Source organism: Quercus suber, unplaced genomic scaffold (genome assembly GCF_002906115.3).
Source record: "Quercus suber isolate HL8 unplaced genomic scaffold, Cork oak 2.0 scaffold_238, whole genome shotgun sequence".
Classification (NCBI taxonomy): Eukaryota; Viridiplantae; Streptophyta; class Magnoliopsida; order Fagales; family Fagaceae; genus Quercus; species Quercus suber.
Window position 1 is genome coordinate 640507 of NW_027069695.1, and position 50823 is coordinate 691329.

Genomic DNA, 50823 nt, shown 5'->3' on the forward strand with positions numbered 1-50823 from the left:
AGAAGGATTTGTAAGAAGGAGAGAGGTGTTGATAAGAAAGATGAGAAGAGAGTGGATGAGAAGTACCTGATTGGGAAGGAGAGGCAGCAGTGATAGATGAGACCTGATTGCAATGGTAAGCTAGTAAGTAGGAGGGTTGTTTGACAGGTCTGGATGATTTTCTAAGGGGTATAGGATTAACAATAGGATCAAGGGGCTCAACTGGAACCTCATCAAGCAAGTCATCATCAATAGAATGGTGAATATGAGTAATTGAATCATGAGGTATAGTAGAAGTAGATATAGGATGAATGAAAGGATCAAGAAGAGGATCAACAGCAGGAATAGAAGACACAGGGATAGTAACTGGTTGCTGGACAGATTTAATTGAATTTGAAACAAAGGGAAACACATTTTCATGGAATGTGACATCTCTAGAAACAAAAACCATGTGAGATTCAAGATCAAAAACTTTAAAACCTTTAACATTGAAAGGAAAACCAAGAAAGACACACTTCCTTGCTCTTGGGGAAAATTTAGATCTGTGTTGAGGAATGGTGGATGCAAAACATAGGCAACCAAAAACTTTGAGATTAGAGTAGTCTGGAACTTTGTGAAAAAGAAGCTCAAAAGGGGTTTTATTATGTAACAAAGGAGTTGGAAGTCGATTGATGAGGTAGGCAGCATGTAAAACACAATCACCCCAAAACTGAAGAGGGAGTTGTGATTGAATTTGTACGGCTCTAGCTATGCAAAGGAGGTGCTAATGTTTCCTCTCCACAACAGAATTTTGTTGTGAAGTGTAAACACAGCTGGTTTGATATACAATTCCATGAGAATTGAAGAACTCAGACACGTTAAATTCCTTGGCATTATCAGTTTTAACTGCTTTGATTTTAAGGCCAAATTGAGTATGAACCATAGTGTAGAAAGAATAGAAAAGCTGCCTAACTTCAAATTTAGACTTCATTAAAAATAACCATGTTGCTCTTGTAGCATCATCTACAATAGTTAGAAAATATTTGAAGCCATCTAAAGTAGGAGTTGAGTAGGGACCCCACACATCCATATGAATCAAATCAAAGGCATGAGAACTGATATTATTATGAAAAGGAAAAGGCAATCTCTTAAGTTTTGCCATAGGACAAATTTGACAGCTTTTATTACAAGAAATTTTTAAAGAAGGAATTACATGACATAGGCTATTGAGTTTGACATCAGATGGGTGCCCCAACCTGTCATGCTAGATAGATGAAGATTGAGAAGGGACAGATGTGGAAGTAGCAGCAGTGAAATGACCAAAAGCATCAGTAAGGTTGTGAGCAGACAAGAAGGTAGCAAAGGAAGAGCAAGATGGTTCTTGAAGGCTGGTTGATTGCAACAGGTACAATCCATCATGTGCCTTGCCTACCCCAATCGTTTTTCAGAAAACAAGGTCCTGAATAAAGCAATAAGCAGACAGAAAAATACAACAAAATGGCTGTGAATGAGTTAAAGAACTAATAGACAAAAGATTAGAAGAAAAGGATGGAACACAAAGAACATTCTTAAGTGTTAGGGAAGGGGAAAGAGTAACAGTTCCAATGTGGGTTACTTGAGCTGATTCCCCATTAGGTAAGTGAACCAAAGACTGCCTAATAGCTGTGATTGAAGTTAGCAAATCTACTGAACATACAAAATGATCAGTTGCACCAGTGTCCAATACCCAGGTTTTACCACCATAAGCCCTCCTATTCACCATTTGTGCAGCAAAAACACTATGGGAAAAGTCCATACCTGCTGCTGCCACATTGGCAGAATTAGAAGAGGATGTTGCATTGACCATTGGGGTATCTAATGCTTGAGGTGATGTTGCAAGGGAAGAGTTGGATGCACCAAACAAAGCTAAAAGCTGTTGATACTGCTCAGGGGTAAAGGCAGAAAATTGATGCATTGGAGAAACAAACTTTGAACTTGAACCTAAGGAAACTTGATGTGCCATAGCAGGTTTGTTCTTGAACTTAAAACCAGGAGGAAACTCATGTAGTTTATAGCATTTATCCATAGTATGACCAGTTGCCACAATGTGTACAAACTGGCCTATCCTTGCCCTTCCCACCAGAATTAACAAGATTGGTAACATGATTTACTTGATCAGTGGACACCTTAACAGCCAAAGCAGTAGAGTCTACTTTAACAACAGGTGCATTTGGGATTGATCTTTGGGTTTCTTCTTGAATCATCAAAGAGTAAACCTTGCTAAGGGATGGAATAGGATCCATGAGCAACACCTGAGACCTAACCTGGGAAAAAGACTCATTCACTCCCATTAAGAATTTCATCACAGACTCTCGACCTTGTAGATCATTAAGCCTTTTGTTGATATTGCACATACACTTTCCACAGGTGCAAGTGGGAAACAGACTAAGATTTTGTAACTGATCCCAAAAGACCTTTAACTGGGTAAAGAAGTCAGTGATGCTCATCTCACCTTGGTGCAGCTCTGCAATTTCCTTTTGGAGGTTGAACACTCTTGGTCCATTGGTTTGGGCAAAACGGTTCTTCAAATCATTCCATATTTCTAGAGCAGTATCTTCGTATATAATGCTTGCTTGAAGCTTCGAAGAAACTGAATTGGTCAGCCAAGTTCCAACCATGTTGTCACATCTAATCCATGCTTGCACATTCGAAGGAGTAGAAACCAATGGTGATGAGAGAGTGAGAGTCCCATCAATAAATCCCAGCTTATTCTTGGTGAGCAAGGCCTTCCTCACAGCTCGAGCCCAAGCAGAGTAGTTTTCTCCACCAATTAAAGGCTATGTAACTAGCACTAAGCTTGGGTTCTCAGCATGATGCAAGAACAGCGGATCGTCCATTGGTGACTCCTGAAAAGAAGAGGAAGATGGATTTCCAGGTATAGAACCATTTGCAGAACTAGTTGTAGTTGTGGTTGTGGCAACGGAAGCCATTGATGATAAAGAAAAGAAGATTTTCTTTAAAGAAAGAAGAAAGAAAAAATTTTCTCAGAAACAGAGTGCCTTTCTCGAGAAAACTGAAGAAGAAAAGAAAGGAAAACAAAACCCTAAAAAGATTTGGGAATTTGCTCTGATACCATATTAGAAAATGAATGAATTTCTATATATTTCATTAAATGGAAAAATGAGAGTACAAAACTATTTATAGATCGGTCTAAGCTTGAAAACTAACTCTAACTAAATAACTGAAGCTTAACAGAAGAATAACTAACTCCCACACGTACAGAAACTAACTCTCCCACATGTGAACACTTATACAACTTAAAAACAAAAATTAAGCTACTAAACTACATGCCATTTCAACATTCAAATACAAAACGGATGTCGTTTATGCAGTACTTTGCTCTTTACTGTGATTAAGCTCCACTGTATCATGCTCTGCTCTTGCTTCCTTGTGATTATCTCTGTTATCACTCTGATAAAGAAGTCAGCAAAGCAAATTGAACTTGCTGGAGATGCTTTCCAATGAGAAGAATTGAAATCATCTTTATGTACAAAAGTCAAAATAAGTTAGCTTGTATTTACTGTGACTTGATGGGAAGAGTGTGGAAGGAAGAAAAGAAGGAAAACACGAAGAAATAAATAGAGAAGCCATTCGGCCAGTGAAGATGGGGAAAAAACAGTGAAGTCCCAGAGTGTGAGGACTGGTCCAATGAAGAACTGCGTGAGTGAGAGCAAGCAAAAGGAAAGAAAAAAATAGAGAGAGTAAGAGAAAATTGTGAGAGATACATAGTGAGAAAAAGAGCAGTGAGTGAAAATGAGAGTTTTTTTTCTTTGCTTAAGTTGTATTTCTAAGATTGTAATCTCTTTTTTAATATATCACATTCCTGTGGTTTTTTCTTTCAAAGAGAAAGGGTTTCTATGTAAATCTTTGTGTTCTTATGTGGTTGTGCTTTCGCTATGCTTGCTAAAATTTATTTACAGTTATATAGAAATTTTTTTCCCAACAACAATGATGCTATTGCTAATCTAATGAAACAACTCATGATGTTTTGTTGATTAATGAGATTTGTTTTAGAATATTGGTCTCTGTCTTTTTGAATTCTTATTTATAGGACAACTTCTTCATTTTAGCTAGCTAGTGACATTTCTATGCTATGATTTAGGAACATAGCATTAATTTAGGAGTGATGTTTCAAATTCGTTTAGGCAAATATGGGATGCCACTTTTATTGATATCCCTATTATGGAGGAGTCCAAATCTTCTGTCTCACTCTTCCTGCTCTACTATATACTCTACAAATAAAAATATGTCACATGTCTATCTATTTTATTAAGTGCTAAATTTATGCCTTTCATTATTTTAATTTTCGATTATGATGGGTTATTTATTTATTTATTTTAGGAAATTAAAATAATAGAAGGCATAAATTTAGTATTAGTCGCATGTATCTGTCATGAGTTTGGACGTGTGGACTTTTATTGTTGCCTACTTGTATCTTTGATGTGATGTTCATTATGATGATGTGGCGTTAAGGTGTTTGGCTCATTTTATTTTTTCTAACATTACTATAATCTAATAATACAAAATATATCGCATCACTGTAATTTTATCACATTCCTAAACAATGTAATATTTATTCTTATATTGAGATTACATTAATGTAATATTACAATAATATAATTACGATGTAATGTAACATCAAGCGAACCAAACGCCCTCTAAAATGAAAATTGAAGTACATCATTATATTAAAAAAAAAAAAAAAAAAAATCATTCCTCAAGATGGAGTCTTAAATCAAGGTAGTGTGTAAATTTTTTTTTTTTTTAATTCAGCTTAGTATGTAATTAAACCAAGATTTATTGGTGTTTAATTTTAAAAATTGTCAAGGGTCTTTTAATTCAATGATATTGGCTAGTCTTTTTTATGGGGAGGACAAGTTGCAAATTCCTTCTCCCACTTAACCATTTATCTAAAAAAATTAAAAAAATAAGAAAGAGGAAGAAAATAAATTAAAATATGAATTTAGCATCAAACATGCCCTAAATTCCTTATAGATATATAATTATATTCCGTTTGTTTCGTTGGAAAATACTTTTAAAAGTTGATTTCTTTCCTTACTTGATTATGACCCTAAAAATATACTAGATAACTTAAAAAGAAAAAGAAAAAGAAAAAATTATTTGAGTGCTTGAGAGTTTGTTTGAATTAAGCATTACCCATAAGTCAAATTCAATTTCCATAACTCATTTTTTAACTCCATTTTTTCATTCACTCAAAAATAATTTTTTTTATAAAAAAAAAAATTAATAAGAATTTGAAAATTTATATACATAGTGGGACTAAATCAAATCTATATACTTTTTTTTTTTAATATATATATAATATAGAATTTCTACTCTAGCCTAATTTAAGTGTATATGTGTGTGAAGCTCTTTCTTGAAGACTTGAACCATGGCCCTTACTCCCCACACCCCACAAGCATTTATACTCTACCCCACAAGCATTTATACTTGTAGAGTGACTACTGCACCAAAGGTGTGCAGTGGTCAAATCTGTATACTTAAACTTTTGGCATTAAGTGGTGTCTTGACATAGGAGTGTCCGAAACTTCAGCCAGCTCAATCAAAAATCATATACCTAGTCATCCTGCAATCTTTAGGCCAATATCAGTTGGGTCCTCCATTGTGGGACCCATATAAATAAATAAAGAATTTTAGATTTTTTTTTTATTCAATAAGAATTTGAGAATAATATACATAGTGGAACTAAAATCAAATCTATATACTTTATTAGCCAAAAAAAAAAAAAAAATCTATATACTTAAATTTTGGCATTAAGTGGTGTCTTGACATAGGAGTGTCCGAAACTTCAACAAGCTCAATCGAAAATCATATATCTAGCCATCATTTAGATCCTCCATACTTTTCCAGTATCATGTCCTTATATTTGATATTAAAGTAAAACTTAGAAATAACTCAAGTGTTGTACCTTAGATTTTTTAATTTAATAGACATAGATCAAATTTGAGGAAAATTTTTTTTTAAATGAATTAGAGAATTTATATAACACAAGTAATGTGTTATATTAAAGTCTTAATTATAAACTCCCCAGGTAATAACTCTCCAAGAATGCATTATGCAATGGGTGGGCTCCGGGGTCACATCTATTAAGCTTTTTATATCCATTAATTTCTTTCTCCCTGTTTACCTTTTAATAACCTTTTAAAAAAAAAATAGCATTATTCATAATTTAATTTATTGGGTTTGACAAAGATTCCACGTGCTGTCCTTATCATTACATAATCAGGCGTCAATGAGTGTAAACTTTTTCTTCTGTGCCCAAAACTAGGCTTATATGCGTGCCTACCTGCCCCCAATTTCCCGCATTTTTTTTTTCAATTTCATTTTAAATCTTATAATTTAGAAATAATCAAAATTAAATACTATAATTTCAAAAAAATTAAATTAAACCTTAAATTTTTGAAAAGCAATAAAGTAAACTTTTAAAATTGGTACATCACCATTAAATAAAGATTTAAAATAAAAAAAATATTTAAATAAATTTCAGTTAGCTTATTAATAAAAAAAAAAATTTATTGTTGAATAAAATATATGAAAAAGAAATCAAAAAAATAAAAAGAAAGAAAAGACGTAAACGTTGGACTAAAAGATGGCTGATGGTGAAAGCTATGAAAATCGGGGTGGCTTTTACTTGAGATGTTGGTATAAGAGATATGATAGTTGAAGGTGATTCCAAGACAGTGACTAACACTGTTTTAGGTTTATATACTCCTATGGTTGTTTTTAATGTTTTAGTTGGTCTAGCTCACAAGCTTAAAGATTTTAGATCAGTTCAAATTTCTCGCGTGAAGTAACAAGATAGTAAACTTGCATATTTATTGGCAAAATTTGTCAAAAAAATAGATAATATTGATAATTATATAATATAAATAGAAGAAAATCTATTGCTGATTGAGTTAGTTGATGCTTATGATGTATTGAATTTATCTTCTTCTTAATAAAGATAAAAGTTTCTCATAAAAAAAAAAAAAAAAAAAAAATTAAATAGTGAGGATGGCTAATGCAATTGGAGACAAATTTCCAACGTAACATTGGAAAGGAATATATTAGTGGGCAGTAGAACAAGATGGGTACGCATTGTTCTTAGCCATCCATTTACAATTTTCGAAAGAATATTCGAAATTTGGTTCTAATCAAAGGATTAAAGGAAAGTACAACTTTTTTGTAAGGGTGGATTGAAAAGGTTGATTTTGGAAACAGAATGTTTGTATTGCCTCTTTTGCATAAAGTATTACATTAATTTTGATTCTAATTTTTTTTTTCAAAAGTTTAGGATTTAATTTTGGTACCTTTAGAAATAACAGGATTTAAAATGAAATTTAATTTTTTTTTTTTTTTTGGGTCATAAGTCGTTGATGCTCCAATCTATTTCTTCTTTTGGTATGTATTTGTTCAAAAACACTCCAATTCCGCTCACATCCCGAAGAGGCAGCTGTTTGGCTAAGGATTCGAATTGCAAACTTTTGTAAGGTTGAAGCACAAGATCCAAGCAACTTCTACCACTCATCTAAGTTCCATATACAACACAAAACAAAGATACAATGAATCAATAAACACAACTATACTTATCCCAAAATTATAAAAAAAAAAAAGCTATGATCTTTAAAACATATTTTCATTTTATTATTAGTTAAAGTAAACAATATCTTACCCGGCTGAGATGTCTTGGCTGATTCTTGAGCAAGTTAGGTTCCAAAAGTTTGTTCACGCTCTCAAAATAGCCTTAATTCCTCCACCAACTTCAATCGACCAACTGAGACTTTTGATTCAATAACATCTATCACAGCAGATTGTGTCTCTAGCCTTTTATTAAGAGTGGATGAGTCATATTGGAAGGCAGGATTTAACCAATAAGCAGCAGTATGAATATCTCTATAGAATTGATTATCCCAACAATCCTTGATAATATTAACATAAGGCTCCCATAATCTCTTCTTGTCCTTGAAATTTTTTTTGATTCCATCAATTACTCTATACATATCTTAGTTTGAAAATATACTTTTCAATAATAAAATCTATTTTTAACAACAATTTGACTTTTACTATGGAAAATATTATTGTTAGGGTTATTCCTTTTTTGTAAAGTCCAATTAGTTAATGATTATTTTAACCTTCATTTGGATGGAAAGTTTTTTCATTAGGAAATTATGCTAAAAATTATATTTGGAAATATTGCAAGAAAAGACCATTATTATTTAAATAAAAGCAATATATAAAAATGTAAAGTTGTAATTTACAACTATATGTTTTGTTGGCTTTTATTTCGTGCCAAATTTGATTGTAATTTTATTCAATCCTTTGTACCATGTATTTATTGTAGGATTTGATTGTAAGAGTTGTGAGAGAGAGAGTGTGTGTGTGTGTGTGTGTGTGAAGACTCAAGCAATTGAAGATTGAGGAGTTCTCGCAAGTAGCTCGTGACTAAGCATCCCGCGAAGTGAGCCATGTGACTTGCACATGCTGGAATGCGAAGAGTCAGGACAGGATGGAAACAGCTGTGTTTCGCGAGTAGCTCGCGGGTAAGGCCTTCCCGTGAGACACTCGTGAGACATTTTATTTTGCTAGACTGTACTATCTGATACATACTTTCTGTACCCACACTATATATACCCACATTACCCACAAATGTTGTGAAGTGCTTCTAAGAGAAAACCCTAACCAAACACCTTGAGAGTTAGAGATTGTTATACTCACAATTCTCTACACATTTTGCTTGTAGAATTTCTTCAACTCTTACCTCTCCATTTCCATACCATTAAGAAGTTGATAGCCTAAACACTTACCACACCCTTTCAGAGTGTCAAGTGAAGCTTTGGAGCTGTTGGGAAGTATTGGAAGAAGCCAAGGATGGCAAATGCAACATGGAGCTTGTTGCGGGATCTGGAGAGCTAGACAATACACGATTCCGAGAAGCCTTGTTGGAGTATGAGCTTGGAGGACTTAGGTATATCGGGTAGATTAGGCTTGAAAGGTCTCTTGCTAACCCATGTATCCCAACTAATTGTCTAGTGAATCGATTACCACTTGGAGGGCGGCAGAGAGATTTTTCGTCGAGTTTTTCGGTTTCCTCTTCGATAACACATCAGCATGTTATCTTGTGTTTGCATCTTTCTTCACTACTCTTTTACATTCTATTTTACTGCTGTGTTGCTTTGATTATGGATTAGAATAGCTTGTTTTTTTATCCGCTCACTTTTACACTATTCCGCACTTTGTATTAAGTTAGTGTAAAATTTATCGAGCCGTAACTTTAATTTAAAGGTCTAAATAACTCTTGTGTTTTTTAACACATTTTCGAACTTTCAAAAATCAACATTTGGCATTGAAAGTTACAGAAAAGATCTATTAAAAATATTAAATTCCAAATATTAAATAGTAGAGTTAATATATGGAAACTCATTAAAGACTATTAAAAACACCCTTTAAACAATAAATTAAGAATATTAAATTCCATTACCCAATTAGGTGCTAAGTCTAACAAATGAGTACGGAATAGTAGAATCTGTATTGTTTGCTTTCTCATTTTCTCATTTTATTGCCAAATGTTTGTTTATTTATTCTCACCCTAGCTATTATAATAAAAGGTCGTTAAATCATTTTTACATGTAATTAAGAAATGAAAAACGATAGCAATAACATTTATTCAAGAAGCAAACTCTAACACATTAATTCAATGAGAAACAAACTCTAACACAATATTAATTCAAGAATAAAGAGTACATAATGTGGATATTTCCCTTCATTCTAAAGGAGAAGGAAAATCCAATAAAAAAGAAGCAACTAGACTAGCGATGGTGAATTTTTAAAAAAAAAAAAAAAAAAAACCCCCCTAATAAAGGTGCCCATTGTCTATTCATATTTGCCACTCTCAAAATTGAAGAGACAAGGGCCAGCCTCTTTAACACTCCATGGGCAATCGTGTTTGCATCGATTTCCATCTACATCGTAGTTAGAAATGTCAAAATGGTGTGATGCACCTTGCCAATCCATACTGCAATAAAACAGTGTATGGCCCCCAAAACTAGGGCGGAAAACAAACTGAAACGCCCCACCTTTAGAGAGTGCATGGACTCCGAGATCGTTGTCCTTAGATTGACAATGGAGGTTCAACACCAAACCATTTTCCAAATCATTGGTGATTTTCATATGTACCTTAGATGGAATAAGTCCTCCTTCATACGTAGTTACCAGCAGTAAGAGAAGTAGCAATGATGCTAATCTAATGAAAGAACTCATGATCGATGTTGGTGGGAGATAACTAAATATTGTTTTAGAATATTGGTCTGTGTCTTTTTGAGGTCTTATTTATAGGGCAACTTCTTCATGGTACGTAGCTAGTGACATGCATTTCTATGCTATGATTCAGGAACATAGCATCAATTTAGGAGTAACGTTTCAAATTCATTTACGAAAATATGGGACGCCATTTTGGTTGATTTCTCTATTTTATATATTATTACTAGCATTCATTTAGGAATAATGTTTCAAATTCATTTGTGAGTTTCAGTTAACTCAATTGATAAAATCTTAAAAAGAAGTCCATAATGGCCATATTATTTATGTTGTATCTACTAAACAGTTATGAATAAGATTATTTGGAATACAGTATTATACATTCAACTTCAAAGTATATTTCAACCATAATAGTACCAACTCTCAAGAACTAAAAATTTAAAATTCTTAAGACTCCGTTTGGGAGTTCATAAGGAAATGAAATGGAATGGAATGATCATAAAGGAGTGAAAATGAATGGAATGGAATTAAGTAACCTTAATTGGATGTTTTAAAATAAAGAAATGGAAATGAATGAAAATGAATGGAATCTAAGTAATCTTATTTGAGAGCAACATGGAGGGAATGAAATGAAATCATTTTATTAAATATTACTATTAAAATCCTATTTTAAAATAAAGAGTTGAATATGCAGAGATATTTTGAGAGTTTTAGTAAAAAAAAATCATTAAATCTAATTTTATTTCCTCCGATTTTTTCCAATTTTGGGGGGAATGAAAATTTGAGGTTTTAAAAGAATAGAGAGATGAGTGTTTCCTTCTACCTATTTCATTCACTCCCACTTAAACTCCCAAACAAGGAAATGAATTTTCTATTCCCTCCATTAAAACTCCCAAATAAGAGAAGGGAAGAATTCTAAAATTATTATTTTCATTCATTTTCATTACATTCTATTCTCTTTTTCCAAACGAGGCCTAAGAGTTTAAACTTTTAAAAATTAATGAATATTTTGAAATTCAATAGGTCAACAAACCATTTTTTTTCCTTACTTATCAAATGAACAATGAGAAATGAGTATTTGTATAATCTACTAATTGATATTCTTACAAGTTAATTTTCAAGTTTATCAAAAATTCTATAAAAAAATTAATAAATAAGTAGTATAAAAGTTAGGTAAAATATTTTATATATGTATCTATTTGTGATTATTCTTTGACACACCCATAGTTAGAAGCTAGTCGTCTATATATATTCTATAATATTTCTAGCATTATGGGGGTGTTGTCTAATGATAAGTCATCTCCAATTCATAATGAACAACTTTGAAGTCTTATTTGCTGTATTTTAGCGGCAAACATTATCTCATCAACATCCTTTCAGTTTTTAACTTTTATGTGAAAGATTTTCACAACATTTTCACTTTATCTGCCACATTAACGAAGTTATAATTGCAAAAATTTTCATCAGATGAGGGACCTCAATGCAGTTAATTTTTTTCAATTTATTTTATTATTGATTTATTAAACATGTAGTACATGTAAGAAATTACATATATTATGCATCTGCAAAAAAGCTATAGGTCTGAACGTTGTCAATGATCAACCTAACTGCAGAAATCGTGGTTGCCACAGCAAGGAAAGAAAAAAAGAACAATGTTGAACCAATGCCACAGCTTCTTTTCTAGTCTAGCTGACTTTCCCTTGACCTGTACACAATGATAAAGCAAATACAATTTAGTTTTACTTCTAGCTTCTTTCATATCTTTCAAAAAGCAGTCCAGCAAAGATATGTTATTACCTTGATATAAATCATACTTGGGAACACTAAGGTTTTAGGTACGTGCATAAACGATCCCAACAAGTTTACAAAGTCCCCCATGAAAGGTAAAGCTGCTGTCACAAATGTATTTAATTATTAATATGAAGAAGATTGCTCGCAAAAAGAATCTACGTTTGATGTTTTCTATTGAATTCATGCTCTCATCGAGCTTGAGGAACTTCTGAGTTCATTATATCAACAAATTAGAGGTACGAGAATTAAGTTGAAAAGTTCTTTCAAGGCATAACAGTAATCAGCATCCACAAACTCGATATCAGCAATACTAGATAAAAACTGCTGATGTGGTCAATGATTATTGGTAAATGAAAAAATGATATTAACGGTGGGCCTAGATAAAAACCAATAAAAGGTTGGCCACATCAGCAGTTTGTAAAAATGTTGTAAAATAATTTGTGTCTATAGCATTACTCAATTCCAAATGAATAATGCTAAAGATACAAACTATTTTACAAAAAAATTTACAAACTGCTGATGTGGTCAATGATTATTGGTAAATGAAAAAATGATATTAACGGTGGGCCTAGATAAAAACCAATAAAAGGTTGGCCACATCAGCAGTTTGTAAAAATGTTGTAAAATAATTTGTGTCTGTAGCATTACTCAATTCCAAATGAATAATGCTAAAGATACAAACTATTTTACAAAAAAATTTACAAACTGCTGATGTGGTCAATGATTATTGGTAAATGAAAAAATGATATTAACGGTGGGCCTAGATAAAAACCAATAAAAGGTTGGTCACATCAGCAGTTTGTAAAAATGTTGTAAAATAATTTGTGTCTGTAGCATTACTCAATTCCAAATGAATAATGCTAAAGATACAAACTATTTTACAAAAAAATTTACAAACTGCTGATGTGGTCAATAATTATTGGTAAATGAAAAAATGATATTAACGATGGGCCTAGATAAAAACCAATAAAAGGTTGGCCACATCAGCAGTTTGTAAAAATGTTGTAAAATAATTTGTGTCTGTAACATTACTCATTCCAAAAACAAGAGTATATTGTAAAATATGGTTGTTTTGCTACATACTTTAAAAATAAATGTTAATTAGTCATTTTGCCATTTTGAGAACGAGGTCTCATAAAACCGTTTCATGAAATATTCTCTCATAAATGCTGATTAGTCATTTTCCTAATGCAAGTCTTTTGAAAGTCAAAGTTTCCTCTTGAGTTATGTTTTCCTCCATTAAACCTTAATTTTAAATTTGAATCCCATAACAAATTAAGAATTTTGCAACATACAAGTCAAACATGAATGCATTAATTAATGAGAAAATCAAGCAATCTAAATATATTCTAAGAATTTATACTTATCAATAGGGATGTAATTGTATGTGCTAATTCAGTTTTTTATGCTTTCACCGAAATTTTTTCTTAAAAAATTTCCTAATGCAAAATTTTCACTTGAAAAGTCAAGTTTCCTTTTGAGTCATGTCTTCATGTGTGACATATCTAATTTAGTCAATTTCTCATCTAATTAAGTTTCATTTTGAATTATGGACATAATTTATGGAGCTCAAAATAAAAAGTGCTCAATTGCAAATCAATCCCAATTGCTTGTATGATATACATGCATATCTATTGGAGACAGTAGTGGAATTTGGCTACCAAAAAAAAGCCTATTGTATTTAATTCATTTTATTTAATGAAAATTTATCTATTACCATAAATGTCTAATTATTTTGACTATTCCTAAAAATTAATTATAAAAACCATCCAATATAAAAAAAGCCTATTCTATTTAATTCAAATTTAACTATTACCATAAATGTCTAATTTATTTTGACTATTCCTAAAAATCAATTATAGAAAGCATCCTAAGATTAATCTTTGTTTGCTCTTTGTTAATTTTTTTTTTTTTCAATAACAGAGACAAAAAAACAAATCTGACCCAAGACCAACCTGAAACCCCCTAACCATGTGCCAAAAATTTCAGGTAAGGTCAGGTTCCTCCTTGAAAATACTAGTTTGGGTTTCGGGTGGCTGAGAAACCGACCTAACCTGAAAAAAGCTCTATCTTGTCAGTTGTTATCATAATTTACTGATACTATAGGTGTATTTGGATACTGCTTATTTGCTAAAAACTGAAAATTTATTGCTGAAAATATTGTAACAAAATAATTTTTAAATGAGTGAATAGTATTGTGGGACCCAAAAATGCATTGGAATCTGTGTTTTGCTGATTTTGGTGGAAAAGTGAACAGTATCCATGGGACTCACTAAAAAACGCAGAACGCATGGATTGGGCAAAACGCCCAATCCAAACGCCTGCTACATGTTGTTTTTGGCTTATTACAAGACATTGCAAGTTCATATATTCCAAGAGTTATGCTAGTGTCACATAAAGTGGCATAACTTATGCCACAATTCGCCCACGTGGCGAGTTGTGAGTGGTAGAGGGGTGTCCCCACATGGACCTATCGCCACGTGGGCGAGTTGTGGCACTAGCACAACTCATATTCCAAGGATATGTTGCCACATGGTGCTTCAAGAATTACTACATTTTTTATTTAGCCAAAAATAAAAATAAGGCATCCTGAGGCTGTGTTTGGCTCCCGTAAAATATTTTCGAAAAATAAATATTTTTCGGGAAGAGAAAATGTATTCAGGCTATTTGGCTGCCTCAGAATTCATTTTACGAAAAATCAATTCTGGTGTTTGGTTCATTCAAACATTTTTACGGAAAATGCTTTACATAGCCAAGCCACCCAATTTTCCATACACTTCCTCAGCTGTAAACATGTGGAAAATGAATCAATTCCACACTCACTCACAAAAGAAGCAAAACCCAGAAAAAAAATTCATCAAATCCGGTCAAATTGAGATAGCGCGGCAGAGGCGGAGGCAAGATCGAGTGGAGGCGAGATCGAGTGGAGGTGAGATCGAAGGCGAGATCAAGCGACGAGATCGAGCAATGTGGTACGATCGGCGCGGTGCTGCGATCGGCGCAGTGCTACAATCGACGGTCGGCGCGGTGCGATCGTCATACTGGAGCTCGGTCTGTAGTCGTCGGACTGGAGCTCGGGGTTTGCCAACGAAGTCTCTTCTTCCTCTCTCTTTGCGATCTGGGCTCTCTCTCTCTCTCTCTCTCTCTCTCTCTCTCTCTCTCTCTCTCTCTCTCTCTCTCCAGAAATGCTTTGAAGTGAAAATAGGAACTGAAAATAATTTCCGAGGTCAAAGCTTATGTTTTACGATCAAATAAAAATAATTTCCGAAAAATTCTATTTTCAAAGCCAACCAAACAGCCTATTTTACGGAAAATGATTTCCTGAAACTATTTGAAGTCAAAACAAACGGACCCTGAATTTTACTTTTAATTAGATCATCCTAACAAAACAGCTCCTTTTTTTTCAAATTTTACTGAGTTTTTATCCTTTCACAACACTTTTACGCGTTAAAATGTGGACAATTTTAAACTTTGAACATTCTCATATCAATTGTGAATATGTATGCAAAATAGTGAATGTAAACCAATGTGAAATGATATTTTTTTCAATTCTTCTTCTTCTCAATTGCTATAAAACCGGACTTTTATGACCTAAGTCCATGGCATAATGTATATGACCTCGAAACTTTTAGTGGATGCTATCATTTTCTAAAGGAAAAGTCTCTCGTTACTGATGATTCACAAATTTTTACACCCGATATTTGTGGTTTTGTGTTGTGGTAAGTCCAATCGAGTGCTTTCTCAAATGCTAGTGAGTGAGATGTGATTAATTTTGGGTGAATTTATCTGTAGCATGACTGTTTTCTAAATGAATCAAGGAAAGCACCATTAACAATTTAACATGAGTCTTCATTTTTGTACATTTATTATAGGCCTGTCAATCTCCAATCCAAACAAGTTTGAACCCAAGCCCAATCTTTTTTTTCCCCTCCTGCTGAAAAAAGTAAGCCCATTCCATTTAGTATGTTCAGGCCGAAATATATACGTATTCCTGGGCTTGAGTCGAATGTGGTTGAGGCTAAACCCATCCCGCCCAAAGCCTTTTAACGTAGATTGTTAACTACTGACTTGTCAAGTTGTATTGATTCTCCTTTTGGATTAACTACCGGCACAATTTTTATTATATACCATTTACAACTCGTTGTTACAATTTGTGAAAAGAATTGTAGAAAAAAAATTGTGACTTTAGACTTTATTGAAAAGTATATTCACATAACAAAATATTAGAAATTTTACACCTTTTTTTTTTTGAGAAAAAAAAAAAAAGAAACTCACGTGTGGCAGTCATTGTCCCACGTCCTACGGTACATTTGGGTAAGCTCATGAGTACCACTAGCTCGAATCGAAGCTCAAAAACTTCAAAAAATTTACACCTTATATGGGTAAACATTCTTGCCTCATTTAAGGCTACCACAAAAAAGAAAAAGAAAAGCATGTCACAATTTTTAAGGACTCTTTTTAAAAAAGAAACAAACACATATACACAAACAAGGGGGAGAAAATGAAATTTTAACACAAAAATACACTGTATATAAACTCCAATAACTCTTGGTTTTGCAGCCATTCTTTATTTTTGACAAACAAGTCTATGGCCACCAGCTTAACCCTTTGTTTTATCAACAATCCTATGAATATACCCAATTTCACATCCTATTAAGTTGTTAACTTATGATGAGTTTTGACTTTTGAACGTAATATCACATTTACATAGGTCTACCACTAATCAACTATCATGCAATAATCACAACTTAACATATTAATTGTGCGTGTAAAATTAGATATTTCCCTAAATTTATTGCTGCTTTTAATGATCGAAGATAGTCCAAACATGTAAATAGTCCGCAATCCTACTCATAGCCACGTCAGTCAAAGTCAGGTCGTGTTGTCTTAATCCATTTCCGGGTACCCTCCAGATTGCTACTTGTATTGTGCCATTAAGTTCTAATGGTGTGATATCATAATCATTTTTTTTTTAGAAGAAATATCATAATCATTTTGACTTTGAACATTGAATTGAAGAGCCAAAAAAGTTTGATAGGATTATGGGATAAAAGTAGAAATAAGAATAATTAGTTTCAGATATTGGGACTAATGTCAGGGTTTTTTGTTTTTTAATTTTATTTATTTATTAATTTCAGGTATTGTTATTCCATTTTATCAAAATTTTGACTACATAATCTGAGCATTTGATTAGATAATCTGTGCACACGTTATTTATCAACCCATTCTCTATAATGTACACCCTCTGTTTAACTTGTATCTTCGATGTTTTAATTTCTTGGTGTCAAAAATAAGGTTTATAAAGTTGCAAACTAATGTGTCTTTAATCACAAAAAAATAATTTACTTGTTTATTTATTTAATTTTTTTTTTTTGTGTGTAACAATATTCATATTTATTACCATTTCTTTTTTCTTTTTTTTTTTTTGGTAATAAAGTTGGGGAAAATACTAAACTTATTGACAATTTTACGATAAAAGGCTAACAAATTGTTGTTGAGATTTCTTGATGTAGAAGTTTTGTTAGAATAATAAATTTTACACTTAAATATTTTGTAATTAGTGTCACAACACTTGACCAAAATACACAAAGTAGTTCTCAATGAAAATAAGTTTTATTAATACTTGAAACATTACACATGCATTCTCTAAAAAAAACAATAATAATAATTAAAAAAAAAAAAACACGTTAAACGCACTTTGCTATACACAATCCAAAGCAAAGTCGAGGAGACACGACATTAAAAACATATCACCTAAAAGGCTAAAAGTAAAAGAAAGATTTGATACATTCGAGAAACTTATTTCAACTTTTGATGGTCAAAATCTACAACTCACCTACTAAAGTGAGAAATCATCTCGTTCTTATCTGCAGTCTATCACTCCACCTAGGCTAGTAATTAAAGTTATGCAAACTTACTAAATAACTCATATGTAAAATGCTTTAAAACAAATTATCCAGGTTTTACTAGAGTCGGTACTTTGATAAGTATTTCAAAAACTTAAGGAAAATGTTAAAATTTAAAACTATTTTTAATTTTACTACAAAAATTTTATATTTAATATGATAATAAATGTGAGGGATGTCATAAAATTTTACTACATAGGTCTTATAAATTAATGTGTCACTAATTATAAAAATATATATATATTAAACACTTTTTCATTATCTTATTAAAGTTGCACTAATCAAATTTATTACCACATTAGTTTTTAAAAATTTTATAGTAAAATTTGTAATAATTTTAGCATTTACCATAAATAAAATTTTGAATTAGATTTTTATGAATGGTAATACATAATTTTTTTTTTTTTGGGGGAGAATCAAGGGTAATACATAATAAAATCTATAATATCTGTGTAACTTTACTTATTTATTCCATTATATGAGAAGATATTTTTTATATATATATATATTATTTAATAAAATAAACCTTATACCGTTATACATAATTTACTAAAATTTTTGTAATTAATGACATTTTTTTTTGGACATATTGATTTGTAAAAGTTTATAAAGTAAAGTCGAACAGCTTTAATGTGCAGCTGACTGGGCTCTTTTTTTCTTTTTCTTTTTTTGGTTGAGAGTAGCTGACTCGGCTCCGCCTCAGTACTAGCTTTGGGATTGCATGGAAGCCAACAGGATCAGAAAACTCTGGAAGAATCCAACCACGTATCTTTCTTCATAGATGCTACCTTCTTCGGATAAACAAAATGAACTAGCTAGCCTGGCTGTACCTGCGTGTCTTGCACTACAATAATAGAAACTAGACCATTCCCATTTTGAATATAATAATCAAACTGGTCAAAAATCATGTCCTAGATTTTTTACTCTTTCTAAAAAAACACGCATATATATTTATATATATATATAGCATTCCCCTTCTGGGTTTAAGTTGTACACGTTTTTTCACCATATTCTCTGTATCTTTGTCTCTGATTTTGATTTATCTTAGTCTCTTTCACAAGTTTTTGTTAACTCTTTTCATCAAAGCAAAAAGTCTAAGTAGTGCTGGTGGTGTTGGAGGGGAAAATGACGATCACAGCCGCGCCGAGTGTTAAGGATGGTTGTCTCATGGTGAGGGGCAAGGTGGTGCTGACCGGAGTGCCTGAAAATGTTGCTGTTTCTCAGGTTGGCTCCGGGGGCTCGGCTTTCTTGGGTGCAACTTCAACTATTCCAAGTTCACGTCATGTTTTCAGTCTTGGTGTTCTTGAGTGAGTTTCTGTTCTTTCTTTGCCTTTACATTAGTTTTGATAAGAAATGGTGAATTTAATCACTTAGCCATTTATACTACTGATTGTCCAAAATCTTAAGCTGATAGGAAAACAAATTTCCATCCTGAAATTTCTTTGCATGCTTTTCTATATTTTCCTTTCATGATATGTTTGGATGGTAAGAATGTGCATCTTGGAAAAGGTATAGCAGAATGTTGATACAACAGCATTCAAACCCAATTCCCAAGTTTTTGGTAATTTTTTTAATGATTTTTTAGCTATTGCTTGTGGCATTTTTCTCATATTCTTACTATTTAATTTAATATGTTTCAAGGAATTTGGAAAGATGTGTCAGGTTGAGTAGTCATTGAACAGAATATTTTCATTCTGACCTTCCCAAATTCCAAATTTGTAAATCTTATACGTCACTAGTGATGAGTACTTGGTGAAAGACTCAAAGTTATATGAAAGAAATCAAGGACTTGTAATGTAAAACATTAAATGTTACGATTACTGGTATCATCCTGGAAGGAAAAAATCTATGTTACTGAGAGTGGTGCAAGTGATTATTAAATTCTGTCTGGTGAAGTTCAATGTGAAGGTATTTAGACATTATTTTGTCCTGTTTATTATAGTTTGACATGAAAAACATATGGCCTTCGCAGGGGAGGATACAAGTTCTTGTCTCTCTTCAGAGTAAAAATCTGGTGGATGATACCACGTGTTGGGAAATCGGGTAGTGAAATTCCACTGGAAACGCAAATGCTTCTCTTGGAAGCAAGAGAACAGTCTGCCCTGCATGATGAGATCTCTTCTGATCCAAATTATACTGAAAACACCTTCTACATTCTTTTCTTGCCTGTGTTGGAAGGACAATTTAGGACAAGTTTGCAAGGGACTCCTGCAAATGAGCTTCAGTTTTGTGTTGAAAGTGGTTCGTCGGCTCATCTATTAGCTTCTTTTTTTCTTTAGTTTTCATATGATGAACTAAATTTTATTTTGATCCTGGTTTGCTATTTTGCTGTTCTAATTTCTTCAGGAGATGTCAATGTTCAAACCTCCCAATCATTGGAAGCAGTATTCATTAATTCTGGGGACAACCCATTTGAGCTCCTTAAAAATTCTATCAAGTATGTTCACTTAATTGGCCTTGCTTTTATTGTGTGTCTATGTAAAGTAGTCAGTTACATAATCTAACACTTCCACATGTATAATGTTGTAGGATACTAGAGAAGCAAAAAGGTACTTTTAGCCACATTGAAAACAAGAAGGTAATAAAAATCCAAATACTTCACCATTTTGAGAGCATGTGTATATTGCATTCCAATTAATTAACCTATTGTGATTGAATCAGTAGATGCCGGCCCACTTGGACTGGTTTGGATGGTGCACTTGGGATGCTTTCTACACTGAAGTCAGTCCACAAGGGATCAAAGAGGGTCTTCAAAGGTACTATAAGAAAGTCATATGAACTTGAGTCAGTTATTTGACTAAAAGGTGCATCAATTAATCTGAAACTTAATCCATAATTTAATTATTGTTCTATCTTCTATTCTGAATTCTTCAGTTTCTTGGAAGGAGGCTGTTTACCTAAATTTCTGATCATTGATGACGGATGGCAAGAGACAGTAAATGAGTTCAGCAAAGAAGGTGAACCGTTTATTGAAGGGACACAGTAAGTCTTCCTTTTACAAGTTCATTTACCTTCTATAAACTAGAAGCAATCTGTATCAGTTTGTTTATCATCCACCTTGTTTCTTTGGTTGATCCATAGGTTTGCAAGCAGATTGGTGGACATCAAAGAAAACAGTAAGTTCAAGAGTTCGGGTTCAGATAATACATGCATTGATCTCCATGATTTTATTGATTCAATCAAAGACAAATATGGAATAAAGTAAGTTTCCAATCTGGATGTGGAATTCTATTTCTGTTTAAGATCTAGTTAAAACTTTCAGTAATTTTGACCATGGAGACTTAATTATCTATTCAGATTTGTTTACGTGTGGCATGCTTTAGCTGGTTATTGGGGTGGTGTGCTTCCATCATCGGAAACAATGAAAAAGTACAATCCAAAGATTGCCTATCCAATTCAGTCACCTGGTAACACAGGGAATCTTAGAGACATTGCCATGGACAGCTTGGAAAAATATGGAGTAGGGATTATAGAACCCCAAAAAATATTTGAGTTTTATAACGATCTCCACAGCTATCTTGCAAGCTGCAGTGTGGATGGAGTCAAGGTTGATGTTCAGAATTTGATAGAAACCTTAGGTTCTGGGGTTGGTGGACGGGTGTCATTGACTAGATGCTATCAAGAAGCACTTGAGCAATCTATTGCAAGGAACTTCAAGGACAATAACCTGATTTGCTGCATGAGTCACAATTCAGACTCAATCTATAGGTTTGCCTGCTCTCTTGATTTCATACACATATAATCTAATGTTACAAAGTTGGAATGTAGTTTCTCATTGATTTTTTTTTTTTTGCTTTCAGTTCAAAGAAGAGTGCAGTTGCAAGAGCATCAGAGGATTTCATGCCAAGAGAACCAACATTTCAGACTTTACATATTGCTTCTGTGGCTTTTAATAGTCTTCTTCTAGGGGAGATTGTGGTGCCGGATTGGGACATGTTCCATGTAAGATTTCCTACACATATATTATTCTCTGCAGACCAAAGAGCTGCAGCAACTTGTTTTGATTGATAAAATTTCTGAATCATTTATTCTATGGTACTCATAGGTCATAACAAGATATTCAAAATTGACTTGACATACTGATAGATACTTGACCCACAATTGTCCAACATCTAGTGCATTTCTACAATGTAGTGGAAGCTTAAAACCATGTGGGTTGCAAAATCTAAAGTGTTTGTCTTTCTTTATTCAGAGCAAACATGATACAGCTGAATTTCATGCTGCAGCAAGAGCAATAGGTGGGTGTGCAATATATGTAAGGTGAGACACAAAAGTATAGATTTTGATTAAATTTAAATGTCTTTGAAAGAGAATGATATTTTATGCTTAGCTTTAATTCTCCAATGGTGAGGAAGAAAATTCATATGAGTTATTCAATTTCAATACAGTGACAAGCCTGGCAAACAGGATTTCAAAATTCTCCGAAAGCTAGTATTGCCTGATGGGTCAGTCTTAAGAGCTAGATATGCAGGCCGGCCTAGTCGAGACTGTTTGTTTGTAGACCCAGTTATGGACAAGAAGAGGTAAAGTAATTTCCTAAGTTCTTATTTTCTCAATCTAAGACTAATTATTTTTTCAATTTAAAATCAGTCTCCTAATTACCATGCGCATTGACTATTTGCAGCATGTTGAAAATATGGAACTTGAATAAGTTATCTGGGGTCATGGGTGTTTTTAATTGTCAAGGAGCAGGAAGTTGGCCACTTAAAGAAGTAGCTCAAGATATTTGTAATGCCACATCTACTTCTTCATCCATCTCATGTCATGTGAGTCCCCATGATGTTGAATTTCTTGAAGAGGTAGCTGATGAAAGTTGGAATGGAGATTGTGCAATATATGCCTTTAATTCAGGTTAACTTTCCAGTCCATGTTAATTTGACCAAACAAATTGCGTCCTAAATCAACTTCTCTAGAATAACATCAAGTCTATTATATTTCAGGATCTCTTAATAAATTGCCAAGGAAAGGTTCACTTGAAGTGTCCTTGAAAACTCTTACATGTGAACTATATACCATCTCTCCAATCAGGGTAAGTAGTTTAACCAACATTTATTTCCTATGAATTTTCTTACTATTTAGTTCAATGCAAATCATGTCCTTTATGTTGTGAACAGGTTTTTGGTAATGATCTTCTCTTCGCTCCATTGGGACTGCTTGACATGTATAACTCAGGAGGGGCAGTAGAAGCTGTGAACTGCACCAAGGATCTTTCAAGTTGCAAAATAAAAATCAAAGGGCGAGGCTGTGGCCGGTTTGGAGCCTATTCAAGCACCAAACCAAAATGTTGTATGGTAAATATGAAAAAAGAGGAATTCACATACAATGCTGAAGATGGATTATTGACAGTTAAAATTCAAGGTGACTGCAAATTAGGAGACATTGAGTTTGTCTATTGAGGTTTCTATGTCCGAGGAATTATGCAATGGATGAAGTACTTTGAAGGGTTGCAAGTGAAGAATATAATGTGTTTATCTGTTGTAAACAGATTTAGATAGAATGTATAATAATGTAAACAACTTGTTTACTTGAATATAAATATGCAATATTGATGTTAGCCAATTTGCTTTTCCCCAAAACAGGAATTTATCTTGGTCTGTTTTTATAATTTGTGGGAGTTATTCTACAATCTCTGACATATCAAGCATCATAGGAAAAATTTTCTTCTTTATTGCTGGGCAAATGAGAAATATCATTAGTGCATAAATAAGCCAAATGGTAAATATTCTTTTGCGTGTGATTGAACAATTTTTGAAAAAAAAAAAAAATAATACATGTTGCAGTTGTTCAATTTGGTGAAATAAAAGAAAAGATATAAAAATACTGCTACATTAAATGCTGGCTAGTGACATTGAGATGATACCATTAGGATGTCCATCCAAATTAATTTGTACCTTAGCTACAAGGGATTTTTATTCCATGATACTATAGATAAAAATTTTGCCATAGTCATTACAAATCTCATCTGAGTGTGATTGCACTAAAGCTTGTGGTTTTCCATCTATAGATAGTCCAGCATGAGGAATTATTCTCCTCTTCCATCTTGACAGGAAGCCTTTCTTTTTTTGCCTTATCATTTTGGACAGTAATAGCATTTCTATTTATCAATATTTGATTTTTAATTTTGGGATGGTAATAGGTTTTTTAGATCACTTGAGGTCGCAACCTTTTCACAACTTGGCTGGTCGCAAGATGGTCACGACTTCATTGATTGCAAGATGGTCACAACTTACCTAGTCAGCACTCTGATCCTGCCATTTTGCCACGTGTTACTCACGAGCATAGCAGGTAGCTTGAGGTTGCGAGATGACTCTGAATGCACCTTTCACAAAATGCAAAGAGGCTCAAGTACATTCTACTCCAAATACAATTAAGTCTCAAAAGATACATTAAAAGATATAACAAAATACATACAAATTTGTCACTGAATAAAGCAAAATAAATAAATAAACATACACATAAACATAAACTTTTCACTCTCTAATCTAAGTTAACCCATGGAAAATCATTTATTGGTAACTTCGATTATTTTCTAGCTACATGTGCTACGATTAAGCAAAACATGAAGACTAGGATTAAACACGTGGCTTCACAATTGTCACAAATATTAATTTCATCAAATTCTAAAAATATATCTCATTAGGTGTTTAAAACAATAAGAAGCTCAAAACAAAAGCTTGATTATAAATATAAAAAAATAACTAAAGAAAAATTGAGATTGTTCCGGAAGCTCAAAAAATTACAAAGCATATGTAAAAGGCTTACATTAGAAGCCTGAAAATACAAGACAGACTGAAAACAAATAGTAAAGAAAAAATTCTACAGATCAAAGTTAAAGTCTCTAGGGCATATCCATTCAAAATTGTTGCTTTCAGTGAGAGAAATAACTTCTTCCTAGAGAGTTGAAATTTTTGCTTAAGATTTGGACAAGGTCTTAAGAGCATCATCAACACAATCTCTTTGGAGCAAGAATTGTTGAACATAAAACTTCAAAGTTCTGTTTGGTGTTTGTATTGAGAATGACTTGAGTAATTGGAATATACATGTATTTCTTTAGGCTCCCAAAAGACTTCTTCAATTGGTTAGAAGAGATACTTGAAAAAGCATTGGTTGAAGGAGATTTGACAGCAGTGTCACTTTTTGATATTTGTAGACACATCCTCAACAAGGTGGTCATGATCAACTTGTTGGGGAATAGAATTCTCCTAAATTTAAAAACAAAGGTAGTGAACCATGAAACAAAACATAGATGTAAAAAGAAAGAAAGGAAAAGAGAATGGATGCTTACAGATACAAGGCTGGTGGCTAGTGTAGAGGTTGGAACAATTTCTTTTGCATTTGAAACCTTGATAGCACCTAAAGATATAGAGGATTGCACTGCATTATGAGACCCTTTAGCTGGGGCAATAACAACAAGATTGGTATCAATACCATCTCAAATTATTAATGTCTAACCAGAATCCTCATTATACCCTTCCACACTTTTGTTCCCAGAACTGGCCAAGTTTGAGACTTCTCTTTCTTCAATTGACTTTTCTTTCTTTCTTTTTCCTTTCTCTTTCCAAGACTAAGCTCTAACATCTTTAACTTTTCTTCTTTTTCTCAACTCTTCTTGTTTCTTATTCTATTCCTCTTCTCTCTTCTTTTTCTCTGCATCTCTCTTTTTTCTTCAACTTCTCTATTTTAATGGCATCTTCTCCCTTCTTGGCCTCATCTTCTTTTTCTTCATTTCCTTTTTTTGTGCTTCTTCATCACTTTCATTTCTTTTGGTGGTATTTTCCATAGATTGATATTTAAATGCATCTCTCTATTCCACTACTTCTGATTATGAAACTTCTTTTATACTCACTTAAGTTGCTATATTTTTATCTTCTTCCTCAAATATCTCATATTTTTATCTGCTTGTTTGGTATTCTATGTTTCATGGTTTCTGTTCAAAGTGATATCATGGAAAAATAGCAGTGATGATCAGTATATATGTGTAGTAGCCTGGTAGGTGTTGTGATTAGCCTTAATTGATGTCTAGAAAGAAAAGATGGCTTGACAAGTTTTCAAACTGAGTTCAATATCCCCCTTAGTTCCTTGACCTTGAGAGTTAAGATTATTTAAATGTGCTTTAGTTGATGGAGTAGGAAATTTATAGAAAAAACTTTGAAAATTGTATTCAATGATGACATTTTTCTTATTCACAACATGTTATTGTTTCATATCATTTTAGTGGAATAAATACTTTTCTTAAATGTTATTAATACAATTTTCACAACTTAGTAGGAGTGTGATTGGAGCAACATCACTTTTCTATGGATTCACCCAAGTCCATATTTAGTGTGCAGTATCTACTAATCATGGCAATCAGTAGTTGTGAAAATTTTTCTACACGAGATTTATTGTTTCATCTAATATTCAAAATCCAGGGAGATTATTATTATTTTTATTATCCTGTAAGAGCATATGTTTCTTTTGTGCCAATTTGTCATCTGATGCAGTATGACAACTCAAGGGATTCAGGTTAAATTGTCATCTGATGATCCCAAGTTTTGGAATGGCAGGCTGTGATGTTTTAATAGAAACTCAATTTCTTCTCCTGGAAGCAAGAGATGAGTCTAGCATCCATGATGAAATTTTGAGACATCTGAGAACACCTTCTAAATTTTGTTTTACCTGTGTTGGATGGACTATTTCGGACAACTTTGCAAGGAACAAGTGTGAATGAGTTTGAGTTTTGTGTTGAAAGCGGTTGGTTAGATTTTTAGTAACTTTTCCCCCTACTTTAGATAGCACATGATTTTACTGCTTATGATTATGTTCATTTTTTTCATTTGCTTAATTGTTTATTACCTTATATAGGTGATCCTAATGTCCAAACCTCCCTTGTAACAGAAGCAATTTTCATAAATTCAGGAGACAACCCATTTAAACTGATCAAGGATTCTATAATTTATGCTTATTTTACTATCCATTTATGTTTGTTTCAGATGGCATGTGGTGATTCATGCTTTTAAGTACTACTTATGGGTACCCAAGATATTAGAGAAGCACAAAGGTACATTCAGTCACATAGAGAACAAGAAGGAAGGAAACTTGAAATCACCATCTCCATGTCAGTATCAACTAAAACTAATAGATTAATTCTCTTTCAATTGTCAGATCCCAGCACATGTGGACTGGTTTGGATGGAACACTTGGGATGCATTTTATACTAATGTCAGTGCAGAAGCAATTGAAGATGGACTTAGAGGGTACTATGGAAATAAATGTGTTTTGTATAACTTGAATCATCTAGAAATATTTACGTACCAAATCTTTTCCCTTTTTTATGCAGCTTCTCAGAAGGAGGATGCCCGACAAAGTGTCTCTTCATCGATGATGGATGGCAAAACACAACATATGAAGATGATCAATTCACTGAAGACACAAAGTGAGAATTATATTTCATACCACTCTTCATCTTTGATATTCTAGTGAGATTTTGCATCAAGTTGCTAATCATGTTATGTTATCCTTGTTTCTAGGTTCGTTTTCAGACTAGTAAATTTAGAGGAAAATGCAAAGTTGAAGGGAGAAAAACCATGTGTTAATCTCCGTCATTTTGTCATATCCATCAAAGAGAAATATGGGTTAAAGTAAGGAACCTACTTTTAATCATTTGAATAGAGTATATCTGCAGCATGTACTAAAGAGAGTTAGTAACTATGCAGATTAGTGTATATATGGCATGCTTTAACTGGTTTTTTTTGGGGGGGGGGGGGGGATTACTTCCAGACTCTGAAGCATTGGAAAGATACAGCCCCAGTTTGCTTATCCTGTTCAATCCCCGGGTAACCTAAGCCATATTATTTGTGTTACCATAGACCGGATGCAGACGGGTGGAGTTGAATTTGTTCTTCCTTCAAAGATTTTCGATTTTTACAATGATCTACATGGCTACCTTGCGAACTGTGGTATAGATGGAGTCAAGGTGGATGTTCAGAATATAGTGGAAACTGTTGGTGCTGGTTATGGGGGACACGTTGCATTGATAAGTCATTATCAAGAGGCTCTTGAAAAATCTGTTACAAGGAACTTCAAGAGCAATAACCTGATTTGCTCCATGAGCATGAGCAATGACTATCTATACAGGTTTGATTAATATTTATTTAAAAAATAATATAGAAATCAGAACTAATTTTTGAATGAGAAAGTTGGTTATTTTTAGCTCAAAGAAGAGTGCAGCTGCTAGAGTATCTGAAGACTTTATGCCAAATGAGCCCACATTTGAGACCCTACACATTGCAGCAGTAGCTTTTAAAAGTCTGCTTTTTGGAGAGATCGTTGTACCAAATTGGGACATGTTTTATGTAAGATGAATCTTTTAATTTATTTTGAATTTTCTTTGTGCTTACAACCAGTAATGAAGCCATTACAGATCTTGGTTGCATTATTATGTTGAGGACCATCACTATCTTGGGTAGACTATGGCTAAGCTAAAACAACTTTTTTCACAATCTTCTATGGTAGCAAGTTATGTTCAACTCACTTCACATGGACCAACCATTGACATCATATTTAGTATGCATTAATCACAACAGGCCATGTCAATAGTGAAATATTTGTATCCCTAGAGTTTTTGTTAGTATTTAGCTTGAAACTCTGATCTCATCTAGACACCCTATAAATTGATTGATAAGAAGGAATAAAATTAGCATTATATTGTAATGTTCATTATCGTTTTAATGCTTCGATAGATAGCTCCAGTCCATAATACTACAAGGATATGTGTCTTTCTTTCTTTCATTTCAGAGTGACCATTACACAGCTGACTTCCACGGCTCAGCAAGAGCACTGGATGGGTGTGCAGTATATGTAAGGTTAGCCAAGGAATTTACTAATTGAACTCTCTCTCTCTCTCTCTTTAGATGATATATAATAGTCATTTATTGAAGAAATACCGGTTGGTTGTTGAGGTTGTTTGTTTTTAACATATGCAGTGTCAAGCCAGGCAGTCACAATTTCAATATCATTAGAAAGCTTGTATTGCCTAATGGCTCTATCCTTAGAGCTAGATGTGCAGGCCGACCTACCCATGACTGTTTATTCAATGATCTGGTCACAGATGGGAAGAGGTGAGATAGTCACTCTTAAATAAAAGAATTTTGATATGAAATAATGGATAATTAAAATTCTCTCTTTTTTTACTGTTCACATATTGACTCATTGTAGTCTAGTCAAGATTTGGAACTTGAATAAGTTATCAGGGATCAGTAGTGTTTTCAATTGTCAAAGAGCAGGGAAGTGGCCACCTGTACCAGGTTCTCGATATTTACCTCCCCCAGGATCTACACCTTCACTTGAGTGCCATATCAGTCCTGTGGATTTTGAATTTCTAGAAGAGGTTGCAGATAAAAGTTGAAATGGAACCTGCACAGTATATGCATTCCATTCAGGTGAATCCTATATCATGCAAGATGCCACCTTTGTTTCTGCATATATTACTTTTTTGCTCAAGCCTGACCCATCAAGTTCATCATCATGCAAGATCTCTCTCTACAATGCCAAAGAAAGGAGGTTTTGAAGTTTGCTTAAGACTTCAGAAGAGTGAAACATTCACTATTTCTCCTACTAGGGTCAGTAACAATTGGTCAGCCATAATTCTAGCATTCTCTTTCACGTGTGGTCTAGAATCCAGAATAAATGGGGTCTAATATATAGAATTTTCAACTTTTTAAAAAGGAAGGTAAAATAGATACAAGATTCAAACTCATGATCACATGCTCTAATACCACAATATATCATTGATTGACCCCAAAAACTCAAGCTGATAGAAAATTGTGAACTTAATAATTTAATCAAAATTCAAACTATATATGTTTTGGGTATTTTACATTACTTCAGAAGTGTGTTACTGTAACAGGTGCGGGGTCATGATATACAATTTGCTCCAATCAGATTGCTTGATATGTACAACTCTGGAGGAGCAATTGAAGCTTTGGAATACAATGATGGTGAATCTGCATGCATGGTGAAGGTCCAAGTACGAGGGTGTGGACGTTTTGGAGCCTATTCCAATACAAAACCAAGGTTTTGTACTGTAGACTCAAAAGAGAAACATCTCATGTACAATGCCCTTACTAGCGATGGACTATTGATAATCAACCTGCAAGGTAAATGCAGTTTCAGAGATATTGAAATCGTTTATTGAGATTGTTGTGTTGCAATCTCTACTATCAACAAGTCTCAAGGGCGCTTAAGCTTGTTGTCAAAAGTATGCTGCTGAAGCCAGCATGAAATGGCAGCTATGAGTTGTAACATAATATAAATGGTGTGGCGTGAATCATGGATGTAAAATGTGAATTGCTCTGTTTCTGTACTGCTACTATGTTAAGCCAATGCATTACCTTCTTTTTCCTCATTGTTGGTTGTGTAATGTTGTCATGACTCTTAATCCAAAAACAAAAGGTGCAAAGTAATATTGAGGAGAGCCAATTAGCTAAGGAAAATTCACTAGTGCAAACTCGCAATCCCTTCATCATCTTCACATGATCAACTCCCCAAAAAAAATTTCATCACTACAAAGTGAACATCCGTAGAGATTTTGTTTGGAGAAATTGTTTATATAAGCAATCTTCAATAAGCAAGCTTTGAAGATCCAAATCGTCACCTCTTTCTTCATCATTTGGACTATCCGAGGGTAATTCTTGCTTCTCATCCCTTGACTGAAGATAATTATATCATATGGAGTCATGTTATGATCATGGCATTAAGCACTAAAACAATCTTGACTCACTAGTTGCACTGTTTTCAATCGAGAAAATTCTTCTCAAATTAAACTCTTAACAATAGATCCACTGTAACAACATGGTCAAATTGAGATATCCACCAATGTCATCTATTGCATCTTGCTTTTGGGATTTGAACAGATCTCAAATGAGTGTTTTCACAAGTAAACAGTCCACAAATATTTCAATTAGGGCAAACCGTTCATAATCTAGTTCAAGATACAATATTCATTGCTACATACTTCACCAAATTGAAGTGATTATGTGACGAGGTCTCCACTCTACAATCCATCCCTATTCCCTGCATGTTCTTGTGGAGCATTGATTCCATTGAAGTATATCATTAGCACTACTAGGACACCATGAAGTTTCTCATTGGGGCTCAACAAATCATAAGCACATACTTGGCCAAATTTTATTCATGGATCCCCTTCCCTCGACCAATCTAAAGTATGCATTGAGAAGAACATCAACGCACTATCCCTTTTTTTCATCCATTTCCTGTTCCAATAATGTTGGCAGCCTCAGCCCTCACCCCTCAGGGCACACTTCTTAACAAAGCATGAAGCCCCCCATTCACAAGAAGGAACGACCAAAGTGCAATCATTGTGATTATGAATGACAAATTATGGAATGATGTTACACGCATCTATGGGTACCCAACTAGTGCCTAGAATGGCAAATCAAACTCCAAACCTAATGCTCACCGAGTCACCTCTCACAAAAGTATACAAGCTTCCAACATCTTAGTTCTTACCCTTTACATCTTGACCAATATCAGCAACTCCTCTCCATCTTGAGCACTATGGCTAATACACCATCCTTGACAATTCATTATGGATCCTAGATAGTGAAGCATCAATCTCATGGTTAGATCTCCATTTTAATTCTCTGCCATCCTTTCCCTGTACACAATTTATCTAAAATATACTGCGATAACAAGGCTTCCATTCACATAGCTTTGAACCCAATCTTCTTTGAACATACAAAAGATAAATTGGCATATATTACATGAAAAACAAAACGAGCTCATCCAAACTGGACTCTGCGCTCACTCAATCAAATCCATTGACGTTAACTGGCCCTTCATCGAGTCTTGTGGTTTGGGAGTGCGTGTGCGCTCAGTTCAACAATGAAACACTTTGTTCTCTAAACATTAATGTTTTGTTGTTTAAACGACACAACATCTTCTTATGAAAGCATGTCGTTGCATTAATCTCTTTGCCAATGCTGTCGGTTATTCAACTCAACGACAGCTTTTGTTGCTTTTTCTTAGTTTCTTCAACAACCTTCTAACCTCTTTGTTTGGTCTTGGGATAGTATAAGATACCCAACTACCCATCAAGTCAAGTTAGCCAAACAAGGTTTTGTCAACGACACATCTAAGCCCATAATCGTCAAAGCCCTTTTGGTTGGACTTGGACCCAAGTACAAAAATGAAAAATCTACAAGTTTGTAGCACACTGAAACCTCTCTCTCACTCTCTCTCCACCACTCCTTATCCTCAACCCTCCTCTAAAACCCTTCTCCCTCTCTAGAAATGGCTTCTTCAGCTACAGCAGTATTCAGACCCATGTCAATGTCAGAGTCATCATCATGCTTAATCACTCTTCCCTCACTCTTCACCACCACCACAAAAAACCCATCTCGAATTCTCTCTGTACCATCCAAACCCATCAAGCTCCACCTCTCATACTCCCACACTTCACTCTTTTCCCTCACAAACAAAACCCAGTTTTCCTCCATAGCCACCTTTGTAGCCCAGACCTCAGACTGGGCTCAACAAGAAGAAGACAACAACACCATCACCATTAATAACCAACAAGGGCAAGAAGAGCCCATCTGGGAAAACCAAGAGACCAATGTTTCAGGTTTTGAAGCTGAGGGAGAGGACTCAGTTATTGAGGGTGGTGATAAAGATGGGGTTTTTGAGGAGAGAGATGAAGAGGAAGAGTCTTCAGTGGAACCCCCAGAAGAAGCTAAGCTATTTGTTGGAAATTTGCCTTATGATGTTGATAGTCAGAAATTGGCTGAGCTTTTCGAGCAGGCTGGCACTGTGGAGGTAGCTGAGGTAAAGTTTATGGCTTTTATGGTTTTTGTGTTTTTTGGGTATTTTAATGGTTTTGAGAATTATGGAAAGGTACGATATTTGGGTGTGTTTTTGGTTTTGTTTATGTGGTTGTAGGTTATTTACAACAGAGATACTGATCAGAGTCGTGGGTTCGGGTTTGTGACGATGAGTACTGTTGAAGAAGCTGAGGAGGCTGTTGAGAAGTTCAGCAGTTATGTAAGTTGCTTGTACTTATTTTCTTTCTTTTCTGTGTTGAGTAATCCATTAGTAGTTCATTTCATTAGTGTCTAAGTTTTCATGAAGCTATGGAATTGAAAAGAGAATAGAGAAATAAAGTAGGGAAATAAACAAATACACAATGATAAAGGGTTCCAAAATTAAGAAGGGAAAATATTGGAAGAGAAAAAATACAAGGTTTGCAACCATAGGAGCAAGTAGTCATAAAAGAGCAATGATGAGAACTAGGGTGAGAGTCTGATCTTTTGAGGGTGAAAGTGCTGAGTATCCTAAACTAGCAGAAAGTTATTTCTCATTGATGGAAACGGCTAGGTTGACAATTTCAAAGAATTGAAGAGAGAGAGAGAGAGAGAAGCAGTATACCTGATGGTTGTGTATTTTTCTGATTGGAAAGTTACATAGGCACCCAATGGGTCTACATATCAAAAAAAAAAAAAAAAAAAAAGGGCACCCAATGGGTCTTCAATCCATGACCTCACCCTCCATCCCATTATTATGAGGGGGAAAGGCCAATTGAGCTGTAGCTCTTTGGAATTTGATTTTATGTACCAGGAGAAAACAAAAGTGTTGGTGGCTATGACAATATGTGCCAAATTTCAGCAGCCAATATAAGAAGTTTATAAGTGGCATTGTCCAGATGTTCGCATGAGGTACAAGTATTATGATGTTAATAGGTGATTTGCAGATTACAGGGAGTGATGTTTGTTGGTGATTAGTAGTATGTTGAAACTAATGCCTAAAGCTGAACTATTCTTTTGTTATGCTCCTTCTAGTTTTAGACTTTAGGTGGACATCGGTGACATCCTATCAAATAATTATAAAAGAGATTGGTTATTTAGTCATTTCATTTGTTTGGAGTAACAAAACCTAAGATGATCTACATTTTGGATAGTAGGCACTGCAATGCTGTCTGCCAGAATAGTGTGGAGTGTGAACGACCAAACAGAGGTTGGATCATTGTTAGATGTATGGAATACTAAGGTTGATTGATATGCAATTCCCAGCGTGGAAAACTCTTTATTGGGGCCTCTCCAAAAAAAAAAAGAATAACAATTTTTTACTCAAATAAAAGCAAAAACACAGTTTTAACTCTTATATAATCACTTTCTCATAAATTCATTTTAAATGAAAGAAATCAACAATCACGCAATTGTGTCAAAATTAGAACTTAAATTGTTAGCTCAAAATGATTTTCATCTATGAATTCTCTCCTCGTAGACTGAACCTTGTTATCGGTCAAGTGCCCATTGAGAAATGGGCCTCAAGAGTCAAGACTAATATAGGTGGCTTTTGTACCTGTGATAGCATTTGTAACATCATTGTAATCTTGTCTGTAAGGCTGCAGCTTGAGACAAGCCTCAAGAAGAGATCTGATCTTTCCATTTATACACGCATCAGCATTTGAACTAAATTTGAGTCTTTCAGCCAACAAGTCCATTGAGCCCATCAATAGTTTTCTCCCTTTTACAACCTTCCCCCTTGCTCATCTGACCTATTTTTGATCATGTACCTCTATGGAAGTAATATCTATTCACTCTTATTGAGATTTTTAAATTGACTTTTATCTAAACATTGGCATAATGTTAGTGTTCAAGTTGAAGGTGCACTTTTTGTCCTTAACAATGTGAATGAAATGTACTCAGAATCTATTCTAGTATTTATATCATAAAGCTCTATCTCTGTAATTCAGTATGTGGTTATAAGAAGTAATATGCTAGAAGGGCTTTCACCCGTCCATTGTGGTAGTGGAATAGATTTGTATTATCTGTGCATTGTGCTAAAATAAGATTTCTCCTTTTATTGGAGTGTGGTGTGTTTATTTGTTGGCTTGCAATTGCTCAAATTTTACTAGCATGCATATAGATCAAGTATTTGTTAACATCCCAAAACCCATTTTTGGCGCTCCTAATGTTTGTCTCATTTATTCTTGATTGCAAAAATGGCTAGTGTTTCACCTTTCGGTTCTTGATGGCTACATTTTCTGTGGGAGAAAGAATGGTCATTTAAGTTGTGGAAGCTATTTTCCTGGAAAAAATATTATCAATCATATGGTGCACAAGGATTTCCTTAGCTGGAATTTTTCCCTTCAGAATTGCTCTAATAAATTTATGATATAAAATACCAGGTTATGCCTGCTTTTTAACATATTCATCTTTTCTTCTTTCTTTCTTTCTTTATTTTCTTCTTCTTTTTTTTCTTTTTTTTTTTTTTTTAATTTTAATCTTTGAGTAGCCAAATGCTCTCATGAAATAAGAACTTTCAGTAGTCAAATCAACTATAGTGTTCAAGAAGGAATCTGCATATTATTTACCAGAATTTCGTTCCTTTGTTTATATGATAATATGGAACCCTCAAAATGCATCCCTGTATATTTGAAGCCTACATCCCTATGAAGAGGGGGAATTCCTTCACCACCCATTTAGAAGAGGAAAGACAATCTTTTCATTTTGTAGGAAAATGATAGACATTGAAGCATACAAAACCTTAAGCCAGCACCCACTACTTGACAGCTGTTGGATTGTGGGTTGTGCCTTTTTATATTGTAGTTACCTTTTTTTACCAACTTTTTCTTATACTTTTTAAAAAAAAAAAAAGAATAACAATTTTTTACTCAAATAAAAGCAAAAACACAGTTTTAACTCTTATATAATCACTTTCTCATAAATTCATTTTAAATGAAAGAATTCAACAATCACGCAATTGTGTCAAAATTAGAACTATGAACCTTGTTATCGGTCAAGTGCCCATTGAGAAATGGGCCTCAAGAGTCAAGACTAATATAGGTGGCTTTTGTACCTGTGATAGCATTTGTAACATCAGTGTAATCTTGTCTGTAAGGTTGCAGCTTGAGACAAGCCTCAAGAAGAGATCTGATCCTTCCATTTATACATGCGTCAGCATTTGAACAAAATTTGAGTCTTTCAGCCAACAAGTCCATTGAGCCCATCAATAGTTTTCTCCCTTTTACAACCTTCCCCCTTGCTCATCTGACCTATTTTTGATCATGTACCTCTATGGAAGTAATATCTATTCACTCTTATTGAGATTTTTAAATTGACTTTTATCTAAAGATTGGCATAATGTTAGTGTTCAAGTTGAAGGTGCACGTTTTGTCCTTAACAATGTGAATGAAATGTACACAGACTCTATTCTAGTATTTATATCATAAAGCTCTATCTTTTTAATTCAGTATGTGGTTATAAGAAGTAATATGCTAGAAGGGCTTTCACCCATCCATTGTGGTAGTGGAATAGATTTGTATTATCTGTGCATCGTGCTAAAATAAGATTTCTCCTTTTATTGGAGTGTGGTGTGTTTATTTGTTGGCTTGCAATCGCTCAAATTTTACTAGCATGCATACAGATCAAGTATTTGTTAACATCCCAAAACCCTTTTTTGGTGCTTCTAATGTTTGTCTCATTTATTCTTGATTGCGAAAATGGCTAGTGTTTCACCTTTCGGTTCTTGATGGCTACATTTTCTGTGGGAGAAAGAATGGTCATTTAAGTTGTGGAAGCTATTTTCCTGGAAAAAAATATTATCAATCATATGGTGCACAAGGATTTCCTTAGCTGGAATTTTTCCCTTCAGAATTGCTCTAATAAATTTATGACATAAAATACCAGGTTATGCCTGCTTTTTAATATATTCATCTTTTCTTTTTCTTATTTCTTTTTTCTTTTTTCTTTTTTCTTTTTTTTTAATCTTTGAGTAGCCAAATGCTCTCATGGAATAAGAACTTTCAGTAGTCAAATCAACTATAGTGTTCAAGAAGGAATCTGCATATTATTTACCAGAATTTCGTTCCTTTGTTTATATGATAATATGGAACCCTCAAAATGCATCCCTGTATATTTGAAGCCTACATCCCTATGAAGAGGGGGAATTCCTTCACCACCCATTTAGAAGAGGAAAGACAATCTTTTCATTTTGTAGGAAAATGATAGACATTGAAGCATACAAAACCTTAAGCCAGCACCCACTACTTGACAGCTGTTGGATTGTGGGTTGTGCCTTTTTATATTGTAGTTACCTTTTTTTACCAACTTTTTCTTATACTTTTTATATAGGACTTACCTTGAATGATGTGTTCTATCTAATTACATTGCACTTCCCCAATTTTTTACTGTGCTTCCTTCACATATACACACGAAAACACATACTTCCTCCAATTAACATGTCTTAAGGAATGTGTTGAGTCATCTGATGGTTTGTCTATCTCTTTCTCTTTGAATAGGATTTAGGTGGAAGGCTGTTGACTGTTAACAAGGCTGCTCCAAGAGGAGCTCGGCCTGAACGCCCTCCTCGTGCATTTGAACCTGGCTTCAGAATTTATGTTGGTAACTTGCCATGGGATGTGGATAATGGTCGCCTGGAGCAGATTTTCAGCGAACATGGCAAGGTGGAACAAGCTCGGGTAGTTTTCGACAGAGAGACTGGCCGTTCACGTGGTTTTGGCTTTGTAACAATGTCAAGTGAGACTGAAATGAATGATGCCATTGCTGCTCTTGATGGACAGGTATATGCCTTTTTCCTCTTAGAACAATCAATTCTGTTTCATCCAATATGGACTCCAAAACCAAAGTTTTATTTCATCAAATTAGCATACACCATAAGGTCCATCAAGGGATTATGGTTAATAAAAGGCCATGGATATAACTCATGAGAACTTGTTGTAAAGACTTGTGTCTCTGCCATCTAATGTATTATCTCATTTGGGTGTGTGGCTGATGCAGAGTTTGGATGGGAGGGCGATAAGAGTGAATGTTGCTGAAGAAAGACCAAGGCGTACCTTCTAACTTCAGCTAATATGAAGCCAAAGATCTGCTGGTTCTGTTGTCTTTTTCGATGGTGCAATTTTAATGTGAAATTTTTGTCAGCTAGTTTTAATTAAGAATTTGGTGTTAATTATGTTTTATATATTTTTTTTGTTCAATTCGAAATGATATTAAAATCACTATTGACCCCATAATATTTTTGGGTAATTATCGTTTTTATCACTGTTTATTGAATTTTCCTAGAATGATATCATATTTTTCTTTTCTTTTCTTTTCTTTTTTGGGATCTTCACCTAGATGCAAAATGGTACTAGACTGCCTAATCTGCTGGGTAACCCACAAATGATAAAAGCTTGGGGATTGGCTACTAGATATAGTGTTTATGCTGCCTGCCTCTGGACATGCTGAATTTTCTTTCAGGAAAGAATGGGTTCCCTTGACATTGACAAACTTTCTCATTCTACACCATCAATTTGACAAACTCTTCACAACGAAATCATTTTGGCCTCTTCAGTTACACCCATGTAGTGATCACTGAGATTTAACAGTAAACCCTCTCCCAGCAAATGCTCAGTTGATAAAGACTCAAGGTACGTTCACATCATGGAATTAAAGACAAATTACAGGTTTCAGAGACAAATTGCAATTCAAATTAACCTCCTTTTCACTGAAAATTACGAACAATTTGAAGAGATTCCCCACGTCATTGGTTTTAGAGACAAATTGCTTACTATTCTGCTCAAGATTGAATATTGCAATACTATTGTTAATTGTTAAGTATGGAGATGACAATGGCAGCTGTGCTAAATGACAACTTCATCGCACAGATGAAAGAGATTTTGACGTGTACAAAAGAGCAAAGATCAAAGATATTATGATTGAATGAATTAACAAACAGGCTTAAGACTATTATATAATCACATATGAGTCGTCATAAAAGATCTAAAAGCATCATATATATACAAAAACTCTAGAGAACTTGTAGCACAACCCAACTTCAACTACAACTACAGACCCCCAAAGTCTAGATAATTCCAGTTATGAAATTTACACTGCCCTCAGGCATTGCGCAACTGAGCATCTCGACTAGTAAGAGGTACGTAACGAACAGAGGTCTCAGTTCGGACACTCACAGAACCATCCAGGCTCTTTTCAACCACCTTCAAATCTTGGAATATGCTTCCAACAGGAATAACCATTCTTCCTCCAGGCTTCAACTGGTCAATAAGTGCCTGTGGGATTTCTGGTGCTGCTGCCCCAACATGAATAGCATCATAAGGTGCATGCTCTGGCCAACCTTGCCTTCCATCTGTCATTTGGATATCAAATCAACATTCAACAAGAATACGAACCAAGCTGATTAATATTTCATGTTTTCACCACTAACACATTTTAAGTAAATCAAGAACCATGCAAAATAGAAGCGCATTTTGGCAAGCAGCTTTCATTCAATGTCTCAATATAACCAAATGCACCATAGGCCAACAAAAAAATAATCAGAGGGAGCCTACACTAAATTAAGTTGAATATAAGTCCATGAATTCCATGTCTAGCAATTGTGTTGTCATGACCAATTACTCCAGTTGAAAATAGGGGAGGACTTGTTTTTGGATCGTTTACTCGAACCTTTCAAAAATCAGCCAAACAAAATCAAAAGGGTGTAAATCCACATGCATAGCTAGAGTTAAGGGAAATGTGTTAGAAGAACAGTTTTGGGAAGTTTCTTACGTAAAATAATTATCTCATGCTTCCGGTATATGTAAGGTATATGTCAGATTTGGTAATAATGGTTTGCATTAAAATTAAGTTAGATACAAGTTAGACACAAAATTTTACCGGCTGTACAATGTCGAAGTACCACTCACTCAGCTTGTGGATGGGCATAATACCATTTTCTTGACACAAACAATGGCCTCCGGCGAATTTCCAGCTTTGCAAGGGATCATGTTAACTTGTAGTAAAATCAGAAATTAAGGTGGAAAAAAAGTAACAAACCCTCAGTGGAATTTTTATTTTTGCTTACCACTACGCTCAATTGCTTTTAATGTGCTTCAAACAAAGTCTCTTGTTCATGTTCCAGTTTTATAAAACTAATTATGCTTTTTTTTTTTTAGTGGGTGTGAAAGAGGGGGGCAAGGTCCACCTAGATCATTATCATCATCAAATTTCCCCAAAAATGATATTCGCAAATAGACCTAAATCAATTGAAACATGGTCCATGTAAGGGCATATTCTTATTGTATTATCACTTTATGACATTCTTATGCCAGCTAGATTATTAGTATATTCTCTTCCTACATACATTATCTAAATGTCAAACTGTGGGTTCTCAAATACATACCGCCAACATGCACTGCAAGGGAACCTTCTTTCAATAATGGAGCAGCTGCACTTTTCTGAATATTCTGGATTGACGAAGAAACCAACTCAGGAATATGTTCCACGCCAACTACCCGACCCTGTGGTCCAACCATCAATGCAAAACAAGCTGTCAAATACCCAGTTCCTGCACACACAAAATGATGGTAAAGGTTAAGAAAAAGGGCAATATGAAATCTCCAAACTGCAGTTAATTTAAGAAGGCAACTGCACAAGATTACACAGTTGCCTCAGATAATGGCATAAAAAAAATCACTTAAGAGATTTTTTTTAGATTATTAATAGATTATCTAGATAATATATGATTGTGGGAAACCATGATTATATAACAACTAAAATTATGAAGATATAAATAAGCACTTCACTTTTCTTTACCTTTTTGTTCTGTAATTAAGGGAAAAGCAGGGGTGAGGGAGAAATGCAATCAGCTGCAGCTTCTACTTCTTATTCTTGAAGAAGGAGTTAAAAGTAAAGACATAGTAAAACTAACTTAACCACAAACTGTCTATATGTCACATCATGCAGGTAAACCAAGCATATTTTCACCTGTCCATTTTATTTCAGAGAATCCCAAAGTTCTCAAATGGTTGTGTGATATTACAAAGAGAAAATTCCCCATGAGATGTAAGGAAAGGATAGCAAATCAATATTCGTACGAAAACACAATAGATGGTGTAAGAAGAGCACCTGAACCAACATCCAAAGCATGCATGCCAGGCTGCAAATTCTCCTCCAACAATTGAAGGCAAGTGGCGTGCATATGAGGGGCAGAAATAGTAGCATTATATCCTATAGGCATGGGACTGTCATAATAAGGAGCATTCCCATCAGGTACAAACAAAGCCCTATCAACTTTCTCCATTACTTCAGCTACCTTCTTTGATCTAACCACACCATAAGTCTGCAAGTTCTCCACCATTGCTTTGTTCTTATTAATGCCACTTCCACTCCAGAATCGCTGAACATTAGCCCCAACCGCAAAAAATTAAAATAAAAAGCTTCAGTTGAATAATTCTTTTTGAATCAAGCTAACAGAGAAAATTGAAGCCCATTTCTTAGAATGTGCACAGAAACCAGACAGCAAAATAAATTATACCAAATGAAGCAAACTTTAAAAGCCTACTACATACAATAGCCGTAAATACCACTTCTATTAATACACAAATATTCATAAGCAACTTTACCAATGTGGCGCACACACAAATATTTGCATCAACCCCGGATGGCAAACTTGAACTCAATCTCATTGACATATATACCTTGTCATGTCGCATAGACTCCACAGCAGTGGCAGCTATGGGAAGAGTTTGTGTGTCCAAGGCTTTGGGACATGTATACAGTTGGATATCATCATTATAGAGGGTGCAATGAACCCCAATAAAAATGTTTAGTACAACATAATATGTAAACACTACTCGGAAGAAATTTCCCTGTAAATACACAAATCAGACAGTCCCAACAGAACCATATACACCAATCATCTCAAGGAACACTTCTTTTGCACCAATAAATGGAAAATATGAACCCCATATAAATAATAACCATAGATACAATTGAGAACCCACTGTATTCAAAAGGCACTAATTTTGCAGAATACCCAAATGAATCAAATGCTAGCATGAATGAATTCATTACCTACATTTACCTTGACTAATGAAAAATAAATAAAGAATCAAAGATGCATAACATTTAGTTTAGTCTCTTCAACTCAATTAACATATAAGTTTTGCAGAGATAAGCACCCAAAAAACAAGGCTTGAATACCTTTTTGCCTCCAAAATTTGGTCCCAAACTCGATTTAAAACATCGTTGTTTCCTTCCCTAAAGAATTCTTAAATATATCTTACTTTTTTTTCTTTTTCTTTTTTTGTGTGTTTTAAAAAAATTGACACATTAGTTTCCCAAGGTCTATTTAGTAAAATTTGTATATCTCTAGCATCGCTCAATCTAAAATGAAAATGCTAAAACTATAACCAATTTTACAACAAAAATCTTTAAAACTTCTAGGAAGCACAGACATTTAATTTAAAGTGCCATGCCCATGTCGCACTCGTGTCATACCCATATTATAATTTTTCAAAAATTATTCGCGTGAATAGAAAAACTTATATTTCAATGAATGTGATTAATGTCATATCGACAACATAATAAATAATTTTTTTGGTTATGCTTTGAACAATTGACATTATATAGTAAAATTTGTAAAATCCCGAGCATCACTAAAATCCAAAAGAAAACCGCTAAAAGCTAAAACTATTATCAATTTCACCACAAAAGGCTTATACAAACCAAAATGTAAATGAATACGATTAACACCATCCACAACACAACAAAATAACTTTTATGTAAAATTTGCTGTATTTCTAGCATTATTCAATCGCAAAGGCCAAAACTTCCACCAATTTTAATAATTCTTAATCAAAATGTTCGCGCAAGTTAAAATTTTTTTCTCAGGGTTTTCTCAGAAACCAAACAGTAAAATCAAACAAGAAACTGTTTATAGAGAGAGAAAGAGAGTACCTCCATGGGGAAGAAGAAAGAGTTGCCCGTGAGGAAATTAGGGTTTGGGAAGTGAGGAGAGAGAGAGTGCTGAAGATTTTTGGTAGCGCGTGATAAGAACAGAGGAGGAGAGAGAGAGTAACAGCGATTTTGGGATTGGGGAAGCAGGAGAAGAAGAGTGGTGAAGGTTAAGCGTTTTAGAGGAGAAGATGGGTGCGCACGATAGCGGCAACCATACGCTAACGATGCTTTTGCCTTTGGAGATTGAACAAATACATTCATATTTTCTCTCTCCTCTTTCCCTCTCTCTCTAAAGAAGAGTGGTGAAGGTTAAGCGTTTTAGAGGAGAAGATGGGTGCGCACGATAGCGGCAACCATACGCTAACGATGCTTTTGCCTTTGGAGATTGAACAAATACATTCATATTTTCTCTCTCCTCTTTCCCTCTCTCTCTCTTTCTAGCAATTTCTAAATTCTAAATTCTCCCACATAGTGCCACCTATGGCCACTCAAATACTCTCGACCCGACACGTGTCACGCATGGTCTTTTTCGCGATAATTCCATCAAAGAAGGTTATATCCACAAATTATTTTACAACATTTTTTTACAAACTATTGATGTGATAAATTCATACTAGTTCTAATCTAAACTCATTGCTAACATTACTTTTTTACTTATTAATAAATAATTACTCACCATATTAGTAGTTTACTAGCCTCTAAACACGCGTAACGCGCATACTTAGAAGTTTTTCTTTTTTTTTGAGTAAAAGTTAGTAATAATTTGGGTATCTATTATGGAAAAGAAAGATAAATTAAAAAAATATAAAAAATAAAGAAGAAGAAGAAGAAGAAGAAGAAGAAGCTAAATTTTAGGAAATAAAAAGATGAACATGAAGGAAAAAAATTCTAAATTTTAGGAGTTTTCTTTTTATTTTAAAATGAAATTTATTATTTGACATTTATGACCATATTTCTAAAAGAAATTACCCTTCATTAACAAATGTATTTTTGAACCATATAAAAGTTTAGTTCAAAGAGAGAAATCTTCTTATATATAGTATAGATATATCATCACACCTGCTTTGCACATGCAATGAGACTCTTTTTTATTTTAAGTTTAATGTAAATTTGATGTGATATTTTTTATTGTTAGTGAGGTTACATGTGAAGGAGTTTTTAAGAAGCTAAAATTTAGGATTTTGAAAATGTGTAAACTGCTGGGTTTAGTGCGTGCTAATTTTTAAAGAAAAAAAAATTATTTGCTAGTTTTTTTTTTTTTTTAATTTGATTGAATTACAATTTTAACCCTATTTTTTATTTTTTAGGAATAAGGATTTTCTAATTAGATTAGGGGCATTGTTGACATTTTTTAAAACCATAACTAACTTTTTGAATTCTCTTGATATATAGAGATTAGCATTTTCTTAATGGATTTGGAGTTATCTTCTTATGTATAATTTTAGTCACGTAACTTTTTTAATGCTAATCTATATCTATACTATTTATAAGAGGGTTCCCTTATTTGAACTAGACTTTTATATAATTCAAAAACAATCTCATTAATGAAGATATTCTCTTAAAAATAGACTCATAAATGTCAAATAAATAACCAATCTAACTATACTTTCTACAACACCTACAACTATTATGTTTTGAATTCAAAAAGAGAACTTCTAAATTTTAGGCTTTTTTTTCCTTCAAGTTCATCTTTTTATTCCCTAAAATTTAGCCATTCTTTATCCAAATAAAACACCTCCATTTTTTTTTTTTAACTAAGATAACTCCTAAATTTTAGTTTTCTTTTCCCTCAAATTCATCTTATTTTTCCTACACAATATTTTCTCTATATCACTACACCACTTTCAAACACATATTCAAAAAAGAAATTACAGTTATTGCTTAAAAAATTTTAGAGAAAAAAAAAATGGAAGAGCTACTGAACACACACAATGCGCAACATAAGGTAGTCTTATAAATTTATTTGTAACCAAACTTTGTCCATGATATTATAGATACCACAAAATTTAATACGTATATTTTACAAAATAATGTGTCATAGTCACCGATTACCAAAAAAAAAAAAAAGGTAATTGAAGTCTACCTACTAATCAAATTAATTGTTACATCAATTTATAAGTTTTATGTAGTAAAATTTGTAATATTTTTCTCCTTCTCTTCACAGCAATGTTAGAAACACTATTTTTTTTTTTTATAATTTAATAATTACAATGGGAGATTTTAACCCTAGACTATGAGGTGTTGATTGAGTTACTATCTCCTAGCCTTTTTATAATTTTTCTACTACTTGAATAGATGATAAGTTGTAATTAAAACAACACCACTTTTATGTTGGCCCATCTGTTTTTATTATACACCAATTACTTCATTGCAACCACCCATCTTAAATATTATCAAAAATATTTTTTTATCTATAGACTTTTTTTAAAAAAAAGAATTTTTTATCTTTAGATTGATTGTGTGCTTCATGTTTCTAATTTTTTTTTTTTGGGGGGTGGGGGGGGGGGGGGGGGGGATGGTGNNTGGGGGGGGGGGGGGGGCCTCATGGTCTTTTGTATTGTTGTGTTTGAATGGACTTTCTCTGCCTAATAGTTTTTTAATACATTGGAGGCCCATTAGGATTTGGGCTACATGTACAGGTAGCATTTGGGACATTGGGTCTGGGCTGCTTTTATGAATGATAAGATTGATTCTAGTTCTTTCAACTTCATCCATTGAGCTAGTTTTAGTAGTCACACTTATAAAATAGATAAATAAATTTAATAAAAATCCAATTAATTCTAGTATTCTACGGAGAAACAGGTGTACAATTAACACCGTTCTTATAAAAGCAAAATGTGCAAGTTGAAATTAGACAGAGCACTTAATTAGGGTCATAATTAATTTGTATTATGGGTTGATAATAATCCATAGTGGGAGATTTGAATAAGAACAGTGAATCCTAGTAAAAACTAGTAAAAATGTGTATTCTATAAATTTAGGAATAGTGTTACAAGCTTTCTCTCAAGAACAAGCCTTCTAAGGTGTTCTAATAGTTCTCCCTCCTTTCTCAATGATTTTTTTTGCATCCCTGTCCTTACCCTTATCCTCTCTTATATTTGCCTATCTTCTTCTCTAGGGTGTGTTGTACCTACACAGCTGGATAACTTTATATCCCATCAGGCTCTTCCTTCCTCACATTCATGATGAATGAGACTTTAGGGCTTATTTCACTTTTATGTCAGTCATTTAGCATTAAATGCAATGTGCTAGGCAAGTGACTCTTATTAATACGAAGGTTACTGTATAATCATTAGGAGGAACACTCTCATACCTTCTAGAATTCTTCCTTGGGAGCTTAGCAAGTGCTTTGCCTCTGTCAATTGGCATGGATCTTGATCTCGGATGGAGTCCTTGGTTAAAAATAATCCTCAGATCTAAGGTGACTCTCACCATCTAGTCCGTGGTTCGAGGTTTGTTCTTTTAGGAAGGCTTACTCTTAAAGTGGGCCAGTCAATATTAAGCTTATTTTTGCCCATGACCTAATGTTATTTGGACCCTATAAACCATGTTCCTGCATAATCATTACCTTAAACTTAAAGAGACAATTCTACCTTAACGTGCAAGCCGCTAAGAGATGCAATATTGACAATATAATGAAAATAACAAATCAATTGGCTCAACAAATAGTGAAGAAGAAAACCAAGCATTTTCATAATAAATTCCATCCAAACAAGGCCTTAAAATGTTTGCCAGATCTAGATGATATATTTGTAAATAATGTTGCAACAAGGGATTGACTTCCTTCAATGGAAACGAAATTCAAAGAAAGACATAATAACCTTAACCTATTTGATCTCTTCTGCTATGACATTGTGATATGGTTCTCTTTTTGCTTACATGAGATTTGAGAATTCAACAAAATAGAAATTCAAGAAATAAGGATTAAGGATCTAGGAGTTGTTTATAGAAATTCACATCAAGATTTTTCAGTTGTATTGGGCCGATATCAATGCTCTTTCCTTGTTCATTTTGTAGGTACTTGACTAAAATTTTCAAAGTCCTAGTAATTACAGTTTTGTGGGAAAAAAGGAGTTCTGGTCCTTAAAATTTAGCAACTAATTTTAGGATTTTGGCTTCAAGAATACTTACTTAGCAAGGGCGGCTCTACATGAGACTTGAAAAAAAAAATTATTAGAATATATATAAAGTTTATAAAAATTATAATTTTTTCTATCCTTAAAAAATTTGTGATCACCCTAAAATTTTCACAAATTTTTTTAGGCCCAAGGCCCAACATAATTAAACTTTGGACAAAATTTGATAATAAACTTTATTGTAGATCAAAGCTATAACTCCACTCAATATTTTTTATTGGATGTGAATTTTGACAAATACACTATTGGATTACATTTTCTTCTTATATCCTCTATACTTGCAAATTTTCAAGAAGATCAAAAACCAATGGCTATGTCATCAATCGTTTAAATTTTGAGTTTTTGTAGTTTAAAACTATACATGAAATATCAGTTTATAGATCAAATAATAAATAACATCAGATTGACTTGAAATTTGACATGTATTATAAGAATATAAAGAACATGAAATTTAATTGTTAAATTTTCAAAATATGTGATCATGTTAATTTATTTAGTGAGAGTTATAACCTTAGGTTACAACTAAGTTTATAGCCAAAATTTTTCCTTAAACTTTGGTCCCCTTAACAATATATTAGGTCGTTACAAAAAAATAATAATAATAATAATAAAAAAGCCCAAGACAAATTTTATCTAAATAAAATTTTAAAAGAGATATAGCTTACAACATTAATAATGACACTATCATGCAACAATTTCAAAATAAGAAAATTCGCAAAAGGAAATTGTAAGACTTTATGAATTTGCATTTTTTTTTTCAATCTAGTTTTCTTTTTATTATATTTTTTTATAATTTAAATTTCTTAATGATCACCTTGAAAAAAATTATTGGAGACGCCAATATTCCTTAGCATTACTAATGGCTATTTATTGTACAATAACTCTTTTTCCTTTGCAATAAGATTGAAGTTCCTTAGAAATGATAGCAATTGGCTATTTATTGGTTCTAGCTCCAACCACAACAACAAAAGTGGGCTATAGTGATGAAACATTTTGTCACCATATGTCCTTATTTTGTCACCAAAGACATATGGTGACGAAACCGCATTCGTCATTTAAGTCTCGTCACAGAATGTCCTGGTGACGAAAAAAGATTGGTGACGAAATATTTTTGTCACCAATAAAAAATAATAGGTGACGAAACTTTTTCGTCACCTAATATTTTGCGTCACTAAACTTTACTTTTAGTGACGAAATAAATTCGTCACTAATGATTTTTCATTTGTAATTTTTTTTATTTGATCATATAAGGTGATTAAATATTTCATCACCAATTGTATTGTATTGTTTATTTTTTTTTCAATTTCAATAGATTAGGTGACAAAATAGTTTGTCACCAATTTCTACTTATAGTCAGATATTGGTGATTCGTCACATTTATTTATTAATGTTCTTTACTATTACTTGCCATTACATTCCTGTTCATTTCCAACCATATCCATAAACAAATCATCCATTCATTTCCAGCCACATTCATAAAAAAAAAATCATCCATACAATCTACAAAGGAAATAAAGAACCATTATACTTTTAAAACCATTGAACTGAGTTGTTCACAAAGTAATTACACCCATTTATATATAAATGATGTCTTCTCATATTTTACAAAAAGTTATTTGAGTTCACTTAGCGCCACAAAAACTATCTCTTTGCCACCAATTTCATATCTACACAAGTATAAAGAAAAATACATCAATACTGTATTTACTAGAAGAAGCAACTACTTGTACAACTAATCACAAGATTGCCCAAAGTTCAGCTAAATTTGATACACTGATATTACTATCATGGATCCTATTTAAAAATAAAGTTTGATAAAAGGAATATGTTGCCCAACTGTTAAAAGCTTCATTATCACCAGTGTGTCAAACACTAAGCTTATATTGAAACTCTACTAACTAAGTAATCTATTTATAGAGAAGAATTCAAATATGTCTTTAATGGCTTTAAAATTCATTCTTCCTTTAAGTTGCTCCAAAACAACAAAAGATTAGAGGAATTACCAATAACAACAAAAGATTTATAGTCCAGTCCATTTAGATTACAAACCTATATCCCTGATAAGATGTACAACAACAAAAAAGTGCCACAACTATTAGTAAGACAATGCCAAAAATGTCCACAGAAAACCCAATTACAAAATGTATCTAGTTATGCTATCTAAATCACATAACCGAATGAAACAAGAACTAACTATACTGCACAAACATGACCCAAACAACTAGAATCAAATAGAGATAGAAACAAAGAAATATAGTACCTCAACAGTCCAAATAAAGAAAATCTAGAGAATATCCTAGAGTACCTAAACCTTTTGCAGCCAAAAAATGTTTGTAAGACCTCAAAATTCCACAAATATCCAAAAAAATGAGAGGTTAATAAACATTGCTTATTAGGCAGAAAAATAAAACTCTAACCAAAGTGTGTTCTAGTTAGTAGATGAGCTCCCTCCACTACCACAAATGTCATTGAAACCCTTGCTCCTTAAAAATTGTATGATGCTAGCTATCTGAGTATTTTGCAAGTTTATCTTCTCCTCCTGCCTTATGTTTGCTTTCATGAGCTCATCTATCTTCTCCCCTTGCCTCAAGTTTTCATCCTCAAGCTCATCTATCTTCTCCTCTTGCCTTGAGTTTACATCCTTGAGCTCATCTATTTGACTCTCGAGTTGTTGAATATACTGATTTAAGAAAGATGAGGCAAAAGTCCTAAGAGATGAGGAAGGCCTCACGCCAAGTCCCTTTATGTAGCCAGATCTCGACTTAAGAACTATCATAGATATCTCCTCTTCGGTCGAAGGCTCTGCATCAGGAGTACCTAACATTCCCAAACTTCTCTTTATTAACTCTTTTCAACACTGCTTTGATAGCATTTAACTTTGAGTAAAGTTGAAACATATGGGAGAACCTGCATATCACAATAACAAATTAAACTATGCACTCTAATTTTTGAAAAAAAAAAAACAATAACTATCAATAACAGTAACAAAAACAATAAAAATAACAATATTAGAGCTTCATGCTCAAAAAGAATTAAGAATTAGGAATGATTATTTCTAAATAATAAATACATCAATAATTCTTTCTCAATTGAAGCAAATATATTACAATGAACTAACTAATTATAACCCATCATATAGTGGTTTCAATACTTTGTTTACTAGTATAACAACTTGTGCTAACATAGAGTAGGTGCACTAAACAATTACTTAGTCTCTTCTTTATAGAAATTAAATTAGCTTACCCAAGGATGTTTTCCCATGATAACCCAAACCTCCAATTTCACTGTCATTTCCGTAGTATTGTCTTTCACATTAATTTATTCACTTTTTTGCAAGATTAGTAAGTTTATTTTGTTGCTGTATATAATCTCATTGACAATAATCCTAAAACATGTTTTCTAAAACACATTTATATTTTCAGCTCTATAAAATCTTATGGTTTTCAAACCTTTCAGAGATTCTAGGTTCTAACTAAAATCCTTTTCATCTTAAACATATCAATATTGCGGTTTTCAAACCTTTCAGTCATTCCAGCTTCTAGACAACCCTGTTAATGTAGCATTTATTATCTATGTTATAATACCTCAGAATTTCCAGCTTCTAGACAACCTTATTAATACAGTGTTTTCTATCTATATTATGTTACCTATCAATATTGCGGTTTTCAAACCTTTCAGTGATTTCAACTTCTAGATAAACCTATCAATATTGCATTTTCTATTGGAGTTATGTTCTTTATTTTATTTTTTTTATATCTTTATCATGCAATTAAACTTTCAAGTTTAATTTTTCCCTTAAAAGAAAATTGTAACATATTAAATCAAAAGCAACTCTAATTTTAAAAAGCCAACAACCCTCATCAAGATCATATTGCATTTTCTACAATTTTATTTTCTTCTTCCCCTCTTATTATTCGACTTCAATTTTTTTTTCTCTGTTAAGAAAACTATGACATGTGTAATTATGTGCAGCTCTAATTTTTTAAAACCTTCATTTGGAAA

General features: G+C 33.5%; 4 protein-coding genes and 1 pseudogene across 4 annotated transcripts; 3 read left to right on the forward strand and 2 right to left on the reverse strand.

Moving 5' to 3' along the window:
- Positions 1-2015: 2015 nt before the first annotated feature.
- Positions 2016-2615, reverse strand: LOC136070508 (uncharacterized). The gene has a single exon (XM_065780529.1). It carries the CDS (start codon positions 2613-2615, stop codon positions 2016-2018), a length of 600 nt encoding a protein of 199 aa, XP_065636601.1.
- Positions 2616-18910: 16295 nt separating this feature from the next.
- Positions 18911-23524, forward strand: LOC112006142 (probable galactinol--sucrose galactosyltransferase 2). The gene is made up of 14 exons (XM_024038441.2): positions 18911-19255; positions 19921-20189; positions 20295-20385; positions 20478-20526; positions 20613-20704; positions 20823-20930; positions 21030-21149; positions 21246-21656; positions 21749-21890; positions 22141-22208; positions 22337-22471; positions 22573-22799; positions 22889-22977; positions 23063-23524. The coding sequence occupies exons 1-14, from the start codon at positions 19074-19076 to the stop codon at positions 23342-23344; spliced, it is 2265 nt and encodes a 754-aa protein (XP_023894209.2). The 5' UTR covers positions 18911-19073; the 3' UTR covers positions 23345-23524.
- Positions 23525-26425: 2901 nt separating this feature from the next.
- LOC112006144 (probable galactinol--sucrose galactosyltransferase 2) lies at positions 26426-30123 on the forward strand (annotated as a pseudogene).
- A 2020-nt stretch (positions 30124-32143) lies between these two features.
- On the forward strand, positions 32144-38008 carry LOC112006146 (28 kDa ribonucleoprotein, chloroplastic). Its single transcript, XM_024038444.2, has 4 exons — positions 32144-32771; positions 32886-32987; positions 37246-37527; positions 37745-38008. The coding sequence occupies exons 1-4, from the start codon at positions 32241-32243 to the stop codon at positions 37805-37807; spliced, it is 978 nt and encodes a 325-aa protein (XP_023894212.2). The 5' UTR covers positions 32144-32240; the 3' UTR covers positions 37808-38008.
- Positions 38009-38664: 656 nt separating this feature from the next.
- Positions 38665-42957, reverse strand: LOC112006147 (protein-L-isoaspartate O-methyltransferase 1). The gene is made up of 4 exons (XM_024038446.2): positions 42686-42957; positions 40853-41123; positions 40128-40292; positions 38665-39095 (listed from the first exon to the last, which is right to left on the reverse strand). The coding sequence occupies exons 1-4, from the start codon at positions 42944-42946 to the stop codon at positions 38845-38847; spliced, it is 948 nt and encodes a 315-aa protein (XP_023894214.2). The 5' UTR covers positions 42947-42957; the 3' UTR covers positions 38665-38844.
- Positions 42958-50823: the final 7866 nt, after the last annotated feature.

Coding starts and splice junctions, on each gene's coding strand:
- LOC136070508 (XM_065780529.1), bottom strand. CDS start 2,615: ATGGTTGGAACTTGGCTGACCAATTCAGTTTCTTCGAAGCTTCAAGCA.
- LOC112006142 (XM_024038441.2), top strand. CDS start 19,074: ATGACGATCACAGCCGCGCCGAGTGTTAAGGATGGTTGTCTCATGGTG. Junction 20,190..20,294: donor TCAGTTTTGTGTTGAAAGTG/GTTCGTCGGCTC, acceptor TAATTTCTTCAG/GAGATGTCAATGTTCAAACC. Junction 20,705..20,822: donor ATCAAAGAGGGTCTTCAAAG/GTACTATAAGAA, acceptor TGAATTCTTCAG/TTTCTTGGAAGGAGGCTGTT.
- LOC112006146 (XM_024038444.2), top strand. CDS start 32,241: ATGGCTTCTTCAGCTACAGCAGTATTCAGACCCATGTCAATGTCAGAG. Junction 32,988..37,245: donor TTGAGAAGTTCAGCAGTTAT/GTAAGTTGCTTG, acceptor CTCTTTGAATAG/GATTTAGGTGGAAGGCTGTT. Junction 37,528..37,744: donor TTGCTGCTCTTGATGGACAG/GTATATGCCTTT, acceptor TGGCTGATGCAG/AGTTTGGATGGGAGGGCGAT.
- LOC112006147 (XM_024038446.2), bottom strand. CDS start 42,946: ATGAATGTATTTGTTCAATCTCCAAAGGCAAAAGCATCGTTAGCGTAT. Junction 41,124..42,685: donor CTTTCTTCTTCCCCATGGAG/GTACTCTCTTTC, acceptor GCTAATGTTCAG/CGATTCTGGAGTGGAAGTGG. Junction 39,096..40,127: donor CCTTGCAGTGCATGTTGGCG/GTATGTATTTGA, acceptor TCCAAATGACAG/ATGGAAGGCAAGGTTGGCCA.